General features: G+C 34.4%; 2 protein-coding genes and 2 long non-coding RNA genes across 4 annotated transcripts; 3 read left to right on the top strand and 1 right to left on the bottom strand.

Moving 5' to 3' along the window:
- Nucleotides 1–37529: 37529 nt before the first annotated feature.
- On the bottom strand, nt 37530–38308 carry LOC128040943 (uncharacterized). Its single transcript, XR_008195702.1, has 3 exons — nt 38180–38308; nt 38031–38090; nt 37530–37932 (listed from the first exon to the last, which is right to left on the bottom strand). It is a non-coding gene; the product is annotated as an uncharacterized LOC128040943 (long non-coding RNA).
- A 2268-nt stretch (nt 38309–40576) lies between these two features.
- On the top strand, nt 40577–41324 carry LOC128040942 (uncharacterized). The gene is made up of 2 exons (XR_008195701.1): nt 40577–40889; nt 41031–41324. It is a non-coding gene; the product is annotated as an uncharacterized LOC128040942 (long non-coding RNA).
- A 13069-nt stretch (nt 41325–54393) lies between these two features.
- LOC105766317 (serine/threonine protein phosphatase 2A 55 kDa regulatory subunit B alpha isoform-like) lies at nt 54394–54946 on the top strand. The gene is made up of 3 exons (XM_052630427.1): nt 54394–54411; nt 54506–54680; nt 54801–54946. Exons 1-3 carry the CDS (start codon nt 54394–54396, stop codon nt 54944–54946), a joined length of 339 nt encoding a protein of 112 aa, XP_052486387.1.
- A 12013-nt stretch (nt 54947–66959) lies between these two features.
- Nucleotides 66960–68299, top strand: LOC105767127 (zingipain-2). The gene is made up of 2 exons (XM_012586640.2): nt 66960–67388; nt 67658–68299. Exons 1-2 carry the CDS (start codon nt 66962–66964, stop codon nt 68251–68253), a joined length of 1023 nt encoding a protein of 340 aa, XP_012442094.2. The 5' UTR covers nt 66960–66961; the 3' UTR covers nt 68254–68299.
- Nucleotides 68300–72089: the final 3790 nt, after the last annotated feature.

The raw sequence follows: 72089 nt of genomic DNA, 5'->3' as shown, positions 1-72089 counted from the left end.
GCAAATAATCAAGGAAGAGTAAAACGTCTATTAGGACATCTACTAGGGTTTAATGTGGTTCTACCTAAGGCAAGCTCCTAAGGCTCATTATATGCGGTTTGGCTCTAAAGTAAAGGTACCCAAACCAGTAGATTCCTCGATCTTCACCCATTATAGGCTCATATAGATCAAGTTCAGTTCAGGGGAATACACTTTCCCTATGACTATACGAAAATGAAAATCTCACGAAGGCATAGGTACTGATGTATTCCGAAAGCGGTCCACTATCCTATACGAAGGTGAAATCCTCACGAAGGAATAGTTTCTCACTCCCACTTAGAAGGGTAAAATTATCCAACACATGTAATGTGCAATGCAAACAATATTTAAATCAATTAAGTAAGAAAATAATGAATGCAAAAGGATATCATGAAAATTTTTTAAAATATTTTCTTAACTCTAAGACAAGAATTAATCAACTCTGAGGCTCGACTCTCTTATTTTAAAAAAAGGTCCCCAACAGAGCCGCCAAGCTGTCGAAACCATTTTTATTTATTTTTTTAAAAAAATGAAAATTAGGTGTCAATGAAAATTTGGAGTCGCCACCAATCTTTTATTAAGGTGTGATTGGATCACCCAAAAAATGACTTTGGTCTACGAGTTTCAGAAAAACGGATTCAGGAGTCAGTTACGTACGAGGAAGGATTAGCACCCTCGTAATGCCCAAAAATTGGTACCAAATTGATTAATTAATGTCTTAAAGTCGAGAGTTTAAAAAATACTATCATTAGTTAAATTAAATTATTTATTAAGACTTTCTCTTTTTGAAAAGAAAAATATCACACCCAATGCGTTAGGGCACAACATTTTATTCTCTTCAAGATGAGTTGGTCCAAAAAACTCGTATAAAATTTAAGAAAATATCTAATTGTTTAAAATTTATGAAGAAATCGCAACCCAATACGTTAGGGCACAATTTCCTAAAATCTCAAACATTCAATATTTCCTTTATTTTTTCTAAAAAAAATCTTTGCCTCGAGAAATCAACGTGTCACATCCAATACGTTAGGACACAACCTATTGAATTTCCGATGACAAGTTTTGTTTTGTTTGATTAAAGAGCAATCCTCGATTGTTAGATTTTACGAAGAAAATTGGAACCCAATACGTTAGGGCTCAATTTTCTTGAAAATCCTAAATACGAGTATTATCTCAATTTTGAAAAGTTCTATTTCTAAATTTGACTGAAAAGATAACGTAATGTTAAATTATATGTACAAATGCTACTAATAAATACAACAATAATAAATACATCAATGGCATAAAAATAATATAAACAAATAAATAAACGAAATGAAAAGTCAATAATCCATGACATACAAAATATTAAATGTAAACACAATTATATAACGAATGAGGAAAGCAAACAAAATAAATGAAGAAAAGAATATATATAATATGAACATAGAAATTATGAATATTAAAATATACATATGATTTACAAATAAAATTTTGGGTTATGGAACTTATATATATATGCAATACATAATATTTATGAATATAAAGAAAATAGATAAACATATATAGATTATAAAATAGGTGTTTAAAATATATATATTTGAGCTTTTTTAAAAAGAATAAATATCCAGATGGATATAAATAAAACATTTGTTAAAATATATATACATGTACATATAAAAATAATAATAATAATTACATTATAGAAAATATACATATATATAGGAAAATAAATAGATACATAAAAAGTATATATATATATATTAAATAATAATTACAATATTAAAAATATATACGTACATATAAAAATATTTGTTTTAAAAATATAAATAAATAAATAAAAACAACAAATATATGTAAATAAAACTAATTACGAAAAAATAAAAGAAATAATTACATTATGGAAGTTAATTAATTTAAAAAATGAAAAAAACTAAATTGAACTGAATATGAAAAATGGGGCAAATCGCAAATAAATAAAACCCAAAGGATTAAATTGAACACGAATTACATAGAGGGGCTGGAAGGGAAATTTTCCCTTCTCCTCTAAAACGGCGTCGTTCAGGTAGGGTTAAATTGAAATTGAAAATAAATAAAAGGGCGAATTTAAAAATATAAAAACTTAATTATAAAAATACTAAAAGGCGGAGGGGCTAAAAGTGCAATTTGCCCCTTCGGATAAAAACACGCAGATCCTAGGACGGGTCGGGTCAGATTCAGGTCGACCTCCCCAAAACGACGCCGTTTTAGCACCAGGGGAGGCCTAATGAAATGACGTTGTTTCAATAGGTTATTTAAGCCAAAATAATTCCAAAAATATTCATTCTTCCGTGTCCCTTAAAAAAAACAGAAAAAAAACCCTTCAAAAGCTCTCTCTCCTCCTGTTCTCTGACCAGGGCCCGGTCATCGGCCACCGCGCCAACCACCGATCTTCGGCGCCGGCACCGCCATCTTCGATGGCCGGAAAGAGAGAAAATGACCCTTTTGGCCCTCTCGACCCTTCAAAGCCCAGATTTGAGTTCAAATTTTCCAAAAAATCCACAAAAAGCCTCAAAAATGTCAAGAAACCTTTCGGTTTTCGGCCACTAATCATCGGGGGTGGCTCCCTCGACCGTTTTAGAAGCAAACAGGTTGTTTATTTCCCTTTATTATTTATTTTATTTATTTTACAAATGAAGAAAGAAAAAAAAGTAGATTAAAATAAAACAAATAAAAAAGCTGTAAAAATAAACCTTTGGACTAATCTTTGCTTTGTATTGAGTTCTCTGTATTTGATTGAAAGTAGTTATTTCTTTATTGATTTCGAATTCGGATCCCTATTACAATATGTTCATGGCTTTTTTATAGCCAAATGAAAAATAAAAGAAAGAAACAAATATTGTTTGATTCGATTTACGAATCTTTGATTTTCTCTCTATCTTTGTTGTTTATTTCTTTCCTTGTTGTGCAGGTGAAGATCGCATGGAGATTCGGCTTTTGACTGCGGTGCGGATGGGCTACGACGCAGATGCATTCCGTAGAAACACTAAGGTTTCTTTATTCGTTTTGGGCCATGGCATTTGGGCCTCTATTCATTTCAGATTTTGGGCCACCTAAGCCCATTTGTAATTTGGGTCGTTTAGACCCAGGCCAAAATAGGGTGTTACAATGATAGGATGGAAGGAAGCTATAAAACTATTCAATTAAGCTCAGTTGAATAGGATTACATAATCATGCCTTCCTTAGTCTATAAGAGTCATCCCTTCACATTGTTAAGTACAACATGAGATCAGCAAGTTCAGTTTACCATCGGGGAAAGATCAAAAGATCCGATAAAGTTATCACAGAATCACGATTTACATCAACCTAGGATGAGTCAACTTGCTAAGCAAGCTGGTGACAAGTCACATTCTTCTCAACAGAATTGAGGAATTCCTTAGTTGCATGAACATGAATCTTCCAAAGTCAAAAGACCGAAAACCCAAAAGCGATTAGAAAGCTCATTAAACTAAATTAACTAAATAGATACCCTAACATCGAAATGTTTTGGGCTAACAGTGTGCTCATAACATGTAGGTGATCACCATTATTAATTTAAGAGGGTGGAGTATAAATTTATGGGTAAATTACACCCATGGTCACTTTTGTTTACTTCAGGTTACGTTTTAGTCACTTATGTTTGAAATGTTACGTTTTAGTCACTTATGTTATCGTGTTGTAACATTTTAGTCATTGAGCCATTAATTGTCGTTAACAGTATAACGGTAAGCTAATGTGGCACATTAAATCATCATTTCAAACAAAAAAAATTAGGTTAAATTATACAATTGGTCCCTATATTTTTTTCATTTTGAGCAATTTAATTTTTTCTTTTATGTTCTTTTAACTTTCTTTTTTTTTTCATTATTTTCCATTCTCTTATGCTTCTCCCTCTATTTTCCTACCTTCTCCATATCTTTCAACATATCAGGAAGTCGAATTGGCAGTGAAGAAAAAAGCATGGTATGGGTTTATGGGTTTTGGTTATAGGCAATGATGATTTTCGACTTATTTCTTCACTACCTATTTGGCTTCTTGATATGTTAAAAGAAATGGAGAAGGTAAGAAAATAGAGGGAGAAACATAAGATAATGGAAAATAAAGAAAAATTTTAAAGAACATAAAAAAATTAAATTGCTCAAAATGAAAAAATATGGGGATCGATTGTATAATTTACCCTAAAATTTTTGTTTGAAATGATGATTTAATGTGCCACATCAACTTACCGTTACACTGTTAGCGACAATTAATAGCTCAGTGACTAAAATGTTACAACACGATAACATAAGTGACAAAAATGTAACATTTCAAACATAAGTGACTAAAATGTAACCTAAGGTAAACAAAAGTGACCATGGGTATAGTTTACCCTAAATTTATTAAAAAGATAGCTCTCTTATTTTCCTATAAGAAAATAGTTTTAAGAGAGTAAAAGATGAATCATGTATAATTTACAAAAACCCAAACGATAAGATTGTGTTGAAAATAATTGATATTTTGGAACTTTGAGGTATATTATTTTATTGATAAAATTGAAGGTTTGAATAATAAATTATGGATTTATATTCTATATAATGTGTTCAAAATTGTTGAATGATAAATTGATGCTCAAATTAAACAATAGTTCTGACTCTTGATGAACAGTTGTATCTTTTGAACAGTTATATCTCTTGGTGAACAGATTCATTGCTTTTGGTTTAATATTGCAGCTTTTCATTCATTGTGTCTGTTCACTTATATCTATTAACATTTTAACAAAACTCTTCATAAATCGGTCTAAATTTCTTCATTCATTTCCTCTCCTCTATATAAAGCCAAGTTAAGAGACTTCCAAAACAGATCATCAAAAACCATCAATATAAAAAATTCCTTCTAAATTCATTCCTCCCGGTAATAGAGAAAGACAAGATTGTGTCGATTGATCACTGTTATTGTGCTACTACTGTGATCGTTTGTTGTTGTATCCTGAAAGAGAAACATCCAACCACTACACCAAAACAGGTTTTTAGCGGCGTTTTTTTAGGCCTTTAGCGGCGCTTTTTAACGCCACTAAAGATATTTGCGGCGCTTCTTCAAGCGCCGCAAAAAATGCCGCTAACGAAAACGTCGCAAACGTTTGCAGCGTTTACAAACAAAAACGCCGCTAAAGACCATGTTCTTTAGCGGCGCTTAGAAAAAAACGCCGCTAAAGACCATGTTCTTTAGCGGCATTTTTTTACAAACGCCGCAAAAGAACATGTTCTTTAGTGGCGCTTTTATACAAAAAACGCCACTATTTTGGGGATTTTTTAATTAAATTTTTCATTTTTTCGCCTCTCCAGAGCAAAAATTCAAAAGCAACATTTCAAAAGCAACCAATAGCAATAAATTTATATAATATTTCAACATAAGGGAATAAAATAATATTAATATCAATAAATAAAAGTGAATTCATATTGTTTTTGCAAAAAATGTTAAATGTTAAATGTTAAAATGATAAAAATATTTATGTCATACACTATGAAGGAGGAAGTTGCGACTTAAACATCTTCATCATAATCTGAAGCTGCTGCTGAAGTTCGTCGTACTTTTTGCTCTGCTCTGCTTCTCTCGCTGCAACCTCCGCTTCCCTCGCTGCAGCCGCTGCTTCCCTCGCTTCCGCCTCTGCTTTAAGTTGTAGCTGGAGTTCTTCATATTTCCTTTGAACCTCAATTGTAGTCGCTTGCATCTGAGCCATCTGGTCTTTTAACCTCTGAACTTCAGCTTGAGCCTGACTCCTCGAAGCCATGTATTGGTGGGAGCTGGATCCAAAATATTGGGTTGGGCTAACAAAAGATCCTTGAAATCGAACCCGACCATACTTTTCAGGACCCAAAACTTCAGTAATAATCCGGTTATCAATATCTTCAAGATGAACCGAACTATCACTAGAAGCAATTGCTTCAGACTCGCTTTTTATCCTTTAGTTTTCCTAATAAATATATCACATAGTTAGGAACGCAATATTATATATTGAAAACATATGCAACATAACAATAGTCGCATTAATCGCAATGAATTAAACCATTAGAAAATAAACACTATAAATAACTAAAATAAGTCAAATCGTGTTAAGTAAACGTACCATTATTTCAAAGACTTGAGAGTCATGGAGATCCATCTTTCTTCCTATGTGTAATTTCAAAAGTTGAAGGCGTCCAACTTTTTGATGGACGACTGCTTCCTACAATATAGTAGTATAAATATTATTTAATAGAAAGTTAAACATATTCGACAATATTAAAAATTTAAAATACCTCCCTCACCTACACATGCGAAACTTCTCGACCTTACCGTGGGTGAATTTTTGTTTCACACGCTTATTCCAACTTGTTCACGATCCTACGTTATGAAATTTTTAGTACGTAAATAGAAAATACTATAAACCAAAATAATTACAATAGTTTAGAAGGACGTCAGACCTCGCCTTTATTCGAATGCCAAAATCTAACCGCATCTTCCCATTGGTACCTCAACATACCCGGCGGGACATTTTGCAATTTCTCATCGAGGGTTGTTTTTGTCTTATAATAATTTTTCTTCAAAGTACTTTTGTTGTCTCTCCATCTTTTTCCCAATGCCTTCTTTACATAAGCATCCGAGACCTCTAAAGCAAACCTCGCCTGCAAAAAACAAAAAACAGAAGTTAATAAAGTAAATATAAATGAAACTATTTCCCAAGCATTATAGATGACATTAACATTTTGTTACCTTAATATTATCGAGGGCTTGGTTTTTGTTGCTATCGGGCATTTGATGCCATGACTCGTAGTTTATAGGTAACATATTCGGATTTCGTGCTAAAATGCCCATGTATCCAGCTAAAAGTCGAGCTTCTGATCCAACAGGCTGACCAAAACTGTTTCGTCCAACTTTGACACGCTCGACTGGATCTAACTCGTACAACTCTCTAAGTAGCGTACGTCCTCGACCTCTGCAAGATCCCACCATTTTCAGCTACAAATGGTATATTATAATATAAGAATTTGAAAATAAATCAACTATAATGAAACACGCATGTAAATTAAATGTAAAATTACTTTGAACTTCTGTAGGATCCTCAGCTGTAATCGGAACATTTGAAGATCCAACTGCTGTCTATTGTTCAGTACTATTAGTTTCTGTCGAGTTTGGATTATTTTGAACAATGCTTCCCCTTAGAATTTTTCTTCTAGGCATTTTATCTACAATACACATAAAATAGTTAATAACTTAATAGCTAATTACAACAATAACAACACATATATAACAGTTGAAACATATAATAAGACGAAGATTTAAATTATGATATTACATATAATTAAACAATCGTAAAATCTTACTACATCATTATTCGTAAATATCTTCATCGGTATCCTGACGAACCCATCCAAATTGTGCACTAGTACTAGGGATATTATCGTTTAAGTTTTGTTCTGGAAAGGGCAAAGTTACTGATCTATCGTCGATGTTATCTCTACTTCCACTGCCCATGTCAAACAAGTCTCTAGGGATGTTACGAGTACAACGTACCAACCCTCATCGTTGGATCTTTTGAGTAAAAACTTGTTTGACTTGAGATGAGAATACATACGGTTCATCTATCAGTTGTTGTCCTGTGTGAATCAATCGGTCAAAGTTCACCATTGTAAAACCAAATTGATCTTGCTTAATTCCACGAGTTGTATTAACATCGGCCCAATCACCACGAAATAAGACAACTTTCCATTTGCCGTAGTAATCCAACTCAATTATGTCAGTAAGTTGTCCGAAATATTCCACATTTCCCTCGACAGGATTATTGTCCCTAGCACTAGCATAACTTGTAATTGCAGAATTGACAACAATTCCACAATTTTGCGTTCTCCTCAACCTCTCGCGATATTTTGTATGAAATCAATCCGTTGATGAGGAACGACTATATCTTTTAACCACTCGATTTGGACCTTGGGAGAGCCATTTAACATCGTGCTTACGTTCTTCCCGCTCCAAACCTATTGAATGGAAAGTAAACCGAGTAATTCATTTGTTATGAGAAAACATTATTATTTGTGTTTAAAGCTCGAATCGCATACCGCTTGGCTTAACCATTCATAAAAGATTACGTAAACAACTTATTGACATCTCGATGTTGTGTTCTTGAGCGCAAGCGAGATCTCAATATTTGTTTGTACTCACTGTGTTAAAAAAATGTGATCTTTGTTAGAAGATAAACAATTATTAGTTTGATAAATATTTATCAAATTTGTAGAACTTACTTCCGTAAAGGTTCCAATAATTCGTGGTGAAACAGAACATATCGATGTGCTTGTACCCACGATAAATGATCTAATTCTATAATTTCAACTTTTCCGATTGGTTTCCAAAACTTTGGAACAAATAAGTATCGGCTAAGTTATGGTCCGTGAGTCCAGCATTCCTATTTGGTCTGTTTAACCTTGTTTCAAAATCTTCCAAATATCTTGAGCAGAAGGTCATACATTCTTCTGCCAAGTAGCCTTCAGCAATCTATCCTTCTGGATATCGCTTGTTGCGGCAGTAAGACTTTAATTTGGATAGAAACCTAAACACAATATACAACATTTCTTAATTATTGAAACTAAAGGCATAAAGGTGAATGAAGGAAAACTTTAAAAATTTTAATTAACACCTTTCTATGGGATACATCCATCGATAGAAAACGGGTCCGCCAAGAATTGCTTCGTGCGGGAGATGGATTATCAAGTGAACCATAATGGTGAAGAAGGAAGGTGGGAAGATTTTCTCCATGTTGCATAAAGTCAAAGCGGCTCGATCCTGTACCTTCTGAAGTTCTTGAACGTCCAAAACTTTGCCACAAATGGCTTTCATTATGTTGGATAGTTCAATTATACAAGACGTCACCTTCTTGGACATACAACATCGTAGAGCCACTGGCAGTAAATCTTGCATCAAGATGTGATAGTCATGTGATTTTAGCGAATATAATCTTCTATCTTTAGCACTAACACATCGAGATATATTTGATGCATACGCATCCGAACCTTTATATCCTTCAACACCGTGCAGAACAATTCTTTTTCTGTCTTCGACATTGAAAAAATAGAAGGCGGCAACCGATATTTCCCATTCGGAAGTGGATTGGGATGAAGATCAGGTCGGATTCCCATTTGGACTAAATCAAGTCGACTCTGAAGATTGTCTTTTGATTTTCCGTCGACATTCAAAACTGTACCCACAATGTTCTCGCAGACATTTTTCTCAATGTGCATAACATCAAGATTGTGTCGTAGAAGGTGATGCTCCCAATAAGGTAACTTGAAAAAAATACTTCCTTTTTTCCACAACTCCGCCTCATTAGGATCGTCCTCTTCATCAGAGTCATCATCAGCTTCATCATTGGATCTTCTATTTCTTTGCGTGTTTGGCGGTTGGTTCATCTTCCCATAAATAAAATTCATATCTTCCAACATGAACAAGATTTCAGAGCCACTGGTCTGCGAAGGAGCTTCTCGAACTCTTGATGATCACAAATACGAAACTCGAAATCTAAATCTATGATTTTCCGGTAACCACCGACGATGCCCCATGTAAGAGAACTTCTTCCCATTGTACAACCATTGCGAACATGTTTGTGCAGCACAACAAGGACACGCATAACGACCCTTGGTACTCCAACCGGATAAATTGGCATAAGCGGGAAAGTCATTAATGGTCCACATTAAAGCTGCACGTAAATTAAAGTTCTCCTTTCTCAGTACATCGTATGTCTCGACACCAGCCCACAATTGTTTTAACTCTTCAATAAGTGGCTACAAATAAATGTCGATATCATTCCCAGGCCCTTTCTCTCCAGGGATAATCATAGATAAGATTAGGGAAGATTACTTCATGCAAATCCACGGAGGCAGATTGTAAGGAACAAGCACTCATGGCCAAATCGTGGCGGTGCTCATGATCTTGAAAGGATTAAATCCATCAGATGCTAGCCCAAGCCTCACACTCCTAGGATCGCTTGCGAAGCTTGTAAATTTATTGTCAAATGATTTCCAAGCTAAAGAATCTGTCGGATGCCTTAGTAATCCATCAACGGTTCGTCCATCATGGTGCCATGTCATTGACTCTGCTGTCTTCGACGACATAAAAAGCCTTTGAAGCCTTGGTATCAACGGAAAATACCGTAAAATCTTGGCTGGCTTCTTCCGTGACTGTGCATCATTTTCATCGTCGTTCCCATCTTCTGTGTTTCTACTTGTCCAACGAGAGTGGCCGCATACATGATAGCACTATTGGTTTCTCCGATCGCCCCAATACAACATGCAGTCATTTGGGCAACTATGGATTTTGTTATACCCAAGGCCTAAATCTTTTATCATCTTCTTCATATCTTTGCATGACCGAGGGATTTTTGCAAACGGGAACATTTCTCTCAAAAACTCTAACAGCATTGTCAACGAGTTTCCGGTCCACCCTCCCAAACACTTTAATTGAAAAAGACGAACATAGAAGGGCATCTTTGAAAATTTTGATCCCTCATACAGTTCTTCGTTCATGTCATTAAGTAGCGCGTAGAACTTCGCCGCTTCTCCATTCGGCTCTTCATGACGTACACTACTTCCCGGTTCGGTAAAAGTATTTCCACCAATATTACAATCATCAGAGGGCATAAAGTCCGCTGGGAATGATTCGACACCATGATTGTGCATATTAAATGCATCCCGCAACATACCTTCCATGTCATCCCCTCTACTAGACTGATGGTAAGCAGTATCAGGATAAGTTACATCCATCCTTGAAGAGGAAGTACTAGGCGGGCATTCTCCATGAAATAACCATTGTTTATAACCCCGAACAAACCCATCAACAATTAGATGCTCGTATACAACTTCACGATAATGCCAGTTTATGTTGACACACTTCTTACACGGGCAAAGAATCATGTTCTCTTGGCTTGCATATTGAAATGCAAAATTTAAAAAAGTCTGTACTCCATTTCGATAACCGTCGCTTACCCTTGACAAATTCATCCAAGACCGGTCCATTTCTTAGATCTTGAAGTCTGATTTTCACCAGAAATTACAATGGTAAGTTATGTAAGTTATGTAAGTTAAATGTATTATGTAAGTTAAATGTAAGTTGTAAGTTATTATGTATTATGTAAGTTGTAAGTTAAATGTATTGTGTAAGTTGTAAGTTATTATGTATTATGTAAGTTGTAAGTTAAATGTATTATGTAAGTTGTAAGTTAAATGTATTATGTAAGTTGTAAGTTATTATGTATTATGTAAGTTGTAAGTTAAATGTATTGTGTAAGTTGTAAGTTATTATGTATTATGTAAGTTGTAAGTTAAATGTATTATGTAAGTTGTAAGTTATTATGTATTGTGTAAGTTGTAAGTTAAATGTATTATGTAAGTTGTAAGTTAAATGTATTATGTAAGTTGTAAGTTATTATGTATTATGTAAGTTATGTAAGTTAAATGTATTATGTAAGTTGTAAGTTATTATGTATTATTTAATAAAATAATATATAATTTAATAACATTACTAATATAATTATTAATAATATTTAATAAAATAACATTTTATTTTAATAGTCAATTTTAATATTCCACATCTTTTTTATAATTATTAATAATATTTAATAAAATAACATTTTATTTTAATAGTCAATTTTAATATTCCACATATTTTTTATAATTATTAATAATATTTAATAAAATAACATTTTATTTTAATAGTCAATTTTAATATTCCACATATTTTTTATATTTTATTTTATCTTTTATGATAACATGATAACAAAAATTAATTATAAGGTATACTCTTTAATAAATGGTTTATTTATAGCAATCTTTTGGTTATGTAAGATAAGTATGATGTAAGTATAGCGCTTTTATGCATCTTATTTATAATTATTTAAGTAATAAATTTAAGTAACATATTTAAGTAATAAATTTAAACAAATTTTAGTAAGTAATGTATTTAAGTAATTAATAAATTTAAACAAATTTTAGTAAGTAATGTATTTTAGTAAGTAATGTATTTTAGTAATAAATTTAAACAAATTTTAGTAAGTAATGTATTTTACTAAGTAATGTATTTTAGTTATAAATTTAAACAAATTTTAGTAAATAATTTATTTTAGTAAGTAATGTATTTTAGAAATAAATTTAAACAAATTTATGTAAGTAATGTATTTTAGTAAGTAATGTATTTTAGTAATAAATTTAAACAAATTTTAGTAAGTAATTTATTTTAGTAAGTAATGTATTTTAGTAATAAATTTAACATTCAATCGCATAAATGAGAACTAACGTCGATAATTTATTAATTGACAAGATCCTTGAAAATCGATAATTTGTTCACTTTAAAACGAATCCACTATTTGCCCATAATTTATTCACTTACTCAAATATATAAACTGATTTAAGAATTTTAATCATTTATGTAATTATTTTTGCTTGGGTAAAAAATACGTACAAGAATTACAATCATAGTTTATACCTTGCAGTTATGGAAAAATTTGGCAAAGTAACATGCAAATTGAGCTAGCAACATATAAATAAAAAATGATAAATAAACCGACACCCACAGCGTAAAAAAAATTTTCTTAATTAAAACTCCCTTTTAAAACTCAAAAATAATAATTAAAGTAACAAAATCCAAAATTTAAACATTTGGAGGTGTTTTTCTAAGAAAACCGAGGTGGGAAACATAGGAATAAATACCTCAATTTCCTGGACTTCGAAGCAAACTACTGCAAAAAATAAAAATAAAAAGGAAAACATAAGTAAGTTAGTTCCAAATAAACAGGAAAGAATTAGTATAAAACTTAAATATAACAAAATCCAAAATCCATCATGTACAACGCTATTAAACTTTAAGTTATTTTATGAGTTTTCTTCCAAAAAAATCTAAACAAAATAATCACAATATGTCATGCGTTGATAAATTATAATGTAGAATTAAACCAATCATGATTGGAAATATGTCATGCGTTGATAAAATAATTAATGTTATCTTCAATACTCAATTTTGAATCATATATGAAGTTTTAAAATTAACTATAAAGATTCATAAAACAATTATATGGGCGGGTGACGGTTTATGAACAATCTTTCAAGTGAGATTATTCACCGTCCATCAATGAACTTAGTCACTCCCTTTATCCAACTTTTAACCAAAGGAACATGTACATGCTAAACTTCTTTAATTGTAGGCTTCTTTTAGTTATAATCGACATCGATTCATCGTTTTGAGGCTCTTCCAAATTGGTTCATTCCTAGGCTTTTAACAAAATCTAACTTTTGAAACCCCATATTGTACATGATTCATCATTTTCTTCATCCCTTGCCAACATTGTTTCCAAAAGAAAACAAACCAGAAAAAGCAAAATCTGCTAAAGAACAGAACAATATCAGGTTGTTTAATGTATTAAAGGCAAACTAGATTCCCCAATTTGGTAAGAAAGGCATATATTCTCGATAACACAATAACCAAGACTACATATACACTGACATATAAAACAGTTTTGCTTATTGTCCTAGTTGCCACATATGTTTGAAAGGAACCCAGATTAAACTCTAGAATCCACAGCCATAAAGATGATAATACATTAGTTACCCATTAGTTACCCATTAGTTACCCATAGTTTGAGATATTCAAATTTAGTTACCCATTAGTTACCCAAATACTACCATTAGTTACCCTTTTATGCTTCTCCAAAAATCGCTGTAATGGAGAAACAGCAGGCTAAGATGAATACTTTTGAAGAATAACAAATCTTCCTTATTAAAGGAGATGGAAAGAAAGTGACCCACAACTTGCCAAGCTTAGCTTAAACTTTGCTTATTGAAGAACACCCACAATCCATCATGTACAACGCTATTAAACTTTAAGTTATTTTATGAGTTTTCTTCCAAAAAAAAATCTAAACAAAATAATCACAATAAATAATTATATATTCAACATGAGTTGTGCAAAACTTAACTCAAACCAACTAAAGGAGCATTTGTCATTGGCGAAAGCACTTTGTTTATAGCTTCAACAAATCATATCCGACTTTCCCAAAATCGGAAGGTCTGTCCCTGTCTTCAATCTTAACAATTTCATTTTCATGGCCACGCCATTGATGCTCCTAGTTTTATTATTGGCTGTGTTTTGTATTCGGGCAACCCCTAAATAGACAAAATTTTACCCCGAACAAACCCTTCTATTTAAATTGCTAAATAAATAATTCACAAGTTCCCCAAATTCCCAAACAAGAATGGTGTTTTAACCTAAACCGCAAACCCTAAAATCTAATTTTTTTTTCTAAGCCCCAAATTCAAAAAACACAATGCACCCAAAACCCCAAATCAAGATGATGTTCTTCAAAAGGATTAAACGCATACCTTTTAACCAGATATTCTGCAACTACTGTCAAGAATGGCGCAATCGTTGCTTCCTCTTTGATGATTTCTGATTTCTCCTCCCCTTTCTTCCTTAGAATATTTTCTTAGGTTTTTTCCCCTTCCCAATCGGCGTTTTCACTTGCCTTTTCTTTCTGTCTTTGTCGACGAGTGAGTAAAAATGCTAAGTTAAAAGCCATCTGCAGAAACGGCATCGTTGAGAAAAAATTTTAAAACACCTTTGCGGCGTTTATAGACCAAACGCCACAAAAAATTAAACCTTTTAATAGAAACGGCGCCGTTTTCTTAGTCTGAAATTGCATTTTTTGTGGCGTTTAATAAAAACCGGCACGTATACTTAATCTATTAAGCCAAACGTTGACGTTTTCAATAAATTATTCTAAAATTTTTCCAAGTTAAAAATGCATTAGGAAGCAAATATCGTTTAGCGATTATATTAACACCGTTTTGTGGCATTTTTGGTAAAAACGCCACTAAATATTACAGCTGTGAACAGAAACGACACCGTTTTGGTGGTCTGAATTGTATTTTTGTATGCTTTTATAAAACGCCACTAAATCTTACAAATGTGAATGTAAACGACACCGCTGTGGTCCTGAATTGCATTATTTGTATGCTTTTCCTAAAAATGCCACCAAAAGTTTAACTATTTCGTGGTCTGGAATTTTTTTTATTTTTTTATTTCATTTCTTATGTATTTGGTCCTATATATATATATATTTCCAAAATAAATAATTATACCTAAATATATAACCATCCATATAATATATATATCAATATATTTTTTAACTTATTTATGAATTCTATTTAAAATAATATTTAAATATATCAATTGGTACTTTAGATTGATTTTTTAAAATATTATTTAAATAAATTAATCTAAACTAACCTAAAATCCTTATTTGACCCCTAAACCCTAAATCTTTAACCCCTAGATTGCAACTTGTAACCCCTAAACCCCTAGCTAACTCTTATATCCCAAACCCTAAATTTGTACCCCTTAATCCTTAAAATAGCACGACCATCCAAAATAATTCCTAAATCTTTAATAAATATCATAAAATAGTTATAATTGATTAAACAATAATTAATACTAAAAACTTTTTGTATAAAGTTTGCTGACCTGGCATGAACAGTTTGTGTTTTTAGCTTGGAAAAATTTGAAAGGCCATAACTTTTGGCTCGGTTGTCCGATTGAGGCGAATTTTTTTTGATTTCGAATAAATTTTCGAGATCTACACGCTGGAAAACAGCCTAAGGTGGTTTGCCGAAGTTTTCATCGAAAAAGATCCTCTTTTGCCCCTCAATTTTAATTTTTTCAATTTAAAATTGAATTTTGGAACATTCAAATCGTTATTTTCCTCATTTATTTGAAGTAAACACCGGATATTTTTTTACACAATTGTCTTATATCATCCTGTTATAGGTATAACTCAGCTCATTCCACTTTTGAGAAGTTCCCTAACATTTTCCATTTTATTCAATTTAGTCCCTAAAACCTAAATAGTCATATTTTCAAATCTAAGCTTCGTTTTTAATTCAATTTCAATTTCATCATTCTTTCAATTCAAATTCACAAAATTATTTAAGTATATATTTAAGTGTTATTCATGAATTATTTGAGCATTACTATTCAAATTAGTATTTTAAATAATAATATACCGAAACCAAATCATATACCGAACCGAAAAATCCTAAACAAATTTATTATTACCTCTTTTACAATTATATATATAAGAACATATTTAAAATATAATTTGTCAATACTAATTAATCTAAACCCTAGCTAAACCCTAAATCCTTAATCAACTCCTAATAACCCCTAAGTGCTAACCCCAACCCTAACCCTAAACATTATATCTCAAATTTACACCATATCCCTAAATCCAATATTATATATATATACTCCTGATCAATTATAATAATAACCTTAAAATAGTAACCCTAAACCGACTTAAAATCTTAAATTAATAATATCATATATATACCCTAAAACCTAAAACCCTATATTAACTATAGTGATACGCTTAATTCAATATTTTAAATTTAAATTAATACTTACTATCTCTTTTAATTACGATAATAATTTCAAATTTTTAATATATAAATTAAAAAAAATCAGTAATGTACCCAACAAAAACTTTAAAATTATTTTAAATAATACTATTTTAATTTTTCCATGTGTTTTATTTCAAATTATTTATACCTGTTATTTTTTATTGAAGATTTTAAATATTCTATTAGAAATATGTTTAATTTGATTCAAATAATATAAATAATAGTTCAATTAAGATAATTTTTTTTTGCGGCGCATAAACAAAAACGCTGCTAAAACACCTAGATTAGCGGCGCTTTACAATAAACGCCACTAAGTCCCCCGAAAAAGGCCACAAAACGGCACCGTCTGGGTGTATTATTTGCGGTGTTTTTTATAAACGCTGCTAATGTTCACTCTTTAGCGGCGCTTTACAATAAACGCCACTAATTCCCCCCCCAAAGGCCACAAAACGGCACCGTTTGGGTGTATTATTTGCGGCGTTTTTTATAAACGCTGCTAATGTTCACTCTTTAGCGGCGCTTTGAAATAAACGCCACTAATTCCCCCCAAAGGCCACAAAACGGCACCGTCTGGGTGTATTATTTGCGGCGTTTTTTATAAACGCTGCTAATGTTCACTCTTTAGCGGCGCTTTACAATAAACGCCACTAATTCCCCCCCAAATGCCACAAAACGACATCGTTTGGGTGTATTATTTGCGGCGTTTTTTATAAACGCTGCTAATGTTCACTCTTTAGCGGCGCTTTGAAATAAACGCCACTAATTCCCCCCAAAGGCCACAAAACGGCACCGTCTGGGTGTATTATTTACGGCGTTTTTTATAAACGCTGCTAATGTTCACTCTTTAGCGGCGCTTTACAATAAACGCCACTAATTCCCCCCCAAAGGCCACAAAACGGCACCGTTTGGGTGTATTATTTGCGGCATTTTTTATAAACGCTGCTAATGTTCACTCTTTAGCGGCGCTTTGAAATAAACGCCACTAATTCCCCCCCAAAGGCCACAAAACGGCACCGTCTGGGTGTATTATTTGCGGCGTTTTTTATAAACGCTGCTAATGTTCACTCTTTAGCGGTGCTTTACAATAAACGCCACTAAGTCCCCCCCCAAAGGCCACAAAACGGCACCGTCTGAGTGTATTATTTGCGACGTTTTTTATAACCGCCACTAACGCTCACTCTTTAGCGGCGCTTTTCCTTAAACGCCACTAATGCTCACTCTTTAGCGGCGCTTTTACTTAAACGCCGCTAATGCTCACTCTTTAGCGGCGCTTTTGCTCCAAACGCCGCTAAAAGTGCCGCTAAAAGCTTGTTTTGGTGTAGTGAACGTTACTCAAAGCACTGAAGAGAGGTCAAATCTGTCTTAAGGAAACTGTTCATACGAGCATCAACAAAATTCTTCTTCTAATTTATAGCTCTTTCTAATTACAGGTATTCTGTTATGTTACTACTATTACATTGTATTACATCATTATTGTTACTAATATATTAACACTACATATGGTATTATATTTTCTTACATATTGTTTATCTCATAGTATATCAAATTACTTCCCAAAAAGTTGCTGGAACAAAGAATTAGGGCTGATTTTTTTATCCAAAATTATGCTGCAATCTAGATTGCCCGTGTATGTGGAAAGTAACTTTAGTCAAATAAAATTCTAGTGTTTATTATAAAAAATTCATTTTAATTAGTAACAAACTATTAATTGTTTGAATTCAATAGTTAATTAATAAACCAATATATTGTTTTCATTTGATCATATTAAAATATATGATCATTTAATTTCATACCATATAAAGTATAAACCATAGTATAATTTTAGAGCGTTTATTATAAGGTTCATAATTTAGGACTTGGGTTGTTTAGGATACCAATTTGAGATTTCTAATTTCATGGGTTCATAATTTTAAACATATATTTTAAGAATTAATTAGAAAAATATAATTTAATATTGATTTCAATAAACAAATTTTTGTGAGGTTTTCCAACGCATCGCAAAAACTTGCGAAACGTCACAAAAAGTGTGCACAAAAAGTTTAAGAAAAGCAAGTACATAGTTCAAGTTTTTAAGTGTTGAAAAGCCATTAAATTCATGACAAAAAAAATTTATTGAGACTATAATGTAATCTGAGGTAAATAAAAATGATTATTTTTATAATTTACCCACTATTAATACCTTAAATGGAATTTCGAACTTAATATCTAATATAGTAATATTTATTATATTCACACTTGCAAAATATTTATTATATTTTCTTAAATAGATTATCGTTGTCAAAACTCTTTTTGAATCGAATTTTTATTTTAAAATGAAAATGGGGTCGTCACCGATCCTTTTTATTAGGTGTAATTGAGTCACCTCAAATTCTAACCATCTTGGTAAAAGATTAAATATTTCTAAAACGATAATATTTAGCCTACGAAATCCAAGAATGTGGGTTCGGGAGTCAGTTACGTATGAGGAAGAATTAGCACTCTTATAACGCCCAAAATTGGTACCTAGCCGGTTACTTAATGTTTTGATGTCGAAAACTAAAAATTTGAAGCAAACTTAAAATATGATCCCTCTTTGCATGAAATTAAAATATCACTTAACTAAATTGATTTTCACGAAAAGGGCTTATTTCAAGTTAATCGAGAAGAAAAGATCGTGCCCCGCAAGTTAGGACACGATGCCTTAAACCCTCAAAAACGAGAATAATCGCCAGTTAAATATTACTTAAATCTCATTTTTTTATATTTTTAAAATAGATATTCAACTATTTCAGTTTTAGAAGGAGGTCATACTCCGTAAGTTAGGAGCACGACTCCTTTAATTCCAAAAAAATGAACCTTGCTTTGTTTTTTTTTTAAATATTTCCTATTTATATGGTAAAATGAGGGCAACCTTTTAACAATATGCTTTTTTATTTATCTAGGCCTAGTAATAAAATGAATGAATATATTTTAACGCGATACTAAACACGAATGTTAGCAAAATAAAGTAATATAGTAACAAGTAAAAAGGCAAAGATGATATTAAAATGATAAGCAAGTAAATCAATGAACAAATAAATAGATTAATAAAATAAAAATAAAATGCTATACTAGTGAGTGATGATAATACAACTATAATGATAGTAACAAAATAGCAATTTATAGCAATAATACCAATAATTATATTATAGTTACTATCATAATATTAACATGAAAAATAAAATAATAATAATAATAACGAATAATGCACAATAAAATGGAAATATAAATAACACAATTTTGAGTATTAAAGAAAGGTAACGAAGTAATAAATAAATAAATAAAACAATTCATAAAAGGTTGAAATTAAATAAACCAAAGACTGAATTAGAATTAAAACGAAATTAAAAGTCTAAATTGTAATAAAATAAATGAATAAAGGACCAAAATGTGACGCACGAAAAGTAGCAGGGTAAAAATGGGTAATTGTTCCAAGCCCTAAGACACGTGTCATTCCCTAAATGGGTTCACGTGGTCGAGGGACTAAATTGCACAAAAAACAAAAAAGGGAAAAAATAAAAAAATAATAAATAGTAGGACAAAATTGAAAAGCATTTAAAAAGTGAAATGACTAAAACCAAAAATATCCCCTTTCTACAAAACACGCGGATCCTGGAGAATGATTCGGGTCGCACCAAAACGAAGCTGTTTTGGGTGTTTGAGGCCAACCCCCAAAAGGCACCGTTTTGGAGGCCTATAAAAGCCAAAAATTTCAAAAAAAATCACTTCCTTCATGTTTTAAAAAAATCCTCTCATTTCTCCCCTTTTCTTTGAAATCACGGCCTAGGATATGGCCATAGGGTCATTGGAAGCCCTCCGTGGACACCGATTATTGGTAACAATGATTATCACTTCTGATGGCCGGAGTTACACAAATATGGGCCTTTTCAGCTCCCTTTCAGCCAGATCTAAAGCAAAAGCCTTCCATTCGCAGAGAAAAAGCCAAAACAAAAATTCGGCCCTTTTACCTAGCTAACACGCCTTTTGCACCCCATTCTGTCAAAGCTTAGGCCAAACCCTAAAGGGTTCTAGAGCTTTCCATGTCGAAGAAGACCCCTAACGACAGAGGAAGGTAAAACGACTCAGGTAAACAGGTTTTATTTTTTATTTTATGCTTTTTCAAAATATAAAAAAATAAAACAAGAGGATCACCTTCATTTTAAATTTTTTTTGTTCTTCGTATTTTCTGCCCATTTTACAATCTATTTATTCGACTTTTTATAGCCGAGTGATTACAAAATTTCATGTTTGTTTTTGTGTTTTCTTTTTTTTTTTGCTTCTATCTTTTCTATTATTTTTGCTTCATGTTTCTGTCTTTATTTCTTTCTCATTGCAGGCGATGGTGCGCAGTCAACGGCGGGGAGAGATCCATGCCTTTGCCATTTTGGTACAAGGATGGCAGAAGAACAAACCTCGGGGCGTGGCTGTCTTCAAGAAGAGCACTTGGTGACGTGGCAAGGAGCTACGCAAAAGGGCGACCTAGGGTTTCAGGGTTTTTGAAAAACTTTAGGTTAGTTGGGCTTGGGCTTGTGTAACATGGGTTTGGGTTAGGATTTTGTATTTGGGCCATTATTTTGTAGATGGACTTTTTTATTTTTTGGTTTTTATATTTTGTTTATTTATTTTTGGTTTTTCATCAGACGAAATTGGACCTTTATAGTTGCCCCTCTTTGCTCATTATCGTGTAACGGGAATGGAGCAAAGACTTTAAGAAAGGCCCATTTTGTCTGGTGCTGTTGAATTTTGACTTCTTTGGTGCTCCTCTTTTTCAAGTAGCCTCATTCTAACCCACTAAAACTTCAGGGAGATGAGATTCGTAGCTTCAATCTGCTCCACTGCAACTTGAGGGAGATAAAACTCGCTATGGTAGATTTAATCCGACCCACTGTAACTTCAGAGGTATATGATTTGTCGCTTCAATCTGTTCCACTGTAACTCTAGGGAGATACGATTCGATATCCTCAATCTGCTCCGCTGTAACTTTAGGGAGATAATATTTGTAGCTTTTATCTGCTCCACTGCAACTTCAGGGAGATAAGATTTGTGGTTTTAATTTGCTTCACTGCAACTTCAGGGAGATAAGATTTGTGGCTTCAATCTGCTCCACTGTAACTTCAGGGAGATGAAATTTGTGGCTTTAATCTACTCCACTGCAACTTTAGGAAGATAAGATTTGTAGCTTCAATCCAATCCACTGCAACTTTAGGGAGATAAGATTTGGTACGGTGACTTCTATCCATTCCACTATAACTTCAAGGGTGTAGGATTTGTAGTTTCACTAATCTATTACACTGTTCTCTAGGGAACATGACCTGTAGAATCCATTTCATAGGCCTATATTTATGCCAAGCGATTAGGATGTTATGATTAGAATGAATCAAATTCTCATAACTAGATGTATATGAATGATATTTGCATGCTTGCAGAATGTCATTTTTCGAGAATGATTTCCTTTTTAATGCATACGTTGACATTGCTCATTATTCATCAAGGTTCCATCATTGATGTATTGTCATGCCTTCTTGTTCAGATTTAGTATCTTTGACAAGAAACCCGAAGAAATAATCACAATTTAAACTATTCGTTCCCAAATATTTCCAACCCTTAGATTTGGTTAGTTCTAACTAGTGGTCCTATTTCAGGCCCTTGTACTATTTAGAAACCTTTCAAAGTAATATGTAAAAATCCTTTTACTTGAATATTGTTTGTCCATTAATCGTTATTTCAATGTAAAAATGCTCGAAAAAGGATGTTACAATGGACACGACTGAAATTTATTGAGAGCAAAGCTCGAAATGAATAGATTAATCAAAACAGCAAACATTGCTAAAATAAAAAGTAAGTAAGATGAAATTAGGTGCCCCAAATATCGTAGCATGAGCTTCTCTGCACAAACTTCTTGAGGACCATTTTGAGCTTGATATGTGTTCAGGAGATCTAGAGTACTTTGTTGATGCCCTAAGATGTAACGTTTCTCCTTCTGAGTAGACACAACTACCACATGTTCAATCTTCGATCTAAATTTGAGCTGCCATTTCCTAGGTTTTCAGCTCAAAACTCTTTTGGTCTCAAGGTGCCCTTTTGCGATTTTTCTCCTTGGCCTCCCCCCCTCTTTTTTTAGGTGAAGTATTTCTTGACTGATTCTGAATTTTCAGGATTAGGCACGTTTTTGCCATCCATCTTGGTCAAAATCAGTGCTCCTCCAAAAAAGACTTTCTTTACCACATAAGGTTATTCCCAATTCAGCATCTATTTTCCTCTAAAGTCTTTTTGCATGGGCAGGATCTTTTTCAATACCAGGTCACCCTCATGGAATTCTCCAGGGCAAACCTTTTTGTTATAAGCTCGCATTATTCGTTTTTGGTACATCTGACCATGACGGATAGCTTTCAGCCTCTTCTCTTTAATCAAGTTCAATTGATCATATCGAGATTAGATTCATTCTGCTTCATCTAATTTCAACTCTGATAAAACTTAGAAAGAAGGAATCTCGACTTCAATGGGCAAAACTACCTCCATTTCATAAACCAATAAGAAAGGTATTACCCCAGTGGAGGTTCTGACAGATGTTCGATAAGCATAAAGGGTAAATGGTAACTTCTCATGCAAGTCTTTATAAGTGTCTGTCATTTTCCCTAAGATCTTCTTAATGTTTTTATTGGCTGCCTCAACTACGCCGTTCATTTTTGGGTGATATGGTGACGAGTTGTGGTGTTTGATTTTGAATTGACTGTAGACTTTCAATATTGTACTGTTGTTCAAATTCAATGCATTGTTAGATATGATCCTTTCTAGAATTCCATACTGACATATAATCTCTTTCTTCAAGAAATTTCTAACTGCCAACTTCGTGAAGGAGGCACATGAATTTTGTCTGCATAAATTTGGCACTTATGGCATCTCTTGGCATAACTGATGCAATCCCCTTCCATGGTGGACCAATAAGATCTGAATCTCATGATTTGTCTGGCCATTATGAAAACATTAGCATGCATTCTGCAAATTCTCTCATGGATTTCTTCCAACATTTTATTGGCCTCAACAACATCCATACATCTCAGTAGCACTTGATTATTTCTTCTTTTATATAAGATCTCCCCAACTAAGACATAGTCATTGGCCAGTCTCCTTAGCATCCTTTTATCATTCTCGATTGCCTAATCAAAGTATTCATGATTCATTACATATCGCAATATATCATGGTACCAAGGGTAATCATCCATTTCTTCTTCCTTTATGTTATAACAATGGGTCGGAGCCTTATAAATACTCATCTAGGTTTTACATCCTCTTGTGTGTTCACTTTGACTATGGAAGCTAAGGTAGCTAGGGCATCAGCCATTTGATTTTCATCTCGTGAAAGGTAGCAAAAGGTAATGTCATCAAACTCCTTAATTAATTCAAGGACCAGCCTACGTTAATTGGTCAACTTGGGGTCTCTCGTCTCCTATTCTCCTTTGAGTTGATAGATCACTATCCTCATATACCTCTAGTACATTGATCTTGCGTTCTATGGCTACACGGATACCCATGATGCATGTTTCGTATTCTGTCATATTATTCGTACAATCAAAATCCAATCTACTAGTAAAAGGATAATGATATCCGTTTAGGGATACCAGGACAGCCCCAATTTTGTTACCCATAGTGTTCGAGGCTCCGTCAAAATTTAGTTTTGAAGGATGTCCTTCTTGATCATCTTCTTCAGTGGTTGCCACATACATCAGATTATCGTTTGGGAAATCAAAATTGAAAGGCTTGTAATATTCTAGAGCTCTACTGGCTAGAAAATTAGTTATTGCACTCCCTTTTATTACCTTCTGGTTCACATAGATTATATAAAATTCGAAAAGTAGAATTTTTCATATAGCCATTCATCCATTCAGAGTAGTCGACTCCATCATGTACTTTAGAGGGTCCATTTTTGAGATTAGCCAAGTTGTATGGTACAACATGTATTGTCTTAGTCTCTGGGTTGTCCAGATCAAGGCGCAACACAACTTCTCAATTGGCAAATATCTTGTCTCACATTCAGTGAATTTCATACTGAGTACTATATTGCTTTTTCTTTCCTTCCTGATTGATCGTGTTGGTCGAGAACGCATCCAATAGAATTCTCAAATACTGCCAAGTACAGTATCAGTGGCTTATCTGGACTAGGTGGCATTAGTACTGGGGATTGGACAGGTAATCATTGACATTTTCAAAAGTCTTCTGGCATTCTTCATCCTATACACCTGAATCGTGTTTCTTAAGGAAATGAAATATGGGGTCGCATTTCTCGATCAGTTGTAAAATGAACTGGGCGATGTAATTTAATCTCCCTAAGAAACCCCAGACCTCTTTTTGGGTGCGAGGTAGAGGTAGTTCCTGTATAGCCCTGACTTTATCCGGGTCAATCTCGATCCCCTCTTCGTTGACTACAAATCCTAGTAATTTTCCCAACCTATCCCCGAAGGTGCATTTTGCTGGATTGAGCTTTAGCTGGAATTTTCTCAACCTCAAAAATAGTTTCCTCAAGACTTGTACATGCTCTTTTTCTGTTAAGGATTTTACAATCATATAATCAACATAAACCTCGATTTCTTTGTGTATCATATCATGAAACAAAGTTATCATGGTTCTTTGATATGTCGCTTCCGCTTTTTTCAATTCGAATGGCATTACTTTATAGCAAAATGTTCCCTACATGGTTACAAATGTGGTCTTTTTCATGTCTTTAGGATGCATCTTTATCTGGTTGTATCCGAAGAAGCCATCCATGAAGGAGAACAATGAATAACCTACTATATTGTCTGCTAATGTGTCAATGTGGGGTAACAGAAAATTGTTCTTTGGGCTAGCTTTATTTAAATCCCTATAGTCTGCACACATTCGTACTTTCTCATCTTTCTTAGGGACGGGGACTATATTGGCTACCCACTCCTAGTATCTAACCACTTGTAGGAAACTAGTGTCGAATTGATTTTTGACCACTTCTTTTATTTACAACAAGATGCCGTGCCTCATCCTTAAAAGTTTATATTGAACCGGCTTGCATTCTTCTTTTATGGAAAGCCGATGTACCATGATATCAGTACTTAAACCAAGCATGTCTTGATATGACCATGCGAAGAAATCTTTGAATTATTGAAGTAACTCAATTAGGTCTCGCTTCGTCTCTGTAATGATGCAAGCACCGATCTTCACCTCTTTCTTTTATTGTTTATCTCTAAAACTTACAATTTCTACTGACTCTTTGTAAAGTTAGATTTGTTTCTCATCTTTTTCTATCATCCTTAACAAATCAGGAGATAGGTTACAATCTCGATCATCTTCAAATCCTGAGGTTCCTCTGGACACATATCCTGCTCAAAAGGTGACTCTAAATCAGCAGCAGCGTCGTTCCTATCATTAATATCTGGATACCTGTTATAGGAATAAAGAAATACCCAAAGAATAAATGAATCTAAGAAAAATATTTGTGTGGTATGAGTATGAATAAAATGGAAAAAAATAAAAGAATATTTGCCAAAATGAGAAACAAAGATGCATTTTATTGAAATAAAGATATTAGACATATGCCTTTTTCACAAAAGGATTCTTATTGCTCTCAGGCTTAGAGCAATAAGTGTGTTTTAAACATTACTCTGAATTAGTTCTAAAATTTACAGGGATCTCTTCCGCAGTCCAATTGTTCAGAACACTTTCGGGGATATAAGGACAAATGCCTGATAAGTTTTCTTCCCCAATTCCTTCTTCGGATATGGGATTGATACTCAGATTTCCCAACATTTCTTCTATAGTTTCTTTTCTTGACATCTTTCATTCAGGATAAATGATTTCTCCTGACACGAACGTTTTAGATATATAGAAAAAGATCATAGGTTCCCATTTAACCTCTTCTCCACTTAGTCGCACACTTCTTCTTTCTTGTTTCTTTTCCAACTCCTTTTTTTCTTTTGTCTCGCATCTGGCTTGTACCCTAAGCCAAAGAGGTCTTGTTTGTCCATCAGCATTGGTGCCTCAACTCTTCTTTGAAGGTATTTTTTTATTTTTCTTCCAGGCAAGGCTCCTTTCCCAACCGCAAACTGCAGGCTCATTCTCGTGGTTTTGGATATTTTTGTCACTGGGATCTTATTTCCTTCAACAATGAAAGTTGCATTAATAAATTCCAGTGATCAAAAAGAACATTCTATTGTCTCTTCATCCGCTCCTTTGTATGGGACGCCACTAGTTACGGATGCAATGATATCCTCTTCAGCGTTTATGTTACAGTCGACCCTCCGTTACCAACTTCAATTTTTATTGTAGTGATGACGGCACTGCCCCAGCCGAATGCATCCAATGCCTACCTAACAAGCAGTTATAAGATGGTTTGATATCCATTACTAAAAAATCTACTTCATATGTGTTCAGACCAATTAAGAGAGGTATTTCAATCTTCCACATCACCTTCCTTTTTGTACCAATGAATGCTCTCACTATATTTTGGCACATCCTCATATGAGAGTTATCAACTGGCAACCTATTCAATGTGGATAGAGGTAAAATATTTAGTGTAGATCTACTTTCGATTAACACTCCCGGTAATGTATATCCTTTACAGCGGGTAGTGATATGTAGGGCCTTTGTGGATCATATGCCCATTGGAGGTATTCCATCATCATTGAAAAAGATAAAATTTTTGGCACTCAGATTATTAACCAAATGATCTAGCTTGTTTATAGAAATATCATCAATGACATGAGATATCTCTGAGCTTAAGAGCAAAGCTAGTACTGATATACGAGCTGGTTATTTGTGTAGCTGTTATACAACACTATACTCGCTATGCTTCAAGAACTTTAAGAATTCCTTAACCTCATTCTCAGTTAGACTCTCATTAATAGGTGATTCACGTCTAGCTGTTTTATCTTTCTTTTGCTCAACTTCCAGGGTTTTTCCTTTAATGGGCTCGATTCTTGCACATACAGGGTCATAGCACCTCCCACTATGCATGAAGAAACCAATATCCTAGCCCTCTTCTAAAGTGTTAATTGAGTTCTCCTCTCTCGAGATCATCACATTGCAGTCAAAATTCCATGGAACCTTTTTGCTATCCTTGTAGGGAAAAGCCATGGGTTTCTGAATTATGACTCTTGGCACAGCTTGTGTTCCCATATTATTACTTATTGGTCATGAAATAATCACCACTGGGTGATTGACCTTGTAGACTTTTTCTGTTGACCCTTCCTCGGAGACGCAAGCATCTCCTCCTTCCAAGTTGTTAACATCTTTAAAAAAATTTGATTTCTTTGCTATGCATCAGACTTTGCACTAGAGCCCTAAACTCAACGCAATCTTCGATCTCATGACCTTCTTTAACGTGGAACTCATAGTAGCTCCTCACCCCTTTGGGCATCTCCTCTGAATCTTGAAGGGTTAATCCTATGTCTATCATCTTTTACCAAACCCATTTTAGTGGGACTTTAACTTCCGCAACATCGGTTTTGGTCCCCTTTCCTCTACTCTTCATTATCATGTTTACCCATTGATCTGAATGGCTAGGTAATGGATTTCCTGCCATATTAGGTCCCAAGGGATCATCAAACCTTACAATCCCCATCTTGATGAACCTCTCAATCAACTTTTTGAATGCAGTGTAGTTTTCAATTGAGTGTCCTATTATTCTTGCGTGGTACTCGCATTGAGCAATCACATCATACCATTTTAGGAACGGAGGTTGTGTGGGTTTTAAGTAAAACAGGAATACCACATGCGCATCAAACAAATTCTGATATAACTCCCTATATGTCATCGAGATGGGTGTGAATTGAAGTTTTTTCATATTTGGCCTTGAGTTAGATTGTTGCCTAGAAAGGCCTTGGTGGCTAGTTATCACTGTCCTTGGTTGGCCTACAGTGACCAATTTTGAATAGCTTTTATTATACACATTTGTGGTGTTTACTGCATTTTATTTCTTTCTCAGGATAGATCTTTTAGTGTTTTCCCCCGTATCTATTTTCTCACTCCTTACTGTATTTTCAATCATCTCTCCAAACATTACTACATCTGAGAAGCTCTTGGTAGCATTTCCCAACATTGGTTAATGAACGGGGCTTTCAGAGTGTTTATGAAAAGCATTATTGTCTCTTTCTCCAGAAGAGGTGGTTGAACTTGCGTTTGTCACCCCTCTATCTCCGAGCGTAATGCCTAAAGCTTTCACTTGGCTTTTTCTCTATGTTTTGCAGCGTAATTCTATCAAGTGTCATGTCGGTCACATGGCTATATTGTTTCATGAAAGCCTGTTCCAAGTTTTTCCATGAGTTGATTTTGGCATGGCTTAACTAATTGTACCATTTGGTAGTTGACCCGATCAAACTATCTTAGAAGCAATGTATTAACAATTGGTCATTATTAACGTATCCCATAATTCTTCGACAGAACATTGTGATATAGGCTTCAGGGTAACTAGTCTCATTGTATTTTTCGAATTCTAGAGTCTTGAATTTTGGTGGGAGAACTAGATCTGGACTAAGCTCAAATCCTTAGCATCAACCCGGCAAAGGTAATCAGCGTTCTCCATAGCTCTAAATTTCTCCTTCAACCACTTGTACAGATTACCTCCAGGATTGGAACTGAGCCCGTTGAATAGTTCACCGGTGCTGAAGTGCCGGCCTGGTATTATTGTGGTCTTATGGTAACAGTACCTTTTATGGATATGTATCTAGTTGGGCTTGAAAATTCACCGAGGTAAAGCCTAGGGGGTATGTGGGGTCTTCATTATCATCCCCAGAGTTAATTACAATATTTTTCCCTTTTTTGATCCTTTCGGCCAGCAATTGGGTTAGCTGGCTTATCATGCTTCGTTGGGACTCTTGTATTTGATCTATCATGTCTTGCTGTACCTTAGCTGATTGTTCCTGTAGCTGCACTTGCAACTGATCCTGCATGTCTTTCTGAATTTGTTCCAATCTCTCTAACCTTTGATCTATGGCTTTGGTTTTGAAAATTCTTGTTGGTTTCTAGGGTAACTGTCATAGTTTCGATTAATTAGGGTTTTTTATTAAATTTAATGAATATGATGAAATGTAATACTGATGAATGAAAAATGAATGCAAAAAGAAGCATTGATTTTGATTCAATTCTACCTAGAAAACAAATCTCTTTACATAAAATGGATATATTTTCCATATACGGCCTTGCCCTAATACTCAAAGCCTTAACTTTCCCAAGGAGTCAAGCTAATTCTCAGCCTCGATCTGATTCTGACTCATATCTCAAGCTCAACATGTTAGCCTGAACTACAAGGTTTGGCAAACGGTCTGCTACTTCCCGTACTTGAATTAAAACTTTGCCCATGATGTGACCTCTATCCCTGATCTGACCTTGAGAGCGTTAGAGTTGCTCTTTCCAATGTTCATTGTTAGTTTCAAGAAGCTCAACTCGAAGTTCACAATTTTGCAGTGTGGCCTAGAGCTCTTCTATATTTCCCTTCAACTCTTTAATCTTATTCAGGCTTGCTTTCAACTCAATCACAGAGTTGCAACTATGATATTGATGCTGTGACATTTCTAATTCTGCTACCCGGGCTCTTAATCTAACTTTTTCGCTTCAGCTTTCTAAGAAACCCCTTTTTAAAGCATCTTCTTAACCTCGAGCATCTTGAAATTTTTTCCCACTAATCAGTTCTAATATTTTCTTCTTGGATTTCTTACCGCCATTATTCTGATGTTTTACCCAACTCGGCAGTCATTATCGACAAACGTAGTTTCTTATAATTTAATTTAAGCTATCCAAGTCTTCCTCAACCTTGGTCTTTCCTTTTCTCATTTTCTTAGCTTCTAACTTCTGGATGTCGATGTCTAATCCTAGCTGAACCTTTTCCTCTTCCAACTTTTCTATCCTTTTCCCCAACTTCGAACTCTTCTTTTCAAAGTCTTGCTTTATGATCTTCAACTCAGACGAGATCACTTGTAAGTGTTCTTCTATTGGCCGAGTGTTTTCTTGACTTGACATAGGGATATTGTCATTGATTCGTTTACCTTACCATCAATCACATTCAGGGGTCATCATGGGATTTACGACAAATCTTTTCATTGTGTGAGTTTGGTTCCAAGTGTTTGATATTTCACGAACCTTGTTTTTGTAATTATCATATTTGTACGCAAACTCACGTTGAGCAAACCCTTGCATCACCGGTATAAACTGCCTCGACCTATACTGCCTTATTACAAGTAAATGGGCATATCCAATAGATGTCCATATCCCGAGTAGAGGGACCCAGTCGAAGTCTCTACACTAATACAAAATTTAATCAAGGATCATCCAAGGTGCCCTCCATTCAATGTCTTCGTCTTAGAGACTGGAGAATTATCATCCACTTTTCCTCTGAAATGTTGTCACGCCTTTGGGTAGCCACGAATTCTTTCAACGGAGAGTAGTTCTCGGAGAATACTCGATAAGAGACTTTTTCTACCTTCCAAAAGTTGCTATGGAACCAGGATAAAAAGAGTTGTACACAACTGATAAATCTTCCTTCACCTGCTCTCCGGCACGTACTTAAATTGTCAAGACGGGTGTGACCCTTTTGTCAAGCCGGTCAAATAGATCTAAAATTGTATCATCTATGTACCCTGGTGCTTTGGGAAAGATGACTAACCCTAAATACTCAAGGCGAAGACGTTGACTCTTTTCTTTGTATCTGGATGTGCCAAGATCAATTTCCACAAACTTTTCCAATGGATGCATTTACTATCTCCTTTTTGTTTAATTCAGGCTACGACACATTGCTTGTTCATCCTAGTTATGCTTATTAGCCTCTTTAAGAAAGTTGGATGTTGGCGGCTCCAGAATAAGCTTTGTCAGCTTGGATCCTCGGGCAACGGAGCAGAGTTGTGTACTCTTCTATGGTACGCACCAAGTCTACCTTTCCAAAAGTGAAGTAACTGTAGGCGGGATTCCAATATTAGGTAAGAGCTCAAAATAAGTTTTTATCAATTTTGACATCAAGTAAATAAGGTAAATCACCATAGTCACGGTAGAATAACTGCTTGGTTTTGTCATCCCATTGGTCTTATATTTCTTTCAACTCTTGAAGATTATTCTGAGTTACACTAATGCGAGTTAAATCCCATAATTCTGACATATATCCCTCTGTTAGGTTGTCGCCCTTCTCTTGTTGTGTTTCCTCAAACCATATTCGGACGGTCGTATTATCTTCTACTTTGTCAAGAAATATCTTTTCCATGACAAGCTCTCTATTTAACAACTGAATACGAATCAACACCCTTTTCTATGATCAAAATGCAATGCAATCACAGCTAAAACGAAACAATTCAGTACATTTCATACAAAGCTAGAATACAAAGCAAGAAATAATAAATAGAACATCTATTCGGGTGACCACTAGAGGTTTGGTATGATTCTACTTCGGGTAGGTTCTTAGAGCTCATTATATGTGGTTCGGTTCTAAAGTAAGGGTACTTGAACCAATAGATTCCTTAATCCTCACCCATTATAGGCTCATATGGACTGAGTTTGATTCAAGGGAATACATTTCCCTATAGATATACGGAGGTGAAGACCTCACGAAGACATAGGTACGAATGTATCCCGAAAGCGATCCACTATCCTATACGGAGGTGAAGACCTTATAAAGGAATAGCTTCCCGAATGATTATGCAATGCAATACATGTGAAAGATCCAAAGAAAAACTCTCAAACCAATAAAATAGATGTACTAAATCGTTATATAACTCGAGCTATCAAAGGTAAAACATGAAAGATGAAATGCAATGAAGGGATCGTTAATTTAAACTAAATTATCAACTTTCGACAAAAAGACCAAAAAGTAATCAACTAGCAGTTTGACTCTTATTTCGTCCCCAGTGGAGTCGCCAAGCTGTCGAAACCTTTTTTTGAATTGACTTTTTGTTTTTAAATGGAAATGGAGTCGCCACCGATCCTTTTTATTAGCTGTAATCGGGTCACTTCAAATTTTAACCATCTTAGTAAAAGTTTAGATTTTTCTAAAATGGTAATTTTTAGCCTGCAAAATCCAAGAATGTGGTTCAGGAGTTGGTTATGTATGTGGAAGGATTAGCACCCTCATAATGCCTAAAATTGGTACCTAGTCGGTTACTGAATGTTTTGATGTTGAAAATTGAAAATTTGAAGCAAACTTAAAATATGATCCCTGTTTGCATGATATTAAAATATCGCTTAACTAAATTGATTTTCAAGAAAAGGGCTTATTTCAAGTTAATCGAGAAGAAAAGATCGTGCCCCTTAAGTTAGGACATGATGCCTAAAACCCTCAAAAATGAGAATAATCATCATTTGATCATTGCTTAAATCTTTTTTTTATATTTTTAAAATAGATATTCAACTATTTTAGTTTTAGAAAGAGGCCATACTCCGTAAGTCAGGATCACGACTTCTCTAGTTCCAAAACCTTGCCTTGTTTTTTTTTTTAAATATTTCCTATTCATATGCTAAAATGAATGCAAGCTTTTAACGATATGCTTTTTTTATTTATCTAGGCCTAGTAATAAAATGGACGAATATATTTTAACGCGATACTCGGCATGGATGTTAGCAAAATAAAGTAATATAGTAACGAGTAAAAAAGGAAAAGATGATATTACAATGATAAGCAAGTAAATCAATGAACAAATAAATAAATCAATAAAATAAAAATAAAATGTTATGCTAGTGAGTGATGATAATACAACTATAATGATAGTAAAAAGTAGCAATTTATAACAATAATACCAATAATTATATTATAGTTACTATCATAATATTAACATGAATAATAAATAATAATAATAAAGACGAATAATGCACAATAAAATGGAAATATAAATAACACGAATTTTGAATATTAAAGAAAGGTAATGAAGTAATAAATAAAATAATTCATAAAAAGGTTGAAATTAAATAAACCAAGGACTGAATCAGAATTAAAATAACATTAAAAGCCTAAATTGTAATAAAATAAATGAATAAATGACCAAAATGTGATGCATGAAAAGGAGCAGGGTCCAAATGGGTATTTATTCCAAGCCCTGGGACACGTGTCATCCCCTAAACGGGTCCACAGTGGTCGAGGGACTAAATTGCAACAAAAATAAAACAAAATGGCGAAAAAAACTAAACAGTAGGACGAAATTGAAAAGCATTTAAAAAGAGGAAGGACTAAAACTGAAAATATCCCCTTTCAACAAAACACGTGGATCTTGGGGAGTGATTCCGGTCAGGTTTCGGGTCGCCCCAAAATGATGCCGTTTTGGGCGTCTGAGGCCAATCACAAAACAACACCGTTTTGGAGGCCTATAAAAGCCAAAAATTTCAAAAAAGAACCTCTTCTTTCTCCCTTTTTTCTCTGAAATCACGGCCTAGGATCTGGCCATAGGGCTATCGGAAGCCTTCTGTGGCCACCAGTCATCGACGACGGCGATTGTTGCCTCTGGTGGCTGGAGTTACTCAAAAACAGACCTTTTCAGTCCCTTTTTAGCCAGATCTTAAGGCACAGCCTTCCGTTCGCAAAGAAAAAGAAAATAAAAGTTTTTGACCCTTTCACCTAGTTGACGCGCCTTTCGCACCCCATTCCATCGAAGCCCAGGCCAAACCCTAAAAGGTTCTAGAGCTTTCCACGTCAGAGAAGACCCCCGATGACAGAGGAAGGTGATGCGACTCAGGTAAACACGTTTTATTTTTCTATTTATTATGCTTCTTCGAAATATAAAAAAATAAAACAAGAGGATCACCTTCGTTTTAAATTTTTTTTGTTCTTCATATTTTTTGTCCATTTTACAATCTATTTATCCAACTATTTATAGCCAAGTGATTACAAATTTTCGTGTTTGTTTTTGTGTTTTCTTTTTTTTCTTCTATCTTTTCTACTATTTTTGCTTTCTGTTTCTGTCTTTATTTCTTTCTTCTTGTAGGCGGCGATGCACGGTCAACGGCGGGGAGAGATCCATGCCTTTGTCATTTTGGTGCAAGGATGGTAGAGGAGCAGACCTTGGGGTGTGGGTGTCTTCGGGAGGGGCGCTTGTTGATGTGTCAAGGAGCGGCGCGAGAACGAAACCTAGGGTTTTAGGGTTTTTGAAAAACTTTAGGTTATTTGGGCTTGGGCTTGTGTAACACTGGGTTTGGCTTTGGGTTTTGTATTTGGGTCATTATTTTGTAAATGGACTTTTTTATTTTTTGGGTTTTATATTTTGTTTATTTATTTTTGGTTTCGGACCAGACGAAATTAGGCCTTTACAGTCGTATTTCAAATTTTGTGCTTCAAACTTTGAGTATATTAAAAGGTTAAACTATTTGTGCAATATAAATACATTAAACCTTTCAATATATATTTTTTTTAAAATCAAATTTCTCTATTGAAATGATATGGTGCTCGATTGATAAAAAAAGACTAATGCTCGTATCTATACTTACTTAACAAAGGGTTATTGTTGGTTTACTTTTGTAGCATGTTATTGGGCATTTTCAGTAGTGGCAGCCATTGAAGGGATAATCCAAATAAAATTGGTAAATTAATCTTATTGTCTGAGCAACAACTATTGGATTGGAGCACAAATGAACGATACGGAGCTTGTAAAGGAGGATGGATGACGGATGCTTTCAAATACATTAGCCGAAGTCAGGGAATAACCACCGAAGAAAGCTACCCATATCAATTAATGCAAGGAATTTGAGCTAATTGTGTTTTATCCATATCCAGGCGAATAAGGTTAATTCAAATGAATTTTGGAAGAGGGTAATATGAACGAGGCGGAGACGAGGCGCGGCTTGTTGAACCAGAAATGGTTATCTAAAGGTTGAACCACCAATACACCTGTCACCACCATGTATCTTTCAGCTACCTCTTGAGCTAATTATGTGATTATATGTTCCAACTTGGTGCCAACAGGAAGAAAAAGCTACCTAAGTGTAAAAAAAGAAGCATTGTGAAATATTTGCTAACATGCCTGCCTAGCTTGTTCAACATGCAAGGGTTTCAATTTACAATGAAGGGAATGAATGCTATCCAAAAATACGTATACCAACCTATGAAAACAGAACCAAAGTTCGATTTTGTCAATATTCAAAACTCAAGACGTGAGGTGAAAATACAAACGAATTCAGTATATTACCAACAAAATTCAGCAAGAAGAAAATGACTACAAATGCCCAAAGATACAAACTGCAATTAAGTAACTGTTAATGGTATACCAAGGCCTGCTTGAGTGGAGGATTTTTGCCATTGCGAAAGCAGGTATATCGACCTTTATTTTTTAAGGTCAGGTGGTAAATTTTGTTTAATATCTTATAGTACTGTTTAAGTGGAGGATTTTTACCAGTTTTCATTATTTGACCTCGACTGAGGAAAAAACTATCAACGATACGATAATATATGATGATATGTATCTTGATAAATAGAAACGTGACAAAAACACCATTTTCACCAAAGGCATGCAATGACATAAAATAAAATCAAATTAATTATAACATTTATATGTCTTTTCTTAATATTGCCACTCAATCATTTGCTGGTACTTTTGTTTTCTACAATGGGCACAATATGTAAAATTAAATATGTTGCCAATTATTGTTTTAAACATTTATATGTTCCAGCAAATTCAATTTCAAGTGAACTTTTTTTATTTGTTAAAAACTTAATTTTGAAGAATTGATGGTTATAGTGTCACTGATCACGTAACGGCTGAGAGAGAGTGACTGGGTCACAGACAACCAAGAGTAAAAACACCATAATCGCCCTAGCGAAGAGAGCCATATTACTTCTTTTTCTTAGACTGTCAACAATTGCAAATAAGCCATGCTACATGTCATTACGACTGAAAGACAGACTAGACCAAACACAGTTGAAAGTAAAAAGATTGTAATCACCCTAACGAAAAGAGCCATATTATATCTTTTTCTTAGACGGTCAACAATTGCAAATAAGCAATGCTACATGTCATTTCTGACTCTTGCCCCTCAATCTTTAGCTGGTACTATTTTTTACTACAATTGGCACAAGATGTAAAATTAAATATGTTGCCATATATTTCCTTAAACACTTATATTTTTTGGTAAATATGATTTCAAGTGATTTTTTATTTTCTAAAAAAATCATTTTGAAGAATTGATGGTTATAGTGTCGCTGATCACATAACGACTGAGAGAGAGAGACTGAGCCACAGATAGCTGAGAGTAAAAAGAGCATAATCGCTGTAACAAAAAGAGCCACATTACATCCTTTTTCTTAGACTATCAACAATTGCAAATAAACCATGCTACATGTCATTAGAAAGTTGTTGGCTTAGCTACCCATTGCATAGGAATTGACTATTATCAAACTCTCTCCCTTTACACCAAGTGATTTGCTTGGGCTTCATGCTTATTCTTTTAGCCTTAATTCTTCCTCTTATAATTAATTTGGTGAAGAGGTATACAAATCAGACACAAGTGCTTCAATCACTTCAGTAGCACTAAAAGTATTACAAAGGCTTCTGTATTGAAAATTAGATTATATTTTGGCTCATATAATGGGAAAATTAGTCCCAGTATGTTAGACTAAAGAGCAAATTAGTCATCCTATTAAATATTTAATTCATTTTTATTGTTAAAAACTAGTCCCTATACATCAGCATAAGATACTAGTGGCATGTCATATGTCACTGTCTAGTTATTCTGTCAGATATAACCGTTATTAATTGTAAAAAGGAATGAAATTTTTAAAAGAAATGATCATCTTGCTTTTTGATCTAATGTAAAGGGACTAATTTGTCAATTTTCAGAGTAGAGGAAGGAAAATGCAATCAAACTCCTAATAAAAGGTTGTACTTTTACCTTTAATAGCTTTTGTGATAATGCTATAATAGCTTTTGTGATAATACTTCCATGCTTAGCTGTGATGGAGCTTTTTTAAGAGTTTAGTCAGCATTATAACAACTACTAAAATATGATTTTGTAAAGTGTGTTACTTGTGAAATTAAGGTCACTCTGATATATATTTTTTTTAAGTATTTGTAGAGAGCTTGCAAAAGGTTTGAGCAGTGTTGTTGGAATTGAATTTGAAGTATTGAATTTAAACCATTTTTCAATATCAATGGTTAACAAAGCCTAAGAATAAGTGCTTCAATACAATGTATTGGCTAATGTATTCTTTGTACCATCATGGAAAAAACCCTCTCTCTAAATGCTTGAGACTAATAATGTTAGGATAGCCCAACACCAAATCTACAAATTCATTTAGACTCAAATCTGCATAGTTATATACTCATACTGCAGATGAAGAAGACTCCTTTCCAGTAACCTTATCTATCTCAAATACCAAAGGTGACTCTAGTTTTGGACCAACTTGGCTACTATCATTCGACGACCTTCTGATACCACTGCCCTTATTCTTCTTTTTTGCCTTCCAAACCCATCCAATCAGCCATTCCCGAATATGTTCCTCAAATATCACCTTCTAGTATGAACTTCCCATCTGCATATTAACCAAAGTATGTCAAATTAAAGTACAAGGACTAAAACAATTTGAGCACAGTAGAGGGAATAAAACCATATTAGTAATTAATGTGTTACCTATGTGCCAAATGCATATAGTGGCAAGGTACTATAACTGAGGCGAACTGAACAAAAACCCTGACAATAAACATAAAAGATCACATAAATACTTGAAAAATATCATTTGGCAACACAAAAGAAACCAAGTTTCTTTGTTATCTTCATACCCAATAACTAGTGTTGGGGATGAGGAGGAGTAAAAGAAGAAAACAGAGAGCACAAAACAATGAAGCAAGATGCAAGAAATATTTTTACTTGCTCACAAATGTGTAGGAAGGGAGCTTATGGCTGATAACTCATTTTTCTCATTCATTCAACTAGAAAAAACAATACATTTATAGCCAAATACATCACCAAATACTACCTACTACCACTAATCATGCTTTGAAATAAGTAAAACTTAACTTGCACACAAGCTGATTATGTCAATCAGCACCTAAAACATCAAAACAATACCAACTTAGTTCATTTTCAACTAAGTAGCTTAACAAAGTAACTAAACAACCTTGCTGTTACAGCAAGCATACGTGCTTCAGCATGTTTACAAGCTGCATGCAGTTAACCAAAAATATAACAGCAGCATGGTTGGCCAATTTTCAACACTCCTCCTTGGACTTCATGCTGCAAATACCAATCATTCATCAAGTTTTTTAAACTTTTCAATTCTTAGATGCTTTGTTTCAAGCTGACTCTGCTCAAGCAATTCATTTGCAGCCTTGGTTTCATTCTCAACCAAATCTGACTTACACACTTGACTATCCTAGTCTTTTGTGCCAAAGGTTTGTTCATCAAATGGAGTCTTCTCTTGCATCACAGCCTTGGTTGACAACTTGCCTTCAAACACATCTTGCCTTGTTTCTTTGTTCATTATAGTCATGTTTCTTCTTGCAGATACTCCCTCCTGCTGTGGAGTGTCTTCATGCACATACTCCATCAACTCCTCCTTCAGCTTATCCCAAGTTTGTTTGGGAGTCTCACAGGGGTGAAATGTTGCTGTCTTTTTTACAAGTAGCCCTCAAAGATGACATGCTTTAACAGCTTCTTATCTTTCTTAACAAGCAGCAGAAGCAAAATTACCATTTGTTGGGGATGAGGAGGAGCAAAGGAAGAAAATAGAGAGCACAAAATAATGAAGCAAGATGCAAGAAATATTTTTACTTGATCACAAATGTACAGGAAGGGAGCTTTTGGCCGATAGCTCATTTTTCTCATTCATTCAACTAGAAGAAATAATACATTTATAGCCAAATACATCACCAAATACTACTTACTACCACTAATCATACTTTGAAACAAGTAAAACTTAACTTGCACACAAGCTGATTATGTCAATCAGCACCTAAAAACATCAAAACAATACCAACTTAGTTCATTTTCAACTAAGTAGCTTAACAAAGTAACTAAAAAACCTTGTTGTTATAGTAGGCATACGTGCTGCAGCATGTTTACAAGCTGCATGCAGTTAACCAAAAATATAACAGCACCTGTTATAAAAATGGAACAAGAAAGGTAGTTTACTTACTCAATATATGGGAAAAAATGGCATGTGATGATGTTAGGGACATTGTGTTTTACCCATATACTGGCGAAGAAGGCCATTCCGAATGAATTTTGGAAGGGGATGATGTGAATGAGGGGGAGGACGAGGCGTAGCCTGTCGTATCTATTGTTTAAATTATAATAAGTTATACATTGAGCTTGTAAGTTTACTTTATTTGTTTACTTTCAAGTAACTCTCAAACATAAGATGGGTCAGAGCAACGGAAGCTCGGTTAAACATATTTAATTTTGTGATTCTTCTAAATCAGTTTACTCTGCTTTGATTTTAATGGACTATTTTAGACTTTTGAGATAGATTTTGGCTTTGGACTTTATTTTTGGTTTTTAACTGTTTATCATTTTTAGATTATAATAACTCCATCTGTAAAACATTATATTTTCAATAATAAATTGCATTTTACAAAACTTTATTTAATTAAGAAATTTCATTGCAAAACTAAGTGATTTTACAAGCGGTTCTCGATAAAATTAATAAATTACTTAAAAGAAGTTTTCCTCAAATAAACTAGAGATTTATTCATTGTATGTGTTAGTTCTTCACAATTTAGCAATTAGCAAAGAAAATAAAAACCTTAAATTAGTGTCGTATCTCTACGTATACTGCAAAAAGATGATGAGTTTATTCCATGCCTTTTGTTTTAATTTTTGGACATTTGCATTATTTCTTGTCATGTCACTAATAATTCATGAAAACGTCATTGTTGACAAAAATGAAGAATGCATTGTTGATTACAGTTGAAAACTTGAGAGTAAAAAAGAGAAAGAAAAGCGTCCTAATATATTTAAGGGTAACTTGGAGTATATTGAGAATTTTAACAATAATGAAAATAAAAGTTTTAAGTTAAGTCTCAATGAATTTGCAGACATGACACATGACGAATTCATTGTAGTTCACAGTAGATACAAGATACAAGACAACCTCACTATGTTCCAATCAACATTATTAATGTATGAAAGCTTCTCAAATGTTCGGGCGAGCATCAATTGGAGAAAAAAAGGTATCGTCACTCCCATTAAGTCTCAGGATGAATCTGTTAATACCCCGTTCTCTTTTGCTTTTTAGATGGACTTTTGCCAAAAAAAGTCCGTTTCTCTTAAAAGCAATAAAGAACAGCCTCCATTCCAGAAAAATTTTCATCATCTGAAAAGTCCTTTTTGGCAAATGGAGAAGTTAAAAAATTGAACTTTTCTTCAGCCAAAAGTGCTTTTGGCTGATAATTTCCATTTTTAACCTGTCTTCTCCCCCAAACGTTATTTCCTCTGGTTCTTTGCAGGTATCAAGTTCTTTTCCTTTGGTTCTTTGTTCCTCTTCTGCCGGTGAGCTTTTTTTCTTCTTCTTCATCTTCTTCTTCTCTTTAATTAGCAGGGCAGCTTAAAACGCTGAAGCTTATTCTTTTTTTCCATTCATTTGCTCACTCGCTCACTCGCTCATTCATTCATTTTGTTTTTCTATTGCAGGTGATTAGTGATTTACATCGCAAACCTGTTGCTCGCTTGTTCGAAGTTTGACAAGTTTAAGGGAAGAAATAAGAAAGTTGCTCCATACTTCTCGAAAAACTTCGTTATGGTAATCTTGCTGGTGTTTTTTTTGGATGGATATAAATTGTTTTTGTATATCTATGTATTGTCTCTTTTATCTTGTTGGTTTCGTGTGAAATCTGGTTTATGGTTTGATTGAAATTGGAGATGACTTTTGATTTTTTATTTGAATTAATGAAGCAATGATTAATCCATCGAGGAAGAGAAAACATGGGTTTCTTATGAAAAATAAAGTCAAAATAAATCTTGGAGGACTTTTGAACATGTTTTGCCCGATTTATGTGTGGTTTGCATGGTGTTTGAAGAAATTTCTAAGTTCTAATTGTTTGGTGTTAGTGGTTTCGCTATCTAATTTCCTAAGTGTTTTTGGAGTTCCATTTTCTTTTTGTAATGTTTTTTGTTTACTTTCAATTTTGCATTCCACATGTTTGATAAATTAACAAAAGAAAAAGATCATTTCCTATACCACTAAAGTTTTTAAAACTTATTTTTCAACTCCATTTTTCTATTACAGAAATGGGCTTTCTGTCAAAAAGAAAATTACCCATTTCTTTGTTTCTCTGGAAGTTAGCAAGTAACTTAACTTTGATAGTTTATGTGATGAAAAATCTCGTTAGAGTATTTAGGATTATGCTAAAGGTCTTATGTTTTTCAAAAGTATATATATAAACTGGGTCTTTCAAAAGTATATATATTTTCATCATTGGGTATTGCTTCATTCATGAAGTTCTTAGTGAGGATGAGAGTAGTAAGGTTCTTGACTTCCTTCAAAATCCTTATTGCCCCGGTAATATTGGTTAGTTTATTAGTAGAAATTGAAAGGAATGATAAAGATCGCAGAGCAAGTATGGTCGATGATATCTATCTCTCTAGCTGGTTACTAGCCAATCTTACAGCAGTTAATGACTTGCAAGAATAAAGACTTAAAGGCAAGGTACTTGTAAAATTATTGTTGCCAAGATATAGAGTGTTAAGGCGTTGCAGGGTGGAGAAATTGAAGGCTGAGAGGTCTCTTTCTAGATGGTTAACCCTCAAGTTCAAAGTGACAAGATTGGTGCAGCTCATGAGAGATGGTGGCAGATAACCAGTAAAGTTGTTGATGTGAAGTAGCAATTGTTCCAACTTGGAAAGCTGGCCTATGTCTTTCGGGATGGGGCCTTCAAATTCATTGGAAAAAAGCTCAAGGATGGTGAGCTTGTCGAGTTGGACAATGGTTGTTAAAGAAGGCATAAGAAGGGACAGGTCAAATATTCTGCAACTCATATAGTTTTGTCTCTATTTTTTAGGATTTTCATGTTAAATAACCAGAAAGCATATGTTTTTTTAACTATTATTGTTATTATTCAATATGGATATGAACAAGATGCAAGCTTGTATTGGTACACAAGTAAATGCTATGGATATTCATCTTTAGAAATGAAGATGAATATTCATGCTTTAGAAATGAAGGCTGATTCATAATCTTGAGAAAACTGGAGAACTTCTGAACCATAGGACATAAATGCTATGGATATTCATCTCTTTTTTAGGCTCACATTTGAGTGAGAACATGGTTAATGGCCTATATCAACTGAGCATGCTTCGTCCCATGCAACCCTTAAAACATTAGATTGTTTAGTTCATGGAATATTTGGATCTAGAAGTATTAAACTTATCACAGATTTATCTAGTACGTGTCTTGAATTTTAATTGCCTGTGTACAAGCCCAAATTGCCCGGGCCCAAACAAAAACAAAGCAGGCAATTTCAGCAGGCCTAAACTCGTCTAAGGCCCAACAAATAAGTGGCCCAATAACCCCTAAACCTAGCAGCTAACAGCCCAACACATCAAAATTACACAGAAAACCCCTAAGCAGTAAGGAGAGCCGCATCTGCCTCAGCGCCGCAACAGCACCCACGCCGCGCCCAACGCCCAATCGCAGCACGTTTCGGCCTCCACGTACGGGCGCACTCCACGGCCACCGAACCTGCGGAAAAAGGGGACGTACAACGCAGCAGTAACAGAATAATAGTAAAAAACGCAACGAATATTGAGAGGAGATATTTTTTGCTTATTTCATTGTCTTTTTGTGGTTATAAAAGGCCGAGATAAATCTGTAAAAGGGGATTTTATTTTTTTAGTGTAAAAGAGATACGAATAGAAAAGAGAAAACAAAGGTGAATCGGGGGTTCTTCTCTGCTATCTGTTTTATTTCATTTTTTTGCTTTTATACAAATATAAATCAAAAGAGAAAAAAGGGTTTTTTTTTTTACCTTTGAAGCTTCCCCGTTGAAACCTACACTCGCACCGCTCCAAATCGGGAGGCTGGCGAAAGGCTAAGACTGAAGCGCCTTCGAACGCCGGAGGTTGGTTCGTTTGAGAACGGCGACAGTGGGGGCTGGGATTAAAAACCCTAGCAGAAAACATTTTTTCCTCTGATGCAAACCTTCATTTCTTTAAAAGAAAATTTTTAAATAAGGTTGGCAAACGGCGCCGTTTAGGTAGCCATAACCCGCGTGTTCTGGCCTTAAAGGGTAAATTGCGCAGCTAGCCCTCCCCCTTTTGCGACGCGTTTTAATCAAGTTTTTTTTCCCTTGAAATTTGGCCCAAACATTTTGCCCGTGTGACGATTTAGTCCAATTCTGCGTAGCGTTTAGGAAGGGCGGGACTAATTCCCCTTTTGGCCCTTCAGATTATGCGCATTTTGCAAATACGTCCTTTATCCTTTGCCTTTGTTTTTCTAATCAAGTTTACTATTTACTATTATTATTATTATTATTATTATTATTATTATTATTATTATTATTATTATACCTATACATACGCGTGCATATGTACTTTATAATAGGTACTTTATATATTAAATGTTTTTTAAATGTGCATATATATTTTATATATTTCGTTATTATTTTATTCTCATGGTTTTATATACATATATATATACATTTATATTTTATAATGTTTATTTCTAGGTTTTATAATTCATGCATATATATACATTTTTAAATTTTTTTTTGATGTTCTATATATATTCCATTATTTTATACATATTGTACATATATAAGCATTTTAACATACATATATGCATTTTCATGATTTACCAATACATACACTTATACATTTTCTTATTTTTTTAATTATATACACAAATACATATTTTTATATTTTATTTTACTTTCAGAATTTTCATATGTACATATACATGTATATTTGTAAAATAAACATACATATTTTTAGGAGTTATTATAAGTTTTTCTGCATATTTCATTTTTATATATATATACCTATATGTATGTGTTTTAATATGGGACACACATTTACAAATCTACTTGTATATTGTACTGTATATATATATTTGTAAATATTTATTCAAATATGTTTTAAATTAAAGTTTTTGTTTCGTATTATACATTAACTTTTAACATACCTTTTGGGAAATATGTTTTTGTTTTGTCAAAGCACTTAAATCATCATATTTTATAAATTCCAAAATATTTGGCATTCATGATTCTCGTGAAAGATCGTGTCCTAACTTACTGGATCGCGATTATTTTTTCGATGAATTTAGAAAGCCAAGTATTTGTTTTGCAACAAATTCACAAATTTCAAATAAAAACTTATTCTCGGGAATTCAAAAATGTTGGGTCCTAACTTACTGGTCATGACATTTTTTTCCTCGAGATAAGAATTTTCAAAAGCAAAAGGCAATATTCGGGTATTTTGGAGATTTAAAAACATTGTGCCCTAACTCACTGGTGTGGTGTTTTATTTCTTTGAAATATGAATGTCTTATTATTTTAATCCATTCATGAAATAAAAAGTTTCCTTTTAAAATCTTTTCAAATTTTCGACACCAAGGCATTAAAAAATCAATTTGGTACCAATTTTGGGCGTTACGAGGGTGCTAATCCTTCCTCGTATGCGAATCGACTCCGAGCCTATTTTCTCAAACTTGACCAAAGTTATTTTTAAGGTGGGCCGATCACACCTTAATAAAGGATCGGTGGCGACTCCAGTTTTTATTTTTAAGTCGACACTAAAAATTTTTGTTTTCAAAAAACGGTTTCGACAGCTTGGCGACTCTGCTGGGGACATTAGAGAGTCGAGCCATAAATTGATCATATTTGTCTTTGTGTCAATAATCAAAAGTTTTTAAAAAAATTCATGAGTTCCCTTCGCACTCATTGATGTTTTATCATGGTATTTTGGCAACTTTGCATTTGCATTTTGCATTTCACCCTTTAAGTGGGAGCGAGAAACTAGTCCTTCGTGAGGTTTTCATCTCCGTGCAGGGTAGTGGACCGCTTCCGGGATACATCCGTACCTATGTCTTCGTGAGATTTTCATCTCCGTGCAGCCATAGGGAAATGTATTCCCCTGAACTAAACTCGATTCAATGAGCCTATAATGGGTGAAGATCGAGGAATCTGCTGGTTCGGGTACCTTTACCTTAGAAGCCAAACCACACATAGTGAACCTTAGGAACTTACCCTAGGTAGAATTACTCTAAACCTTAGTAGATACCTGACTAGGAGTTTTTATTATTTCTTGATTGTATTGGATTTAATGTTTATACCCGATACTAACCCGTTTTGTTTTGTTTTGGTTATGATTGCATTGCATTTGCATTGTAGAAAAGAGATGTTGATTCAAGTTTGATTACTAGTTTAGAAAGCCTATCATAAGAAAACGGGTTTCTTGATAAAATGGAAAATAGTACGGCAGCCTGAATATATTCCAAGAAATACAAGAAGGGCGATGGAAGAATTCGTGACTTTACTTTGGGGCCCGAGGATTCAAGATGATTTGTCTAACAGCTTTCAACATTCCAAATTTCTTAAAGAAGCTAATGAGCATTACGAGGATAGGCAGACAACGGATTGCGACCAGAATCAAGTAGAAGGACCTAGCAGTGACATCCATTGGAAGTTCGCGAGGTTTAGCTTAACATCCGGATGAGAAAGGAGAAGATGTCTTTGCTTCGAGTATGAGGGCAAAGCCATATATATATCCACTTTATGTAAAGAAATTTGTCCTCTAGTAAGGTTTTCTAAATGGAATTGAATCAGAATCAACGTCTCTTTATGCATTCATTTCATGCATTCGCATTTCATTACATCATATGCATCAAAGATTATTCAAAGATCCTAATTAACTAAAATCATTGCTCAGTTAACCTGGAATCCAACCAACCAACCCAACATCGATACGGCACTCGAGCAAAGACAAAAGATATGGATCAGAGATTAGAAAAGCTCGAACAGTACCAGAAGGAGATGCAAGACCGGCTTCAGCTACAAATGCAGGAGCGGTTAGACAAGATGAAACAAGAGATGTCTGAGAAGATGCGAGAATCCCAAGAAGATATAGTGGCAAAGTTAACCCAACTAATAATTAAGGGAAGTGATAAACGAAAGGGTCCCATGGCAAATGTCGATGAGGGAAATAATGATGAAATTCTTTACACTCCAGGTTTCACCCCTCCACATATGCGAGCCCAAGCTGAATAACCGCGTAAATCTACTGTCACTATCATGCCTCAGTAGTTTCGGGCTGGTATTTCGAACCTCCAAACTGGGCCGGGTTCTAATCCTGAAAATAATCCTGTTAACTCTGCCATTCCTGACTTTGATGAAGTGGTTGAGAAGGAAAGAATGAAGGAGGAGTTACCGAAACAGTTAGAGGAAAGGTGTAGGTGGCTCGAGGAGAAGTTCAAGGCGATGGAGGTCACTGAGAGTTATCGAGGCATTGACGCAAAAGAGCTAAGTTTAGTACCAGATTTAGTACTTCCTCATAAGTTTAAGATGCCTGAATTTGACAAGTACAACGGGACAAGCAGCCCAGAAGCTCACATCACCATGTTCTGCAGGCGAATGGTGGGATATGTCAACAACGACCAACTCTTGATACATTGTTTCCAAGACAGCCTTGCAGGGGCAACATCCAAATGGTACAATCAATTGAGTCGTGCCACGATTGGTTCATGGAGGGACTTGGCGCAAGCATTCATGAAACAATATAGTCATGTGACAGACATGGCTCCTGATAGAATCACCCTTCAGAATATGGAGAAGAACCCGAGCGAAAGCTTTAGGCAGTATGCACAGAGATGGAGGGAGGTCGCAGTCCACGTTCAACCACCACTCTTGGAAAAAGAAATGACCATGCTGTTCATTAACACACTGAAGACACCATTCATTACACATATGTTGGGGAGTGCCACAAAAAGCTTTCCCGACATAATCATGAATGGCGAGATGATCGAAAATGCCATAATAAATGGAAAGATCGATGCTGGAGAGAGTAACAAGAGGTCAGTCTCAAGGAGAAGAGAAGATGAGGTGAACAACATGGGTTACTCTAAATCAGTTAGTGTAAGTCAGCCAAGAAAGGTGGCTGCTAACCAGCAAGGTTCATCGAGACAGGAAGCTGGTACAGGACAAAACACAGAGAGGCCCCGATTCACGCCAATTCCAGTACCATATAGGAAACTGTATCAAAATCTGTTTGATGCCCATGTTGTTTCCCCTTTTCCTGTGAAGCCTCTACAACCTTCGTATCCCAAATGGTATGATGCGAACGCGCAATGTGAATACCATGCGGGAATTACGGGACATTCGATTGAGAATTGCACTGCCTTCAAGAAGCAAGTTGAAAGACTCATCGACATGGGTGTTGTCAAGTTTGGTGACTCATCAAGTGCAGAAAATCCATTACCCAATCATGATTGATAATGAAGGGAATGCAATGCTTTCTGGTCAGATATTCGCCTGGGAGGTGTTAAAAATAATGGACCGCAGAGGAAACCCTATATTATTTAGAGTCATTAGAGTAATGTTCGTAACACATTTGTTGCTTTTAGCCTAGAAGTAATAAGAACTCCTTTGTGAAATAGGCTCATGTCTGAACATTATTATTTTTAATGAATACATTATTGCAATCATCTTTGAGCAAATGTTCTTTCAGTCTTTACGTTTTCTTCATTCTATTGGATTTCTCCTGCCAAATCATTCATTCGTTCATTCATATTATTCATACATTCTTTTTTATATTTTTTGGTACCCACTATGGGTCCCCAAATATCAATGACATGAATGACACTGCTACAGATTTAGAATCTCCTTTTGAGTGAGACATGTGTTTAGAGGGATCTCACAACTTTGAAGATGACATGGATCGTAGCTTATTTCTGGACTTATTAAGGATGGTAGAGCAGAAAAAAAAATTTTACCTCATGAGGAGACAATAAAAACTGTGACCTTGAGGGAACATGCATGACTGAAAAAGCAATACGTTGTTGGGTTACTTCAAGCATTCAAAGATGCCTTCGCATAGTGATACCAGGATGTACCCGGTTTAAGCGCCGTCATTGCAATCTGAACAACAGCACGATATCAGAAATTTGCAGTATGTTCAAGATTAATATCATGAATGATGCAGTGAAAACTCTGCCGGAGTAATGCCTCTCTCTTTAGTTCATCACGATTTTTTCTATTGAAGTTGCAATTCTTTCTTTTCGAGTTTTGGCTGAGCTAAAGTAAGATGAAAATCCAATACTGACACGATTAGTTGAACCTAATTGAAGGAAAAGGCTAATGGCTATTCAGCATGATCAGATGTACCAGAAAAGAATGATGCGAGCCCACAACAAGAAGGTCTGATCCAGAGAATTTCACGAGGGGGACCTGGTGTTGAGAAAAATTCTTCCTCTACAAAAAGATTTTAGGGGGAAATGGATGCCGAATTGGGAGGGTCCTTACGTTGAAAAAATGCCTTTTCGGGAGGAGCCCTAATCCTGGCTGAAATGGATGGAAGAAACTTGCCTAATCCAGTAAATTCAGATTCGGTCTTGGGAAGGAACCAAGGTGAAAACCCGCAAAGGGCGCTTTGATTCCAAAAAAAAAAAGGAGGAGAGGCTAAGGTGAAAACTCGCAAAGGGCGCCTTAGACCAAAGGGGATTTGAGTTGAAAACCCGAAAAGGGTGGCTCAAATACTGATCAGAATGGGATATATAGTGGTCTTGCTATACCAAAATCAGCAGGAAAGGGTATGCGACATCTTGGGGCATCGACGAAGTATTGTAGATCTCCTAAACACATGTTAAACTCGGAATGGTCTTCAGAAAGTCTGTACAGAGAAGTTCAAGTTACGATATCTGGGGCACCTAATCCTTATACCATTTTTGTTATTCTTGGAACACTTCATTCATTTCCAAGATACACATTTCTAAATCCATTTCTTTGTCATTTATCTTTATTATCTTTGACAACTTATTCATTTCAAGCTATGCTCAGGACCAATTCTATTCTTATCCATAATCTTTTTTGCAAGCATGTTGCATTAGAATAATGATTAATAGACTAATAAAACTTTCACAAGGGAAGTTTTGCTTATTACTCTAGAAATTTCTGAATAATATAGGAACCTCAAACAGGACTATTGTTTAGAATGCACTAGGTTGGAAATCTGATAAAAAAGAGTCTAAATTAAGACTATCCCTTTGAATTTTCTTGTCCAACAAATGACAAGATATCGTGTTGGTGACAAAGCTTCAATGAACAAGACAGCGATGATCACCGAATAATAAGAGGAAGTTGTTTTTGGAGAAGATTTCTTCATTTGTGCATGAGCATTTGGTACAACACCCTGGGAATGGTGTAAGAGACCAAAAAGTTTCACATCCTGTATTGTGATAACAAAGGATTGAGAAAAGGCCAAATCTTTTACTCTTGGGTTACAACGGAAAAGATGGTACAATTTTTTGCATCTCAGTGGATCAAACTTGGAGGTTTACAGTGGGGGGCAATTTGGTTAAGTGCTTATTGGGTTCTTCAGCCTAGGATAAAGGCGCTATAGTACATTAAGCGATAAGACCTTAATAAACTTGGAGTAATGATAACTCGAGCGTTAAAATATCATTTTCATGACATTTTGCATTCATTCAAATGTCATTCATACATGTCTAGTTAGGGGCATTTGATTCATTCTGATCATGACATCCTAATCACTAGGCATAATTAGGTTCATAAGATGAATCATACAGGTCATGTTCCACAGAGAGCAGATCGGTGAAATCATAAGCCTTATCTCCCTGAGGAACAGTGGAGCAGGTTGAAAGATAACAGATCCTGTCTTCCTATGCTGGTAGCGAAGTGGATCAAAGATGCAGATCTTGCCTTCCCATACTGGTGGCGAAATAGATCAAAGAGAGCAAATCTTGTCTTTATGTACTGGCGTGAAGTAGATCAGAGATACTAGATCTTGCATTCCCATACTGGTGGCGAAGCAGATCGAAGGAAAAAGCAGATCTTATCTTCATGTACTGGCGTGAAGTAGATCAGAGATACTAGATCTTGCCTTCCCATACTGGTGGCGAAGTAGATCGAAGAAAACAGATCTTGTCTTCATGTACTGGCGTGAAGTAGATCAAAGATACCAGATCCTGTCTTCCTATATTAGTAGCAAAGTGGATCGAATATACAGATCTTGCCTTCCCATACTGGTGGCGAAGCAGATCAAAGAAAGCAGAGCTTGTCTTCATGTACTGGTGTGAAGTAGATCAAAGATAACAGATCTTGTCTTCCCATACTGGTGGCGAAACAGATCAAAGAAAGCAGATCTTGTCTTCATGTACTGGCGTGAAGTAGATCAGAGATAACAGATCTTGCCTTCCCATACTGGTGGCGAAGTAGATCGAAGGAAAAAGCAGATCTTGTCTTCATGTATTGGCTTGAAGTAGATCGAAGATGATAGATTTTACCTCCCTGAGGTTACAGTGGAGTACATTGAAGCCAGTAATTCTATCTCCCTGGACAACAGTGGAATAGATTGAAGATTACAGATCTTATTTCCCTAAGCAGTAGTGGAGCAGATCAAAGATGGCAGATTTTACCTCCCTGAGGTTACAGTGGAGTACATTGAAGCCAGTAATCTTAACTTCCTTAGTAGTGCAGTGGAACAGATTGAAGCTACGATGGCGGATCTGGTTTCCCTGATATTGCAATCAAAAAGATTGAAGCCACAACGGCGGATCTTACTTCCTTAGCAGTGCAGTGGAACAGATTGAAGCTACGACGGCGGATGTGGTTTCCGATATTGCAATCAAAAAGATTGAAGCCACAACGGCGGATCTTACTTCCTTAGCAGTGCAGTGGAACAAATTGAAGCTACGACGGCGGATCTGGTTTCCCTGATATTGCAATCAAAAAGATTGAAGCCACAATGGTGGATCTTACTTCCTTAGCAGTGTAGTGGAACAGATTGAAGCTATGACGACGGATCTGGTTTCCCTGATATTGCAATTAAAAAGATTGAAGCCACAACGGTGGATCTTACTTCCTTAGCAGTGCAATGGAATAGATTGAAGCTACGACGGCGGATCTAGTTTTCCTGACATTGCAATTTAAAAGATTGAAGCCACAACGGTGGATCTTACTTCCCTGACGGTGCGGTGGAACAGATTGAAGCTACGATGGCGGATCTGGTTTCCCCGACATTGCAGTTGAACAAATTGAAGAAATTAATCCTATCTCCTTGAGGTTGCAGTGGAGAGGATTAAAACCGCAGATCTCATCTGTCTGAAGTGGCAGTAGAGCAGATTGCATCAGATTTACCTTTAAGTTGTAGCAGAACAACTTGAAGCTACAAGTCTTATCTCCTTGAAGTTACAGTGGAGCAGATTAAAGATAGCAAATTTTGAAGCTACAGCATACGAATCTTATCTCCCAGACATTCCAAGGAGTAGATTGGAGCACCGGTTCTATACCTCAAGATGCAGAGGTTGGAATGGTGCAACTTGAAGAAGAAAAGCACTGAAGAAGGTGAGGCTCAGTAGGACCGGGCACAATTGGGCTTTTAGTCTTTGCTCTATTCCCGTTACACGACAATGAGCAAAGAGGGCAACAGACAAGCCCAATTTGCCCGGCCCAAACAAAAACAAAGCAGAGCAATTTCAAAGAGCCTAAACTCGTCTAAGGCCCAACAAATAAGTGGCCCAATAACCCCTAAACCTAGCAGCTAACAGCCCAACACATCAAAATTACACAGAAAAAACCCTAAGCAGTAAGGAGAGCCGCATCTACCTCAGCACCGTAACAGCACCCACGCAGCGCCCAACGCCCAATCGTAGCACGTTTCGGCCTCCACGTACGGGCGCACTCCACGGCCACCGAACCTGTGGAAAAAGGGGACGTACAACGCAGCAGTAACAGAATAATAGTAAAAAACGCAATGAATATTGAGAGGAGATATTTTTTGCTTATTTCATTTTCTTTTTGTGGTTATAAAAGGCCGAGATAAATCTGTAAAAGGGGATTTTATTTTTTTAGTGTAAAAGAGATACGAATAGAAAAGAGAAAACAAAGGTGAATCGGGGGTTCTTCTCTGCTATCTGTTTTATTTCATTTTTTTGCTTTTATACAAATATAAATCAAAAGAGAAAAAAGGGTTTTTTTTTACCTTTGAAGCTTCCCCGTTGAAACCTACACTGCACCGCTCCAAATCGGGAGGTCATGAAAAGCTAAGACCAAGCGCCTTCAACGCGGGAGGTTGGTTCGTTGAGAACGGCGATGACAATGGGATTAAAACCCTAGCGAGAAAACATTTTTCCTCTCGATGCAAACCTTCTATTTCTTTAAAAGAAAAGTTTTTAAATAAGGTTGGCGAAACGGCGCTTAGGTAGCCATAACTCATGTGTTCGGCCTTAAAGGGTAAATTGCGCAGCTAGCCCTCCCCTTTGCGACGCTGCTTTAATCAAGTTTTTTTTCCCTTGAAATTTGGCCCAAACATTTTGCCCGTGTGACGATTTAGTCCAATTCTGCGTAGCGTTTAGGAAGGGCGGGACTAATTCCCTTTTGGCCCTTCAGATTATGCGCATTTTGCAAATCGTCCTTTATCCTTTGCCTTTGTTTTCTAATCAAGTTTACTATTTACTATTATTATTATTATTATTATTATTATTATTATTATTATACCTATACATACGCATGCATATGTACTTTATAATAGGTACTTTATATATTAAATGTTTTTAAATGTGCATATATATTTTATATATTTCGTTATTATTTTATTCTCATGGTTTTATATACATATATATATATACATTTATATTTTATAATGTTTATATTTCTAGGTTTTATAATTCATGCCTATATATACATTTTTAAATTTTTTTTTTTGCTGTTCTATATATATTCCATTATTTTATACATATTGTACATATATAAGCACTTTAACATACATATATGCATTTTCATGATTTACCAATACATACACTTATACATTTTCTTATTTTTTAATTATATACACGAATACATATTTTTATATTTTATTTTACTTTCAGAATTTTCATATGTACATATACATGTATATTTGTAAAATAAACATACATATTTTTAGGAGTTATTATAAGTTTTTCTGCATATTTCATTTTTATATATATATACCTATATGTATGTGTTTTAATATGCGGACACACATTTACAAATCTACTTGTATATTGTACCGGATATATATATTTGTAAATATTTATTCATATATGTTTTAAATTAAAGTTTTTGTTTCAGATTATACATTAACTTTTAACATACCTTTTGGGAAATATGTTTTTGTTTTGTCAAAGCACTTAAATCATCATATTTTATAAATTCCAAAATATTTGGCATTCATGATTCTCGTGAAAGATCGTATCCTAACTTACTGGATCGCGATTATTTTTTCGATGAATTTAGAAAGCCAAGTATTTGTTTTGCAACAAATTCACAAATTTCAAATAAAAACTTATTCTCGGGAATTCAAAAATGTTGGGTCCTAACTTACTGGTCATGACATTTTTTTTCTCGAGATAAGAATTTTCAAAAGCAAAAGGCAATATTCGGGTATTTTGGAGATTTAAAAACATTGTGCCCTAACTCACTGGGTGTGGTGTTTTATTTCTTTGAAATATGAATGTCTTATTATTTTAATCCATTCATGAAATAAAAAGTTTCCTTTTAAAATCTTTTCAAATTTTCGACACCAAGGCATTAAAAAAATCAATTTGGTACCAATTTTGGGCGTTACGAGGGTGCTAATCCTTCCTCGTGCGTAACTGACTCCCGAGCCTATTTTCTCAAACTTCGCAGACCAAAGTTATTTTTAAGGTGGGCCGATCACACCTTAATAAAGGATCGGTGGCGACTCCAGTTTTTATTTTTAAGTCGACACTAAAAATTTTTGTTTTCAAAAAACGATTTCGACAGCCTGCTCGCCATGTCTCTGCACTATTGTTATTCTTATTCATGTAATTTGTTTTGAAGTTCATATGGTGATGTTTAAGCTTGTATACAATTTGTATGTCACTGGTAAATAATGACAAGCATGTTTGTCAATGTTTGAAAACACTTCCCATTTCAGTGTTTTGCATTTCATATTAGCTTGAGCGAAGATATACTGATGGTCTCTCTATCTCTGTCTCTCTTATAATTCCTAGTGATGGAGAAACTTTTATACCAGCTGATGATCTACGTATAAATCTTTGGAACTTGGAAATTAGCAATCAAAGTTTCAATATTGTCGATGTAAAGCCTGCAAACATGGAGGACCTAACTGGTAAGCCTCTTCTATTTTGGTGCTTTAGCCTGCTGCTTTCACTTCTTAAAGCATATGCAAGTTCGGTGTTGTTCAATATATTTGCAAAAGTAATGGTTATTGTAATGTCTATCATTGCAGAGGTTATAACATCAGCAGAGTTTCACCCTACCCACTGTAATATGCTAGCATATAGTAGTTCAAAGGGCTCAATTTGCCTCATTGATTTGCGGCAATCAGCTTTTTGTGATCCTCATGCCAAATTGCAAGCGTTTTACCGTTTTTAGTTTCTTTTGTTGAATTTACTGAGATTTGGACCAAAAATTTATATAGATCTTGATAGGTGAAGGTGTATATATTTACTATTTGCTTTCAGTATTCTTTCTAAAATATAAGTACCATTCTATGCCAAAAGGTTTGAAGAACCGGAGGCACCTAGTTCTAGATCATTTTTTACGAAGATAATTGCCTCAATCTCAGATATTTACAATTCACTCTAAATTGTAAATGCTATTGTAAAATTTTAGTATTTATATTTGGTATATAAATATTATCCCTTTTAAAACTTTAATCCAAATATATGTAATATTTTAATTTGTTAGGTTTATGTTTTCTATGTTATGTTAATATTTAATATGAGTTATATATTCAAATACATTTTAAAATAAAATAATACAAATGTGTTAAAAGCATTAATTAAAAATAAAAATAATTTTAAAATAAAACAATTTTGTCAATATCTAATTACAAATATTTAATTATTATATTTAAATATTTAAATATAGTTTATATACTCTAATTAAATTTAATAAATAATTAATATTAATTACTTAGAAATATTTAAAATTAATATTATATATTAAAATATTAACAATAAGTTATAATAAAATATTTTTATATTTTTGCTAAAATATCATAATATTAACTAATTTAAACATTATTTAAATATATATTTCTTACTTTATAATATCATGTCTAAAATGAAAATTTTATTCTTCAAAAGCACTTTTTGACAACAATACCAAACACTCAAATTTTTCAACAGCACTCCTCAAAAGCACTTTTTCACATCACTTTTCAAAAGCACTTTTCAAAAGCATTGAAGAACTGGCCCTAAGTTCCAATTTACACACTTGCAAATTATTTATTATATTTACTTAATTAGATCATCGTATTTCAAATTCTGTGCTTAAATTTTGAGTATGTTAAAATGTTAAACTATCTGTCCAATATAAAAACTTTAAACGTTTCAATATTTTTTTTAAAAAAATCAAATTTCTCTGTTGAAATGAGATCGTGGTCAATTGATAGAAAAAAAATAATGTTAGTATATATACATACTTAACAAAGGGTTATTGTTGGTTTACTTTTGTTGCATGTGTTGGGCATTTTCAGCAGTGGCAGCCATTAAAGGGATAATCCAAATAAAACTGGTAAATTAATACTGTCGGATTGCAGCACAAATGAAGGACACGGAGCTTGTAAAGGAGGATGGATGACGGATGCTTTCGAATACATTACCCATTTCAATCAATGCAAGGAATTTTGAGCTAATTGGGTTTTACCCATATCCAGGCGAAGAAGGCCATTCCAAATGAATTTTGGAAGAGGATGATGTGAATGAGGTGGAGGACGAGGCTGTTGAAGCAATGGTCAGCATACAGCAACCAAGACTGTCGAGGGCACTACATGTAGAAGCTGCTAGTTCACCAAGCCTGCATCTGTTTATGTTTCATTTTGTATTTTTAAGTTAAAGTAATGTAACTTAGTTGCATTATAACTATGTTAGGTTTATGTTTGATGTAAATTTGATGTTGATTGAGCTGATAAATCAGCTTTGTTCATTTGTTCAAGTTAATTAGCACAAGTTACTATGTGTGTTAGTGGTAGTAGGTTAAGTTTAGGTTAACCTACTGTTTTGTCAGCTTGTAAACTTGCTTATGTATTGGCTTCATGCCATTTCCAGTTTTTTGAATGAATTCAACAAGTTTTCATCCATATGCTCTCTATTTTAGTTTTGCTGCACGTCACGAGACTTGCTCGACAAGCATATTGTTGAAGCTTGTTGCTGTTGCACTTAGATCCAACAATTGGTATCTAGAGCCATATTCTTAGAGGGCCTGTTGTAGTTCAGTATCAAAACCATGGCATCATTAGGTTTTTCACCAGCTTCACCACCTGTCTTCAATGGAGAGGGCTTCAACATTTGGGCAGTTAAGATGAGGACTTACCTACAGGCATTTTACCTATGGGAAGTTGTTAACTCAGATGCTGAGCCAGCACCTCTTCGAGCTAATCCAACAGTTGCTCAAATGAGGCAACACGCTGATGAAAGAACAAAAAGGCACAAGGCCATGTCATGCATACAGAATTGTGTGACAGATGTGATCTTTATGAGGATCATGGCCTGTGAAACACTAAAGGAGGCTTGGGACAAGCTGAAAGAAGAATTTTAGGGGACTGAGAGAACAAGGCAACAACAGCTGCTCAACTTAAGAAGAGATTTCGAAAATCTCAAAATGAAAGAGGAAGAAACAGTTAAGCAGTACTCGGATCGGATTATGGTTGTTGTAAACAGCATAAGGCTCCTTAAAGAGCAGTTTAGTAAAGCTAGAATAGTTGAGAAAGTCATGTCCACTCTACCAGAGAGGTATGAAGCCAAAATTTCATCCCTCGAAGACTCAAGGGACTTGACAACTATCTCTTTAACTGAGCTAATCAATGCCTTGTATGCACAAGAGCAAAGAAGAGCCAGCAGACAAGAGGAGCACCAGGAAGGGCCTTTTCAAGCCAAAACAAAAGAAGCCTCGAGCACCAATGCTCATAAAGGCAAAAAGTTCTGGAAAAATAGGCCTAAGCCTGATGCTGCTAGGAGCAGTGACCAACTCAGCAGACATTGTAAAAGAGCTGGTCATCCAGAGGATAGATGCTAGTTTAGACCAGATGCAGTATGTCAGCACTGCAAGAAAAAGGGCCATGTTGAAAAGGTTTGCAAGAACAGAAGCAAACCAAGACAAAATCAGTTTCATCAACAAAAAGCAGAAGCTCGAGTAGCTGAAGAAAGCAGTGATCAAGAAGAACATGTTTTTCCTGTGTCATGTGCAGCAAATCAGAAGAAGGGTTCAAAGGGATGGCTTTTAGATAGTGGTTGCACAAACCACATGTCACCAGATGCAACTATCTTCAAGACCTTGGACAGAACCTGCAAAACCAAGGTGAAATTTGGAAATGGTCAGTTTATTAATGCTGAAGGAAGAGGAGATGTGCTGATTCATACCTCTACAGGTGGCAAAATCATTTCAAATGTACTTTTGGTACCTGAAATTGATAGGAACCTTCTCAGTATAACAAAAAATACTTAAGAAAGGTTACTCAGTTGTGTTCAAGGAGAAAGAATGCCAAATTTTTTATCCAAGTGGATCAAACCTCATAACAGTCACCATGACTGATAAATGTTTTGAGGTAGACTGGCCAAATAACTTGCATTCAGCCTGCATAGCCTCCACTGATGACTCTAGACTCTGGCATCAGAGGCTTGGACATGCAAACTACAAATCCATAGCTCGCACAGTCAATGGACTTGCTGAAAATTTCATCGATTCAGTGAAGAATGATGAGCTTTGTGAGATATGTCAGTAAGGAAAATTGGCAAGATTGACATTTCCTACAAGCACAACATGGAGAGCATCAGAGAAGCTGCAGCTTGTGCACATTGATGTGTGTGGACCAATGAAGACCGAGTCTCTCAAAGGAAGCAGGTACTTTATTCTCTTTATTGATGACTTTACAAGATATTGCTGGATTTATTTTCTAAAGCAAAAATTAGAAGTTGCATCTGTGTTCTTGAAGTATAAAGCTACTGTTGAAACTGAGACTGGTTGCAAACTTAGAGCACTGAGGTCAGATAATGGAACTGAGTACACCTCAGCCCAGTTCCAAGCCTACTGTGAAGAAGCAGGTATCAAACACCAGCTGACCAATGTGTATACACCCCAACAGAATGGGGTCAGTGAAAGAAAAAATAGAAGCTCGATGAACATGGCAAGATGTCTTCTGTTTGAGAAGAATTTGCCCAAAACTCGGTGGGCTGAAGCTATTAACACAGCAGTTTATCTCCAAAACAGGGTCCCAACTAAGGCTCTGACTGAGAAGACTCCATTTGAAGCCTGGTTTGAGTTAGCCATCACTGGCTTATCTCAGAACCTTTGGTTGTCTGTGCTACACTCAAGTTCCAGCTAAGAAAAGAAGCAAGCTAGATAAAAGAGCTCAAGCAGGGATCCTGATCGGCTATAGCTTGGTTAAAAAGGGCTACAGAGTCCTAGAACCTGCTACAAACAAGATACTGGTTAGCAGGGATGTTGTCTTCAATGGAAAAGGATACTGGAATTGGGAGAAGGCTGAACCAAAGGCAATGGCTGAAGATCTGGCATTGGACCAAGATGAAATTGATGAAAACACATCTGAAATGGATGTAGATGATGTTCCAATCAGAGGCACTCGATTACTGGCTGATGTCTATAAAAGAGCACAAGTGGATACTGTTGAACCAAGTTGCTTTGAAGAAGCAGAAAGCCAGGAGGGCTGGAAGTAGGCAATGACTAAAGAAATCAGAATGATTGAAAAGAATCAGACCTAGAGTCTGGTTGAAAGACCAACAAACAGGAAGATTATTGGTGTCAAATGGATTTATCAAGTTAAGAACAATGCTGATGATAGCCTAAACAAGTTAAAGGCTAGACTGGTTGTGAAAGGCTTTAGTCAAAGGTATGGATCAGACTACCTGGAAACCTTTGCACCAGTGGCCAGGCTAGACACCATCAGACTGCTAGTTGCCTTAGCAGCACAAAAACAGTGGTTGATACACCAGCTTGATGTAAAATCAGCATTTCTAAATGGATTCCTTGAAGAGGAGATTTATGTGGAGCAACCCTAAGGCTTCAAGGTACCTGGCAAGGAAGAAATGGTGTACAAGCTCAACAAAGCCTTGTATGGCTTGAAACAGGCTCCAAAGGCCTGGTATAGCAGAATTGATGGCTATCTGACCAGTCAAGGATTTGAAAGAAGTCTCAGCGAGCCAACTTTGTATGTTAAATCAACTAGTGCTGAAACTCAGCTCATTGTCTCAATATATGTTGATGACCTACTGGTGACAGGAGGAGATCAAGAGATGCTAAGCAGCTTTAAAGCCAAAATGCAACAGCACTTTGAGATGTCAGACTTGGTATTGATGTCTTACTTCTTAGGCATGGAAGTAACTCAAGCTGAGAATGGAATTTGGCTAAGTCAAAAGACCTTTGCTATGAAGGTTCTCAACAAATTCTCAATGGAGAATTGCAAAGCAACCAACACACCAGTTGCTGTTGGAGAAAAACTCTCGAGCCAAGATAAGCATGAAAAGGTTAGTGAAACAACCTATCGAAGTCTAGTTGGATGTTTGCTGTATTTGACTGCTACTAGACCTGACATAATGTATGCTGTGAGTCTACTCTCGAGGTTTATGCATTGTTCAAATGAAAGTCATTTTAGAGCTGTAAAAAGGGTTCTAAGATACATCAAAGGAACCTTGTGCCATGGAATGCAATTTACCAAGGCTGAGAACTTGAAGCTGGTTGGATATTGTGACAGTGATTGGGCTGGTTCTTTGGATGACATGAAGAGCACTACAGGTTATGCATTCAACCTAGGCTCTGCTATGATTTTCTGGAGCTCAAAGAAGCAGGGAGTAGTGGCTCACCGACCGCGTAGAATATGTGGTCATCTGCGGCGATCAATCAAGCCATATGGCTTAGAAAAATCTTGACTGATCTTAACCATGAGCAAAAGGAAGCAACAGAGATAATGTGTGACAACCAATCTGCTGTTACAATTGCAAAGAACCCTGTTTTTCATGGGAGGACCAAGCATTTCAACATCAAGCTTCATGCAGTTCGAGAAATGGAGCAAGCTCATGTTATTAAACTGGTTCATTGCAGTTCTGAAGAGCAAATTGCTGACATTTTGACAAAAGCACTCAGTGTTTCCAAGTTTCAACACCTAAGAGCTAAGATGGGAGTTTGCAACATGCTAACCAAGGAGGAGTGTTGAAGCAATGGTCAGCATGCAGCAACCAAGACTGTCGAGGGCACTACATGCAGAAGCTGCTAGTTCACCAAGCCTGCATCTGTTTATGTTTCATTTTGTATTTTTAAGTTAAAGTAATGTAACTTAGTTGCATTATAACTATGTTAGGTTTATGTTTGATGTAAATTTGATGTTGATTGAGCTGATAAATCAGCTTTGTTCATTTGTTCAAGTTAATTAGCACAAGTTACCATGTGTGTTAGTGGTAGTAGGTTAAGTTTAGGTTAGCACAAGTTACTATGTGTGTTAGTGGTAGTAGGTTAAGTTTAGGTTAACCTACTGTTTTGTCAGCTTGTAAACTTGCTTATGTATTGGCTTTATGCCATTTCCAGTTTTTTGAATGAATTCAACAAGTTTTCATCCATATGCTCTCTATTTTAGTTTTGCTTCAAAATTGGTTTGAGTTTTCTGCTTTGTTTCTGCTGCAAGTCACGAGACTTGCTCGACAAGCATATTGTTGAAGCTTGCTGCTGTTGCACTTAGATCCAACAGAGGCGAGGCCTGTTGAACCCGAAACGGTTATCTGAAGGTTGAGCCACCAATTCACCTGTCACCACCATGTGTCTCTCATCTACCTCTTGAGCTAATTGTGTGATTATATGTTCCAACTTGGTGCCAACAGCAAGTAAAAGCTGCCAAAGTCTAAAAACAAAACCATTGTGAAATATATGCTAACATGCCTGCCTAGCTTATTCAACATGCAAGTACTTCAACTTGCAATGAAGGGAATGAATGCTATCCAAAAATACGTATGCCAACCTGCGAAAACAGAACTGAAGTTCGATTTTATGTCAATATTCAGAACTCAAGACGTGTGGCGAAAATACAAACGAATTCAGTATCTTAGCAACAAAATTCAGCCAGAAGAAAATGACTACAAATGCCCAAAGATACCCACTGCAATTAACTGTTACCGGTATATCGAGACCAGCTTGAGTGGAGGATTTTTACCTTCGCCAAAGTAAGTATATCGAGACCAGGTGGTGAATTTTATTTAATATCTTATAGTACTGTTTGAATGGAGGACTCTTCCTTTTAAAGTATGTTGTAATCTTGTTATCCTTAAAAGAGGTTGGTCGATCCAACGTCTTTATCGGTTTGTATTATTTTACCTCCACTGAGAAAAAAATTGTCAACGGTATGATAGTATATAATGATATATATATATCTTGATCAATAGAAACGTGACATGAAATAAAATCAAATTAATTATAACATTTATATGTCATTTATATGTTTAGCTGGTACTTTTGTTTTCTACAATTCGCGCAACATGTAAAATTAAATATGTTGCTAAATATTTCCTTAAACATTTATATGTTTCGGTAAATTTAATTTCAACTAATTTTTTTTATTTGCTAAAATATTAATTTTGGAGAATTGGCAATTATAGTGTCACTGATCACGTAACGGCTGAGAGAGAGACTGGGTCACAGACAACCGAGAGTAAAAAGACCATAATCGCCCTAGCGAAGAGAGCCATATTACATCTGTTTCTTAAACTGTCAACAATTGCAAATAAGCGATGCTACATGTCATTACAACTAAGAGAGTGGCTGAGCCACAGACAATCGAGAGTAAAAAGATCATAATCGCCCTAACGAAAAGAGTCATATACATCTTTTTCTTAAATTGTCAACAATTGCAAATAAACGATACTACATGTCATTAAAAAAGCTGCTATAATTTAACTTGGCTTAGAAGACTTTACTTTTAGATAAATATTAGAGATTTTTATCCAGGATAATCATACAACTAAAATGATAATTTTATCTTCACAAAGCTACCTGAGAAAGCTGTCATATTTTACCTATAAACAAGCAACTTATTCGCATGATGTGATGCATCTTTGTGGAAGTGCTTTTGTATTGTTTTATTGTCTAATTGTTGTCAGCATTTACTTTGTTGTTTGCACTCTGTTATAAGCATTCCTTGAGATTTAAAGAATGTTTGAATTTTGTTGTTTACTACAATTGGTACAAGACGTAAAATTAAATATGTTGCCAAATATTTCCTTCAACATTTATATGTTTCAGAAAATTCAATTTCAAGTAAATTATTTTTATTTGTTAAAAATTTAATTTTGGAGAATTGACAGTTATAGTGCCACTGATAACGTAACAATTGTGAGAGAGATTAGACCACAGATATTTGAAAGTAAAAATATCATAATTTCCCTAACAAAAACAGCCACATTACATCATTTTCTTAAACAGTCAACAATTGCGAATAAACAATACTACATGTCATTAAATAAGCTGCTAATTTAACTTGGCTTAAAAACTTTATTTTTAGATAAATATATTAGAGGTTTTTTATCGAGGATAATCATGGAACTAAAATGATAATTCTATCTTCACAAAGCAACCTGAGAAAGCTGTCATATTTTACCTATAAACATGCAACTTATTCGAATGATTTGAGGAAGTGCTTTTGTATTGCTTTATCGTCTAATTGTTGTCAGCAGTTACTTTGTTGTTTGCACTCTCTCTCATTGTAGAGGGAGAAAGCATATTCACAAATTCTTCAGCCCTCAAAACACACTCAACTTTTTTTTTATATAAATTAGGTAAATTATTTAATTGATGACCTAATTTTTAGGGCATTTTCATTTTGTTCACTCAAAATGAAATCCTTGCAATTTCATCACTCAACTTTTAGGGTACTTTCATTTTAGTTACCAACCATTAAATCTTTAATGGCGGTTAATTGTACATAGCACATATTGTTCACACTTTCATTTTGGTCACCCAACTTCTAGGTTGCTTTCATTTTGGCCACCCAAAAAAATATTTTTTTTAAAGTATTGATTGGGGTTAAAAAAACACTAAGGATTAAAGTAAAAAAGGGTAAAAACTAAAACAATTCATTAAAATTTGACAAAGTGTATTTGTTTATCACATTACCAAAATTTTGAATTTTTTCAATATTGAAATTTTAAATTTCATAATATAAAAATCAATTAAAATTAATAAAAAATTATCCCTTGATAATATTAACTGATTTGTTATTGTAATATTGAAATTAATTAATTAATATCCTTCTAAATTTTAATATTTTATTTTATGTTTCCATATTATTCATAATGAAATCAACTCGTTAACTCATTTTTAATAATTGTTTGTGAAACTTAAAATTTTATTATATGATCTTGAGTCTTTTATACTAAGCTAAAAACAAAGAAAATTCATTGCAATTAATTAAATAATTGTAAAGATTTTTCTTTGTTTTTCGCTAGTAGGAAAGACTCGAGATCATATAATAAAAATATGGGTTTCATTTACAATTATTAAAATAATTTATTTGAGTTGATTTTAATTTGAAAACATAAAATAAAATATAAGATTTAAAAGGAGACTAAATTAATTAATTTAACAAATAGGTTAACATTATCAAGGGATAAAAGTTTTCAAGAATCGCTTTAATTGATTTTTATGTTTTGAAATTTAAACTTTCAATATTGAAAAAAATTAAAACTTTGACAATGTGGTAAACAAGTACAATTTGTCAATTTTAAAATATTATTTTAGTTTCTATCATTTTCACTTTAATCCTTAATGTTTATTACCCGATCAATTTTAAAAAAAAAAGATATTTTGTTGGAAAATGTAAAAAAATTAACTTTGAGGCTTATTCTCAATTGGAAAATGTGGAGAGTTGAATCATAAAATTATGGTTTTATATTCTACTCCATGAGACCTTTACAACAAGATATCATATGCTCAAAATGGTTGAGTGATGAATGAGAAATTGATGCTCAAAGTAAGCTACTTGTGAATATTTGTTGAAGAAAAGAAAAACTTAGATCCCATATTGGTTAAATACCAAGTGTGATATATGTATATATATGAGAACACACTTAAAAAATTATTGAATGACTAAGCTTGAAATCTTGCTTTGTGCACAACACTAATTTTTACATTTCAACAGATATTATACAGAATCTGTTTTAAAAGGACATATATCTTGATTTTATTCAAATTGATTTAAAGGCTCATTTAATTCAGATTTGTATCTTTATTCATGGAAAATTTTCAAAATTCATCCATATTGAATGCTTATAAAAGTCCAAAAAAATTTCAGAATTTTTACGCACACACAACGAAATTATTTTGCTCTCGAAAATTATTCTCATTTCTCTCCATATTTTCATACGTTTCCTGATAGAGGAAGGCAAGATTTGTTCGTTGATCGCTGCAGAGGTATTGTTGCTTCGATCATCTTCTTGTTGTATCCTGAGAGACAGTCGACCAACGTTTCTCCAAGTACCATAGGAGCAGCCGAATCTATCTTAAGAAAACAGTAATAATAGGCCTCAACATTTAGTAAAACTCGATTCTTTTATTCAGTTTCTGGTTTTCATAATCTTGTTTATTTAATTAGTTTTTCGTATATGATATTTTAAATATAAATATTTATTTAACTTGTTTTATTTAATTCTTTTTTTTGCATAAATATAAATATCTTTTTATATTACTTGTTCAGATCTTTTATTTAAAATAATTATTTATATTTATATTTGTTCGTTAACGTGTTTTGTCCAACAATTTTTGGGAGATCAAAACGAAAGTGTGAACATGATATGAGTATAAATTAACTATCATTAGAGATTTAACGAAAGTGAATTGATGGGTAACGATTTTCAAATCAATGGTGGAAAAGTCAGTTAATAGCTCCAAAGACTGATTAAACTGATTTGTCTCCATACTAAAGACTTGTAGGGAAAAGTTAGTCATTTTGGTTTTAATCACAGGTGCATAGTTCAAGTCTACATATGACTTTGTTCCAATAATATAATTAGACTAATGCTGCGCCAATTAAGTAAAAGAGTATGGTGTGGGTTAGAGTTTTCGTCTACTTGGCTCTAAGTATACTTGATATTGTTTATCAGACAAACCTTAATTCTAAGTTCAACCCTTACACATTTGAGGGTTTTCTTTTTAAGTTGGGGTTTTAATTGTTTTATTTAAAATATTAAAATAATATTTGATACCTTATAGGTATTTTTTTAATCCTATAAGTAGGTTTTAAAAATAACACATGTTTATTTTAGGGTTTAAAATATAAAAAGTTATTTTAAAAAATTGAACACGTGGCCGTATTTGAATCTTACTTATAAAATTGAAAATTTCCATTAATAATGTACTAACTACTAACTCAAAAATAATAAATGAGAAAGACACCATTACAATAATATTTTATTTATTAAAATATTTTTTAAGTAATTTCTCTGGATAAATTGGTTGTGATTTGAGTTGGTGTCGAGTTAATTTGTGACACCAAATTTAATAAAAATTTATTATATTATAGATAACACAATATTAATTAATCAATCAAAAGATTTTTATTATGAAAAATAATCATGCCTTGTATGATAAGCTACCAAATCTAATTTTAAAAAACCTTCAAAATAAATAAATCCCCAACTATTAAAGGATGAAAATTAATAATCAAAAGACAGTATGATGGTTGTTCACGTCATCTTTTATTTATGTGATCGGGATTTAATTTTTAATTATAGAAATAAAGTATATTTCATAACTAATAATTTACCTCCACGTAAAATACTTATAGTAAGAGGATTAATCGCTACTATTAAAGTTTTGCTCAATCAGTGCCACTAATCAAGTAACGTGAGAGTCAAGACACTTTCACTAAAGACCTTAGAGTTTAAATATAATAATTTCTTTCTTTTAATTATTTTGTGAATTTCCATTGGTTAGACAATTAGTATAATTTTTTTTAAATTCAAATTTGAATGGTACTATTTTAATAATATCATACTGATTAAAAATTTAAAAATAAAAATCTGTAGCAGTAATTAGCATATTGCTTCAATTAAGATTGAATGAATTAAACTTACTAAAATAATTAAGAGATTCAAATTACATTATTTTGATTCTTTTTTCTTTCTCAGCATGTGATTTTGAAAATGATATTTTGGATTTTGCTAGCTATAAGTAAAATTTTCTTTAAAAACTGACACTTTTTCTTATAGAAAAGTTTCAAATTTTACTTAAACTTTTGACTTCATTAGCATTTTATGCAGATATTTCATAAGATGAAAAAAACACAATCATATATATACTCACATGCATGTGCTAATTCTTCACAGTTTAGCAATTAGCAAAAAAAATAAAAACCTTAAATTAGTGCTGTGTCTCTGCATATACTGCAAAACGATGATGAGTTTAATCCATGGCGTTTTGTCTTTAATTTTTTGGACATTTACATTATCTCTTGTCATGTCTCAAACAATTAATGAAAGCGCCATTGTTGACAAACATGAGCAATGGATAGTTGATTACGGTCGAAAATATGAGAGCAAATTAGAGAAGGAAAAACGTCTTAATATATTCAAGGACAACTTGAAATATATTGAGAGTTTTAACAATGACAAAAATAAAAGTTTTAAGTTAAGTCTCAATAAATTTGCAGATCTGACGCATGATGAATTTATTGTAGCTCACACTGGATACAAGATGGGGGACAATTCCACTATGTCCCAATCAACATCATTTATGTATGAAAGCTTCTCAGATGTTCCAACGAGCATCGATTGGAGGGCGAAAGGTGCCGTCACTCCCATTAAGTCTCAGGGTACCTGTGGTAAGTCCCAGTCACACTTGCAAAATATTTATTATATTTTCTTAATTAGATCATCGTATTTCAAACTCTGTGCTTCAAGTTTTGAGTATATTAAAATGTTAAACTATCTGTCTAATATTAAAACTTTAAACCTTTCAATATATTTTTTAAAAAATCAAATTTCTCTGTTGAAATGATAGGGTGCTCGATTGATTGAAAAAAAAAAAAAAAACTGATGTTAGTATATATACTTCACTTAACAAAGGGTTATTGTTGGTTTACTTTTGCAGGATGTTGTTGGGCCTTTTCAGCAGTGGCAGCCGTTGAAGGGATAATCCAAATCAAAACTGGTAAATTAATCTCATTATCTGAGCAACAACTGTTGGATTGCAGCACAAATGGAGGAAACCAAGGTTGTAGTGGAGGATGGATGATGAATGCTTTTGAATACATCACCCAAAACCAAGGAATAACCACCGAAGAAAGCTACCCATATCAACAAATGCAAGAAACTTGCGACGCACAGATAAACAAAGTTGCCACCATCAATGGCTATCAAATGGTGCCTACAAACGACGAACAAGCGTTGCTTAAGGTCGTCGCAAATCAACCTGTCTCGGTTGCAATCGAAGGCTATGGAGAAGACTTTCGGTATTACAGAGGTGGGGTGTATACCGGAGATTGTGGCAATGCCCTCAACCATGCAGTCACCATTGTTGGATATGGGACAAGTGAAGAAGGTTTAGACTATTGGCTGGTTAAGAATTCATGGGGAGAAACTTGGGGTGAAAATGGGTATATGAGGATTCAAAGGAATGTGAATACGCAAGGTGGCTTATGTGGTATCGCCACGAAAGCTTCGTACATTTCCAGTATTATAAGTTGATATAATAGACAATTTCTCTGCCAATACATGTACTACATAAAATTAGTTGCACTACTCGATCAATTTTCGAGGACATTAATAAGTTACGATAATTATAATTGTGTTTTTTTAATGTCTGTAGCTCTTGAGTTTGTTTTTTTGTTTTTTTTTTTATCTATTTTAGAAGTTTTTTTTACAAGTACATACATATGAAAATTACGTATTCGTTGATTATTGGCTCACATAAATCCCACATAAAAATGAGACAAAATATGTGGCCTCACATATAGTATATAAGAAGGCATTAAGCCTACATTTGAATTATCCCCAACCATTTGTTCTCTCCCACTTTCATTAGTATACTTTGGTATATATTTGGGCAATCCTTTTAATTAAGGTTTCATTAGTTTGTACTTTTTTTTTGGGGTCATAGTAAAGTTATTATTCGGTGTTAGTAATTGAGGACATAAGTAATGTGCCAAACGTCTTTAATTTGGTGTGTTCTCACCTTTATTATTATTTGTATCACTTGATTTTTTATTGCATCTTAATATTTAGTAGTAATTTGTCGGGTTAATTCACTGGGTAGCTTCAATTTGACTTTGGTGTTCCAGTTCAATATTGTAGTTCAATTTTGAAGCTCTATTTGTGTGAGATATAACCTAGTGTCCCCAACAATTGGTATCATAGCCTCTACTATCAAGTGATTACCATTGAGGCTATGATACCAATTGTTGGGGACACTAGGTTATAATAACTTTACTATGATACCAATTGTTGGAGATATAACCTAGTGTTGAAATGGCATTGAGGCCACCGTCAAGCTCATAACCCATAATGTAACGACCTGATTTTAAGTAGTGTCGAAATATACGATTTCAGAATTTTATTTCTGCAAACCAAGTTCATAAGGATGAAATATAAAGATTATGAAGCTATTATGAAAATATGTTAAAGTTTGGTTAAGTAATTTAACGGAGAAATTGGTTAATTAAAATTCAGGGACTAATTGTAAAATTCCAACCACTATTGAATTTAAAATTAGAAAAGACTTGAGGACCTATTTAGCAATTATCCAAAGGATTAAAATGGTTATTTAACCATTATTTGACATGAGTTAGGGGATGATGATGGTTAATTCCACTTAGTTTAATTTATTATTAAAATATACATAATTATTTCTTAATTAACTAATTAAATATGGTTCATTAAACTAAGCTAATACTAATCTAAGTATATATACTAAATAGGGTGGAAGATTGTCATCTTCTCCATTTTCTCTATTGGGGATCAACCCGATTAAGCAACGAACAAGTAAAATAGCTAAAGAAATTGAGAAATTGAACACACAAATTTAACGTGGGAAAACCCTCCAAAGAGGATAAAAAATCACGGGTAAAGATAGTTTTACTATAATGGCAAAAGAACGAAGAGTACAAAGATGGAGATAAAAATTAAACCCCGAAACCCGAAAAATAAAGAACCCGAAAAATGTAAACACAAAAATTCTCCAAAAGTGTTATGAGTTCTAATCTCTAATGGGTGTATTTTCTAAGGTTGTAAAAGAGCCTATTTATAGGCTAAATTCATAGGTCAAATAATAATAAAATAATCTAGACTAATCAGAGTTTGATTGAAACAATTAAACAAAGTCTAACTGGAAGATTATTTCTCAAATTTGACTGAAATAGGAGTCATACTCAACAAATCTCCACATTGACTCATATTTCCACAACACCATCTTTGTCAAAGCCCACCACGGGCCTATCTTGAACTATGTAGGGAATTAACTAAGTCAAATATGTGCTTAGAAACTGGAAGACTTCTAGCGTTCGACTTGTAAACCGCCAAATCAAAAATAACCCGAGTCTGATTTTCACGAACATAGTTCCCTAACTTTTCAAAACCTGCATCCAAAAGAAAACCTCTCTTTAACGAAACGATCATACATTTTCCCTCCTATGACCAAGTTCCCTCCGCTCTAAATGAGTTGACTTTGACTCCATAATGGACGAGGGACATCCAATTTCTCCGATCACTGTAGAACCTTCCAAAATATAAATATTGTCGGTCATTTTACCTTTTAACAAAATGAGAGCTCCACGAGATACCTTAATGTTGCTCGACTCGATGTTGATTATACATCCTTTCAAGTTTAAAATACTTAAGGAGATGAGATTCTTTCGTAAATCAAGTACATACCTGACATCTAAGAATTTCCTAATCGTCCCATCGTGTATCCTAATTTTAACAATACCAATACCAATTACCTTACTGGATGAATCATTTCCCATGCGCACAAATCCACCTTCAGCCGAACTGTATGTGGAGAACCATTCTCTATTGGGACACATGTGGAAAGAACATCCCGGATCTAGGATCCAATCGGACGTAAGCTTGGAGTTATCACTCGTTGACACTAACAAGAAATCATCACCGCTTTCATCGGCCAAATTAGCACCAGCTACATCTTCCTTATTACCCTCAGCAACTCTTTTATTTCACAGTTTATAACAATCTGCTTTGACGTGACCTAACTTTTTCCAATAGCGACACATTTGTCTCGCTTCTTTAATTCTACCAAAACAGAAGCTTGCTTATCTGCCTTACTATCTGAACCAAACTCATTGTTGAGTTTACATCTACTCAACAAATGACCCTTCACATCTTCGAACGAGAGTTTGTCTCTGCCATAAATTAGGGTCTCCTTCAAAGACTTGTATGAAAGGGGTAAAGAGCACAATAATAGCATAGCCTAATCTTCATTGTCAATCTGAACCTCAACATTCTTTAAATCAATTAAAAGAGTAATTAATTGACTGATGTGATATCTAAGAAGCTCACTTTCGTTCATACGAAACGTAAATAGACGTTGTTTCAACACTAAACAGTTAGCCAGAGACTTAGTCGCACAAAGAGTTTCTAACATTTTCCACAAGGTGGATGAAGTCTTCTCCATCAATACCTCCTACAATACCGTATTTGTGAGGCACAACTAGATTGCAGACAAGGCCTTTTCATCAAGCTCTTCTCATTCTGTTTGATTTAGATTATCAAGCTTTTTCCCAATAACAACCTTTTTCAGGCCGGTTTAAACTAAAATTGTCATCATCCGAACTTGCCACAGATTGAAATTTGTGACACCATCGAACTTCTCAATTTCAAACCTTGTTGCTGCCATCTCTGAACGGGCTGATCTACGAAAATTGAACTAACTCTAATACCACTTGTTGGGGATTGACCCGATTAAGCAACGAACAAGTAAAAATAGCTGAAGAAATTGAGAAATTGAACACACAAATTTAACGTGGAAAAACCCCTCCAAAGAGGATAAAAAATAACGGGTAAAGATAATTTTACTATAATGGCAAAGAACGAAGAGTACAAAGATGGAGATAAAAACTAAACCCTTAAACCCGAAAAACAAAGAACCCAAAAAACATAAACACAAAAATTCTCTAAAAGTGTTGAGTTCTAATCTCTAATGGGTGTATTTTCTAAGGTTGTAAAATAGTCTATTTATAGGCTAAATTCATAGGTCAACTAATAATAAAATAATCTAGACTAATCAGAGTTTGATTGAAACAAATAAACAGAGTTTAACTGGAAGATTATTTCTCAAATTTGACTGAAATAGGAGTCATACTCAACAGTTCCAACCATCCATGCTATAGAAAAATAAAGAAAGAAAGCTTTTAGTTCATTTAAACATTTGGCCAACAATTGATTAACGTAATCAAGCCTTTTCCTTATAATTTTTGTAGATTTATGATCATGGAGGCTTGATTTAGCTAGCCCATTTATTAATTTGTTCAATTGTTAAGTTTTTAGCAAGTTACCATTAGAGAGAAATTGAT

The sequence above is a fragment of the Gossypium raimondii genome, chromosome 5 (assembly GCF_025698545.1).
Source record: "Gossypium raimondii isolate GPD5lz chromosome 5, ASM2569854v1, whole genome shotgun sequence".
Taxonomy (NCBI): Eukaryota; Viridiplantae; Streptophyta; class Magnoliopsida; order Malvales; family Malvaceae; genus Gossypium; species Gossypium raimondii.
Note: the sequence above shows the minus strand (reverse complement) of the source record. Positions and strands in the feature narration are given on the sequence as shown.

Excerpts from the sequence above, each read along its gene's own strand:
- LOC105766317 (XM_052630427.1), top strand. Across the intron at positions 54,681-54,800 it reads AAACATGGAGGACCTAACTG|AGGTTATAACATCAGCAGAG; the intron begins GTAAGCCTCTTC and ends CTATCATTGCAG.
- LOC105767127 (XM_012586640.2), top strand. The coding sequence starts at position 66,962 with ATGATGAGTTTAATCCATGGCGTTTTGTCTTTAATTTTTTGGACATTT. Across the intron at positions 67,389-67,657 it reads TAAGTCTCAGGGTACCTGTG|GATGTTGTTGGGCCTTTTCA; the intron begins GTAAGTCCCAGT and ends TTACTTTTGCAG.